We start from the raw sequence: 72089 nt of genomic DNA, 5'->3' as shown, positions 1-72089 counted from the left end.
GAAGTTAACTGAGCGCTGGAATATTCCGCGGATCAATTGTAAACGATGTGTGCGAGACCATTTGGGAAGGGGAGAGCTCTCAAGGGTATTAGGTTTCCACTAATTGCTAGGCTAAGGTTGGCTTCCAAACATTCATTTTTTGGTTTTTAGCTAATGCAAGATCACCGGGGTTAAGTGCTCTGCCATTGCTTTTTAACATTCAAAGAATTATCTACAAGGCCGGCGTGAGCTTCCAGACATCTTACATCACCCCCAGTTCTTTCAGTTGCACTTTGCAAATAGGTAGATGACATATGGGTAACACGTTGCTCGCTGCAGGCCGGGGAAGCACTTCGGGTTCCTGCAAATTGGCAGCTTAGTGGTCTGGAATATCTTTTATTGGGACTGTGTGGATATTACGGTTAAATGTTGTTCTCAGATGACAGGCGGGGTGGGGGTTAGAGTGCAGCGTGGGGTTTATGGGCAGGGTCTGCACGGGGTTGTGAGTGCTGCACAAATACAACAGATCTTGCAGGTGATGCGAATATATACCGTATATTGTTAAAGGGATGCTCTGGGTCGTAAAGGGATACAGTAAACCCTCAAAGTAATGCTGCTCTGTGTTCTCTCATTCTGTCAAAAGAAAACACACGTTTCTAACCCTAACCCTAATACACTAACCCTAATACCCTAACACACTAACCCTAACACACTAACCCGAACACACTAACCCTAATACCCTAACCCTAATACACTAACCCTAATACACTAACCCTAACACACTAACCCTAATACACTAACCCTAAACCACTAACCCTAATACCCTAACCCTGGTTTTTGATTTCTGCTTAAACCTCCAAGGCTAGGGCTTGAGCATGCTTAGTTTGCTCCTTTATCCCTATACCTTTCCCTCCCTGCTGTAATCTGAGCTATGATCAAGCAGGGAGTGAAGAAGGAAGTGATGTCACACTAAGATAATATGGCAGCTGCTATCCTAAACTAAGCAAATTTTGAAATGCACGTAAAATGCCCTCTTAGCTGTATCCGTTGGCCGGTCTGGGGGTGAATAAACTCTCTACCTTTCAGTATGAAAGGACATTGTACGCAGCTTAGGCAGGGATACATACCCTTAGATCTGCCTCCCCAAAATGTATGTGCCTCCTTAGGTTTAGTTTTCACTAAAGTGGAAGTGACATGCGCCCCAATAGTTTTGCCTTTCCTATAGGAGATAAGAGGAGGTGCTCTAAATTCTGGTATAGTAGGATAGGCATTTCGTAAAATATACCAATGCTTGCGTAGTAATTTACCAATAGCATCGCTATTATTATGAAACTGGGTGACAAATGGCACACGTTGCGTCTGTTTAGTTTTCCCCTTGGGATGTCTGACCCTTTGCTGGGCTTGTTGAATCACCTTTTCCAGGTATCCGGAGGTAGATCTAAGGGTATGTATCCCTGCCTAAGCTGCGTACAATGTCCTTTCGTACTGAAAGGTAGAGAGTTTATTCACCCCCAGACCGGCCAACGGATACAGCTAAGAGGGCATTTTACGTGCATTTCAAAATTTGCGATTTACGTGTTGACATGTCCGTGTGGTCTCATCTATGTGGGTGAGACAACCCAGATGGTCAAATCACGTATATCGCAACATCGGTCTAGTATTAATTTCGGCAATACCACATTACCTGTTTCAAAGCATTTTGTTGATTTGGGACACACGGCGGATCAGCTTAAATTTATGGTCCTGGAAGTAGTACCGCCTATGAGAAGAGGGGGGGATAGAGAATTGAAACTTAAAAGAAGAGAGGTATGGTGGATTAATATGCTGAAATCTTTATATCCTCGGGGTCTAAATCGTGATTATGACCTGTTTTTGTTTCTATAGATATATGTATATGATAATGCTCTGTACTTATGTATATGCAAATTTTGAGGTCATTTCCTGTTTGTTGCCTATATAATGTGATAGCTGAGAGAACTTTTCTGGCTTGACAAAGGGCACATATGTTGTCCGAAACGTTGCCTTGAGTGATGCTCTGATCTTTTAATACAATTTTTTGCAATTGACGAGTGCTGCTTCTTCTTTACATATTCTCTCTCTCTCTCTCTCTCTCTCTATATATATATATATATATATATATATATATATATATATATATATATATATATGTGTATATATATTACATTTGCATTCTGTTTCAGTCTGAACAACAGTACAAGCAATTGGTGGACCACATTACAAAGTTCTCAGCACTTGGTCCCCAGTAGCTCTTCCTTGTACCTTGCAGCCCAGAACCTCCTGCAACCAACACCAAGAACCAGCAGTACCTGGTGGATGCCCATTTTGTTAGGGTGTTCATAAGTACATTTAAAACGGTCAAAGACAAAGTCCTTTGGAGGGGATGTCACTAGTTGTCAGTTACGACAAACTGCCTGCTTAGGAAAATGCTTACAAACAGCACTTGTTAAAGGAACAGTAACACCAAAAGATGAAAGCGTTTCAAAGTTATGACAATATAATGTAGTGTTGGTCTGCACTGGTTAAACTGGTGTGTTTGCTTCAGAAACTCAACTATAGTTTATATAAACAAGCTGCTGTGTAGCCATGGGGGCAGCCATTCAAGCACAAGAGACAGTTGATAGCAGAGAAGCTCTGAAGAATCGTATTGTAAACGGCAGAGCTTATCTGTTATCTACGGCGTATCCTGTGCTTGAATCGCTGCCCAGCAGCTTGTTTATATAAACTATGGTAGTTTATGAAGCAAAACAGTTATCAGTGCAGTACAGCTGTACATTATATGGTCATTACTTTTAAACATTTTCATTTGTTAGTCCTATGCTTCTTCTAAAAATATATTTTTAAAGGACCAGTAACACCGTCATATTTACAGGCCAAGAACAGTCAAATGGTGTTTACAGTGGTCTGATCAGGGCCTTATAATTAGATAGGTCGTCTAATTTCACAATGACCAAGTGATGGAAATCGTGGGAAGAGAGGAAATGCTGAGGAAGTGAGATTTCCAAAATCTTCCTTTCTTGAAGTTTTGAAAGGGAATATAGATATTTTTATAAAGAATATGTTTTTACAGATTATTTGGGGAGAATGTTGTGTAGTAGATGCTGGAAGGTCACAATGTTTCTTATCCCATTGTTCTGTGGAGTGACAGTTTGTAGCACAGAGGACAGTCATGTTCCAATAGGCAGATACTGTATCAAGGCATAGGCTATAAATGTAGCCTATGTGGGATATATACATATACAATATCAAAACAGGGGGGTTGTGGGAGCACTCTAAAGGCTTTAAAGTATATATATATAAGTATAATAAATGCTATTGCATATGTACCCAAAACAGGGGTTATTTTGTTACAAAGTTATGATCATAAAATTGATAAGCCACCATACCACGTCAAGGTAAACCCCGAATGGCGGTCCCTAACTTGTGGCATAGCTTCAGTGGTCGTAGCACCCCATACCCCCCCTTTAAACTAGTGGTGATCCTATGCTTTTAAAATTGGGCGTTTGTTTTGGGATTATCTCTCCTTTAAAAGCCTGATTGCTGGCTGGGGAGGATTTAGCCCTCAGTGAAAAAACAGCGTTCAACGGACATTGATTACAGGTAATGCTAGAATGCACATAAAATATAAAACAAGTTAGGGACCGCCATTCGGGGTTTACCTTGACGTGGTATGGTGGCTTGTCAATTTTATGATCATAACTTTGTAACAAAATAACCCCTGTTTTGGGTACATATGCAATAGCATTTATTATACTTATATATACTTTAAAGCCTTTAGAGTGCTCCCACAACCCCCCTGTTTTGATACATATACATATATATATACATACATATATATATATATATATATATATATATATATATATATATATATATAATATCAAAACAGGGGGGTTGTGGGAGCACTCTAAAAGGCTTTAAAGTATATATAAGTATAATAAATGCTATTGCATATGTATATACATATACATATATATACATATACACTTAAAGCTGTAGTTGTAAGGGTTGTGGTGTCTGACTGGACAGGTTTTTCTGCTCCCTGGAAAAACACAGCTTCCTCAGTGTATGAATATATTAACGGAAAACTAAAGCCCCCCCCCCCCCCAAACAATGAAGGTCTCTATAAAACGATATTGCATAAAACAGCTCATATGTAAAACTCTGCTTCATGTAAATAAACCATTTTTAGAATAATGTACTTTTTTAGTAGCATGTGCCATTGGGTAATCATAAATAGAAAATTGCCATTTTTTTTAAAAAAAAAAAAAGGCCGCCCCCTGGGATCGTACAATTCACTGTGCACACAAACGAACCATATATGTTAGGTCACATGAGCCAATTAACAGACAGAGTTCTGTCTTTTGCTTCCACACTTCTTCCTGTTACAGTTAGAGCTGCAGTATTTCTGGTCAGGTGATCTCTATGGCAGCACACAGACCATCACGAAATGGTGGCTCAATGCAAGAGATGTAAAAGGGCAACATTTACTTAAATATATATTCCAGTTTGGTAAGATTCTTTAAGATGTCACTTAATATGATGTAAACTATCTGTTGCTTAAACAGCATGTAAAGGCAAAAAAATAAAATCCCATTTTTACTTTGTTTAATGAAAAAGAAACCTATCTGCAATATACTTTAATTAAAAAATGTGTACCGTTTTTATAAGAAACCTGACTGTATGCAGTGAAATTCTCCCTTCATTTACTGCTGTGGATAGGAATTGTCAGATGGTCCCTAACTGCTGTGCAGGGAAACAATCATACTTATGAACAGCAGGGGGAGCCCCCGCCTTACTTCCCAGTCATGCAGAACTTAAGCAGCTTTGTTTATGATGATCCCTAAGCAGCCCAGACCACACTGAGCATGTGCACAGTCTTAGTCTTGCAAAGATGTTTAACAAAGTTACAAGATGGTGACCCCCTGTAGCCAACTTCGAAAGCATAAATTATTTGTTTGATTAGGTTTGTGGTGCAGTAAGTTCATGTTTATATTTAGTATACAAAATACAGCATTTCTAGCCTTATTCTATTTTAGACTTTACATGCCCTTTAAGTGTTCATTTTTAAACCTGTGGCCTCAGTTTGTCCTGTCCCTCGAGCAGTGGGCATATTTATGACAGAGTGAATATTTTAGTGTTAAATAAATGGATATTTATAAATGTCATGCTACTGCCTTTATGCCTAAATTAGTCCAGCACTTCTGTCATAAAAATCAGTGCTCTGTTTAGAGGAGGTAGAGACTGTTGTGGTATTTTATAGTTGCACACACATTGTAGTGAATAGTGCAGCAACTTCCGCAACATAAAAAAATAAAGCTTTAAGTCCCTAAGGGCAGTACCCACCCCATTTAGCTCAGGCAGCTGCAGCTCTCTTTTTGGACTGTTGAACCCCATGTTTAGCTATGTGCCAGACAAATGCAGAATTGAGGTGAAACATACTCATTGGAGAACAGAAGGAGTTTGCGTAGTTTTATTTATCACTGGACAATGTGTATTTCAATTCATGCAGTTGGTCTGTGACACAGGTTTAAATGTTGCACTGTAGCCCCTACTGCACCTGCACCAATATAATAGGGACACCAAATTAAGCACCTTGTACAGCATCACAAGACATTAAACCAGAGTCTCCAGCAAGATCACAACTTCTAGGCAAACTCCTCCTGTTCGACAGTTTAGTCTCCAATGCGTGCATACATAAATCTAGCTTTGCAATTAATTACTTGTAGGAATAAAGGGCAAAGTAAAACACTTATTTCTCATTTGTATATTGAACCACATTTACATAGAATAGTAAAACATTTGAGGCATTCAGTATGTCCAGCAAAGAGACCATTTAGGAATATTCTGAAGCAAATTCTGCATTCTCCTCCTGTAAGGGAAAGGGAAGAAAAATAAAGTGTGAGCACAGACAGCAAATGTTTAGGGACACAGTATATTCATAATAATACTGGGAACTCTTGACGGCTGTCGATAAAGCGTAAAGGGGAACTATGGCGGAAATGAAAATTTAATATAAGCTTCATCATACTGAAATAAGAAACTTTCTAAATACAATCAATTAAATATTCTGTATCATTTCTGAAATAATCAAGTATATCCCTCTCTCATCATCTGTTTCTCTTCATTCTGTCTTCATGCAGCAGTTGGGTGTCAGATATTCATTGACAGATCCATTATATCTTATAGGGGGGCTCCTTTCCTAGCAGATGTATTAGGGTTCACTCAAATAACTGATTCCAGTACAAACCAAATGTAACAAAATAACTGCCTTTTGCACAAATCCTGCATGTAGAGAGACATGATGTCTGGTGATTTTAATAGAGTGAGCTCTAATACATCTTCTAGGCAAAAGGAGCCCCCCTATAAGATATATTGGATCTAACTGTAGATCTGACACACAACTCCTGCATGAAGACAGAATGAAGAGAAACAGATGCCGAGAGAGGAATAGTGAACATAAACTTGATTGTTTCAGAAACAGTACAGAATATTTAATTGATTGTATTTAGAAAGTTTATTTTATTATTCTGAAGCTTTTATTACATTTTCACAATAGGATCCCCTTTAATGAAGTTATTCTAAACACAACCGTGTAATAGAGAGTCACTGACCACCTCTGCGGTTCAAAACGGTAAATTCATGAGCATGCGGTGTGTGATGCAGAGGGTGATAAACCACAGGGTACTTATTCCCACGCCATTATATACTTTAAATTGGTTGATAGTCCCAGCACTCCATTAGAATACTGGTTGTAACATGTGGATGAACTCTAATTGCTTCTGGGAAGCCATAAGCTGTTAAAACCTGGTTCAACCACAATGATAAATTTCCTTTAGTTAGCCTTGCTGCACAATGTACTAGCCACTATATAGACAGTGTGATTGGCCTGTTTCCCCAGCACCTACACAAGCCATGCTGTCTCCTTGGCAACTCCACAATCTACATGCAAGGTGCTAAGAGAACACATTTAGGGCAGATTTATTAAGGTTCGAATTGCAACTTCAAATTTCGAGTTGGATTTTTGGTCAAAACTCACAAATTTGATTTATCATACCTGGGAACAATGCGAATTCGACTATTCGCGCCTAAAACCTGCCTAGTTCATGTAGAAGTCAATGGCAGAGGTCCAGTGACCCATTTGAAGATGTTAATAGCCTTCCTGACATTCAAGTTTTTTTTCTGAGAAAAAACTCGATTCGAGTTTTCGGGTCAGTAATATTCGTTCAAGTTTTTTCTTAAATAAGATACAATTCGAGTTCATTCGAGGTCAAAGAAACTAGCATTCGACCTTTGATAAATCTGCCCCTTTAAGGAGAATTCAACCCATAGTTTAAAAAACCCTTCCCCCCTACCCTGGGTAGAAACCCTCCCTCCTCCCCCCCAGCCTAACTGCCCCCCCCCCAGGCAAATGCCCCTAATTTTTTTCTCACCCCTCCATGCAGATTCTGGCCTCGGAGTTCACGGCAGCCATCTTCTACTGACCCGGTAATCTTTGTGTATTGACAGCAATGCGCAAGCACAGTTGGTGTAAATTTCCGGTCCCTAACAACTGCCGGAAGTCACGGAAATTTCCGAAATTTTTCTGAAATTTTATTCACTTTCGACACATGCGCAGTGGCTCGGGACCGGAAATTTACTCCAACTGCGCATGCGCCAAAACTTCTTAAAAAGACCGAAGTAATAAGATGGCCCCCGTGAACTCCAAGGCCAGAATCTGCACGGAGGAATGAGTAAAAAATTAGTTCAATTCTTAAACCATGTCCCATGCTGCAGTGTATTGCGTACATCACATTTGCAAATAAACCAATTGATCCTCATATTTAATCCTACTCCTGAGATGCTGAGCGGATTACCTGTAAATAGGATGCACTCTATTCGCCTTTTGGTCGCACGCTTTGGAATACACCTGCTTCTCTCATGGCTTCATACTCCTTCATTGCATCAAAGTTCTTATAGTAGTCTGCGTACGCCTTCTTCCTTGGATCTGCCACTCCAAACTGAAAGGTGGATGTTGCAATATAATAGAAGTAGGCCAAATATATCACTATCAATATAAATATATATACACATTAGACTTTGAATCATTACACATTGTAATATTGTTGCAAATTCATGCTGCCTTGTCAGATAAGGCTGAAAGCAATCCATATGCCAGTTAGATTGCATCTCAAGTCTTTTTTGCACTTAACATTCATTTGTACAAAGGCCTCTGCTTCTAAATATCTGTTTTGCTTCTTTTTGTAGAACAGACAGAATTCAGAATGTGCTGCAAATTTATGTGCCATGTGCTACAAGCACAGAATCCCCTGAAGTCAGTCAGTGTGGTCTCCATCTTGGCAGTGAGTAAGTCACTATATCACAGTAGATTTGCTCGTGAGGTTCATACTGGCAGCACAGAAAGGCACAAGTATTAGTTACACAGACAAATGTCTCATTTAACCAGTTCTCGTGCCCCTCCATGCTCGCTTAAAGGGATTCTGTCATGGTTTTATGATATTTATTTCTAAATTACACTATTTACACTACAAATAATTCACTTCACAATAGAAAATGTAATTCCTGAACCAGCAAGTGTATTTTTTTAGTTGTAGTTTTGGTGTGTAGGTGCATCTCAGGTCATTTTGCCTGGTCATGTGCTTTCAGAAAGAGTCAGCACTTTAGGATCTAACTGCTTTCTGACAGACTGTTGTTTCTCCTACTCAATGTAACTGAATGTGTCACAGTGGGACCTGGATTTTACTATTGAGTGCTGTTCTTAGATCTACCAGGCAGCTGTTATCTTGTTTTAGGGAGCTGCTATCTGGTTACCTTCCCATTGTTCTGTTGTTTGGCTGCTGGGGAGGAAAGGGAGGAGGTGATATCACTCCAACTTGCAGTAAAGAGTGACTGAAGTTTATCAGAGCACAAGTCACATGACTGGGGCCTGCTGGGAAACTGACAATATATCTAGCCCCAGATCAGATTTCAAAATTAAACATAAAAAATAAGTTTGCTCTTTTAAGAAGCTGAAGCAGCACTATTAACGGACGCATTTTGAAAAAAATGACAGTATAACTTTAAGTGAGCAATAGAAATATGCGATCAGTGTTTGGTACCAATGACGGCTTTCCTTTATACAAGGCTAAAGCACTGTGCCCTTCAGGATGGTGAGGGCGGTTTCAATAGGAAGAAGGGGACATTATAGCAACATTTAATGGCTACAATAAAGACAAATGCAAGTAATAGAGCAGAGGGACAATCAAGGGCAGAGTACACACACTACTGAACACAGTATGGACTTTAAAAGCCAATACTTACCTTATACATAGCAGCAACCCCCAAAGAGACAACGAAAGCCCCAATAATATGGAAGCGGAGACGTTTACCAAGAAGGCCTCTCATCTGAGGTTTAGTAAGTAGTCCAGCCGCCATGATGATTCTCTCTGCACCTGCAGCACACGAAAGAAGGGACAATTACTATAAGTGCAAGAAGAGATCTAGCAGCACAACAATTGCAGCTTTCTCACATTTAAAGGAACACCAAAAAATTAAAAGTGTTAAAAGTAATGAAAATATTTGTATTACCTTAATACACGTATTTTTTTGATTACTGGGCAGCCAGCATTATCCCATTCTCTGGGTCAGGCACCCTTAACTGAGCAGTAGGCATGATTAACGGGAAATGTGCATCTCTGTACCTACAGCTACTAAGGGCTATGGTAAAGCTTTCCACAATTGTCACAGATTATTTCTATAGATAGTCGCAAATATTTGATGGCCCAACTTGCATTTCTTCAACGGACCAGCGCTGGTGACCCCAGAAGCCACTTTATAACCAATGCTGTCCAACCAGCAAATTGAATGTTTGATGAGAAACGTGTTCATTCTAACAATCTGTAGAGGCATGAATGGCAATTGGCCCTTGTTTAAAGGGCAAGTCAACCCCAAAATAAAAATTTGCCTAACAAAAGAAAACATTATTCTAAGCAACTTTTCAATATACATTCATTACACATTTTCTATGGTTTTTAAGTTATATGTATAGCTATTGAAAGCAGTGTTTGTCTTTCCCTTTGTATTCTCTGCCCTGATGGTTCGGATTGTTGATACAATGTAAGACAAGGCATCTGATTAACAGACCTGTCTTTGCTGCTAGGGAAATAAGACTATTGCGACATTGTTTAAAAAGTAACAACTGGAGTTGCGCAAATGCTGCTTTCAATAGCAATTGTTTTTACAAGTAACTTTAAAAGCATTGAAAAATTGTAATGAATGTATATTGTAAAGTTGCTTGGCATGGTTTTCTTTTATTAGGTAAATTTTTATTTTGGGGTTGACTTTCCCTTTACATATGAGAGCAGGGTATTGTACATGTGAGCTGTGCCAACACGTGCCCTGCTCCCTTATATCAATGGGAATGGACGTTTATGCTATTTACACTACAAATAATTCACTCTACAACATAAAATGTAATTCCTGAACCAGCAAGTGTATTTGTAATGAACATATGTACATATGAGAGCAGGGTATTGTACATGTGCCCTGCTCCCTTATATCAATGGGAATGGAAATTTAGTGGACTTTTCAATGTAGAGAATCACATAAAGTAAAATATGGATGACCAAGGGCACCTTGCCCAAATAAGAGACAGTGCAGGTCAGAAGCTGAATATCCAAGTGCAGTTGGAGGAGATGTTTCATGTAGTAAGAGACCTGTGAGAGTGACCAATGTAGAGTCTTGTGCGGAACCAATTTCTAAGACCTGGACCCGCATATTTACCCACTTTGATCCGCTACCTGGACCCGCAACTGCCTTATCCGCAACCCGCCGACCACCAAACAGGTGATGGTGCCAGTGTCGGAATGGGACACCAGGGGCCCACCCAAAGACCTTTGACCAGGGGCCCACTCACTACTATTATTCTTCCTCTCCTCCCTCAACCTCTATTCTCCTAGTCTCTTTTCTTTACATACTATAATCTATTATCAGCCTGAGGCGGCTCCTGTAATGCCGCCCCCTTGCCGACTTACCTGTCGGGAGGGGAGGCAGGAACACTATTGTGGAGAGCGCAATTGCCGCTCTCTCGCAATAGTACAGCCGAATTTCCGGTTTAAAAACAGAAATTTGGCTCTTAAAGGTGCAGGAGTGGCTTTTTGCCGCCCCTGGAATCCTGTCTGGCGCTGCCGCCTGAGGCGAGCGGCTCAGCTCGCCTTATTGGCGGAGTTCCCCTGTCTATTATTCCATCTATTAAGCCACTTAGTTCTCATTGAAATAGGGAATGGTCATGGTATAGGCCAAATATCTAGCAGCATGAGGGCCACTGACACCTAGGCCCACCGGGACTTTTCTTGGTATCCAGGTGGGCCAGTCCGACACTGGATGGTGATGCAAACCAGAAGTGGTGTCATCAAAAGTTGGCGGGAACATATACAAGTTTTGTAAAACTTTAAAAGGAGCAAAATACAGACAATATTACATAAGAAAAGTAATTTAGATGAGACCCACAACCGAACCCTCATCTATACCCGCACCTGAAAATCCTCCCCTCATTCCGCAGGGTGCGCAATTTTTTTTTTTTGCAGGTAAACGGCGGGCACCCGACCCGCTGCAGGACTCTAACCCAATGGCACCATCCGACTGGTACTGTATGAAGGGAATGGAGCCACTAGCAGTGCAATTAGGGTTGTCACCTGCTCTGTATTTTACCCGCCTGGCCAGTAAAAATGATGGTTAATCCCAATGTTATTAATAGGGAGAAAAGAAATATATAGGAAGGCAACCCTAGGTGCAATGGCAGGGGCCACCAGGGATCATCCACTCTGATAAGACAGGGGGGTGCCACACCAATACTCACTCCCTACACACATGGTACAAACTGCTGCACCAGATCTGGGCACATAGACAAATTTCAGCCATTGGCATAATGAAGTGTGGCATGGAAGCGAATAGAATGGGTCACACCAAGTGCCAGGAGATTGTAGGGCAGATTTGTGGCCCCAGGAAGTGAGGGTGAAAAATCAGTAGGTTCCAGACTCATCGCCTCAGTCACCTCACTTCCCTCCTCCTCAGTAATGACTGTGTACCGTATACAAACACTGAGTCTGTCAGACGTCCAACTTCACAGGCAGCCATGACAGGGTGACATTGACAGAGTCCCGCAGGGGATGCTGGGAGTTACAGGCCACTTACTCATGCCTTACTGACTAAAGCCCCTGTGGATTGGCGTACTGACTGCCTGGAAGCTTAGGACCGGCTACCTGCCCCGGTTCTTCCGCTTCCCATTCCCCAGCGCTGCGGGAGACACATACCGCCGCCCTGCGCCTTCTTCAGCCTGTCCCTGAGGAACGTTTAGCGCACGAGACCTGAATATGCACCGGCCAGACTCTAGCTGACATCCCTGTGGGGCCGTACCGAGCAATCACCTACCCGAACCCCGGCAAGCGCCACTCACCTCCAACCAAACCGCAATGTCCTTTCCCAATGAGACCAGGGTGGAAGTGCGTCACCGGAAGATATTCTTACGCCGGGTCGATAAGTATATGGGCAGTGCGCATGCGTAGGGACAGGGGACAAGAGAGTCGCTGAATGGCAGCTGAGGGAAGGTGATGTAAAGGAGGGGCGAGACCTTGGTCTCATCGCACGTGACCGGAAACGTGTAAGAAGTCATTTTTTTAAAGAGTACTCTGTTACTATAGGTGTCCTCTTGGCATAAACACGTGGTAGTAGAATGGGTGTTTCTATTACCATCTCACCTCCATTCAACCCCCCAAATTTCCCTTTCATTCAAAGCTTTTACATTTTTGACGCTTGAGCTTTTCCCTTTTATTGTCGCAGGAGAAGAAGCCGCCTTTGTGCCATTTAGTGTCATTCGTTTAATAGAGGGGGGGGGGTTTCTAATGGAGGGGACAAATGGTGGTTGTGAATGAATATTTGTACAGACTGCTGCTGACATTCCTCTTGTTTTGTCCTAGTGATAATGGCATGTGATGCTTCAGAGCTTATGGGTCATTATGCGACAACCAGCACCAAAGGTCTAGTAACCCATGGCAACCAATCACGTGTTTGCCTTCCGATAAGGTGACCAGTAAATGCTTACAGCACGCTGCTTGTTATAGAGACTAGACCTGTACCCCCCAAGGCTTAAACCCCTAGCAAATTCTAATTTCACTAATTTGCAGGGAAATTCCCACTCGTGAGGATGACGGTGGTGGCGCAACAAAAAAAAATGTCAGAACTATTTTGCCATGAAACTTGCTTTTATAAATTGGAAAAAATATTTTGCTTGTGAAAATGTTTATCCCAAATCTCACCCGTGTTGACCCTCAAGTTGGTTTTACAGTAAATTTTATTCACCCCAAATATTTTCCTAATTGGCTTTTAGACTGTGCCCCATCTAATGCCCCATCCCCTTAGTAAAGCAGCCACATGCTATTAGTGATGTGCGCGTCAGAGACAATTCAACCAGCACCTGATAGGGTCGCCACCTGTCCGGACAGGGAGGTTTCTCCTGGATAGCCCTTCCAAATATCGGGCTGTGCTGTCCAGCAGAAAACTTGTCTGGATTTTGAAATTAGGAAATCCAGACAGGACATTGAAAATAATGACATGGCAAACAGCTGATTGCAATGTCATCAGTCCCATCCTGATGTCACCAGTCCTGCCTCTGATGTCATCCCCTGCCCGTTTTCTGTCCCCAGAAAAGGTGGCAACGCTAACAGCTGACCCTAACCCACTGCCTCCCAACCAGCACCGAACCCTGCCATTACCTGCATATATGCCTGACCCGCCCATCTGTGTCTTCGCAAAAGGGGTGGGGCGGGTTTGCGTCTGTAAATGGAGGCTGTCTGAGCCAAAAGCCAGCAGAGTAGGGTCGCGACCCGCAAAATGTGTGTGGAAGTTGGCCTGACCCATGGGTAACCCTGCAGATGCTGTGGGCATCAGGCTGGCCCGTACATCACTAATTGCTATAGCTTCCAGCTTGGGAGTAAAATGATTTTTCTGCAAATCCCACTTCTCATGCAGTGGTTTAGCCCACCATTATCAGTTTATTTATGGAAAAAAGTACCACTGTAAAGAGGGAAGTCCAGGTTTTTCTGATCATTTGCACAAAAGTGACATTATGCCATTTAATTCTTTATCTGGGTCAGGTACAGCATCCAGACAAGGCATGTTTCTAATTAAATCAATATTTCCTGCATCAGCTTCCCACTAGGGGTTTAAACGCCCCGTTGCATCACTACCCTGCCCGGAGTTAGACAGGCCAAAATGTGGCAACACTAAGCCTGCAGCAGTTGCCTAATAAAGGTATGGAATTTCACTCAACAAAACAAAGGATAGGCAAGGAGTCTCCTCAGTTCAAAATTGAAAAAAATTATTACCAAGCTTGTATTAAAAACAGTTGACAGGTATCATTTGTGAGACTTATGACGCGTTTCATGCCTCGTTCTGCCACTTCATCAGAGGACCTCTGTTTTGTTGAGAGAAATTGCATTTGAATGGAGCAAAGACCAGCTACCAGAGGAGCCAGGACAAGTAGAGGTATGCCTATTTACAAGGAGAAGTTCTGAGCACCCGACATGTACTGTAAGTCTCTAATACTAAACTCTAATAAAGGTATGGGACCTGTTATCCAGAATCCTTGGGACCTGGGGTTTTCCGGATAATTCATAATTTGAATCTTCATACCTTAAGTCTACTATAAAATCATATAAACATTAAATAAACCCAACAGGCTGGTTTGCTTCCAATAAGGATTAATTATATCTTAGTTGGGATCAAGTACAAGCTATTAAACATTAAAAAATGTGTACCATTTTTATAAGAAACCTGACGGTATGCGGTGAAATTCCCCCTTCATTTACTGCTGTGGATAGGAATTGTCAGATGGTCCCTAACTGCTGAGCAGGGAAACAATCATACTTATGAACAGCAGGGGGAGCCCCCGCCTTACTTTCCAGCCATGTAGAACTCAAGCAGCTTTGTTTATGATGATCCCTAAGCAGCCCAGACCACACTGAGCATGTGCACAGTCTTAGTCTTGCAAAGATGTATAACAAAGTTACAAGATGGTGACCCCCTGTAGCCAACTTTGAAAGCATAAATTATTTGTTTAATTAGGCTTGTGGTGCAATAAGTACATGTTTATATTTAGTATACAAAATACAGCATTTCTAGCCTTATTCTATTTTAGACTTTACATGCCCTTTAAGGAGTGATATAACTATGTATAAATATATAATATATATATATATATATATATATATATATATATATATATATATATATATAAGGCTGAATCCCAAACCGAATCCTGGATTCGGTGCATCTCTAATGGTTACTCAAGCTGGAATCTGGAATCTGCGAGTTAGAACAGGGGAAAACAGTCAGTGACTGCCAGCATGAGTGTTTTGGTTGTAGCCAGAAAAATTTAGGTTGAGGAACCAAGCAATAACACTTTTTTAATTTCAAAATAGAGATGCTTCTTCTTGACGTATCAGAGACTTTGGCAAGAAAGGACCAGAAATGCAGACATATGCATCCATGATCATAATCGAACCCCTATTAAAGAGGTAGTTCCCCTTTAAGCTAACTTTTAGTATGTTCTAGAATGGCCTTTTCTAAGCAACTTTTCAATTGGTTTTCATTATTTATTTTTTATAGTTTTATAATTATTTGCCATTTACCTTCTGACACTTTCCAGCTTTCAAATAATAAAAAATGAAAACCAATTGCATATAGTCTCAGAATATCACCCTCTACATCAAAAGTTAATCAAAGGTGAACCACCCCTTTAATAAGTTACATTTATCTTTTTTAAAGGAAATATAAACCCTTGAAACAAATGAAAACCCTTGAAATGAAAATGTAAAATTGCTCTGAGCACTCTTCCAAGCACTTCCGCAGTTAGCATTTTTTTAGCAGTTTTTACACGAATATAATGAGATTTAACAGATTGTGCCACCTGCTGTTCATTTCAGCTGACTTCTTACTGTGGGATGAACTGAGAAAAAGAGAACTTAGAACTGACCAGAGAAAACTCATTTTCTAAGCAGAGCAACACCACAAGATGTGACTTTTCTGATGAAAATCCGTTTTCAGTTGACTCAATCCAATTGGGCAAAATGATGGTCGCCATCATGCGGGTTCGGGGGGTATTCCAGATGGAGTTGGGGTCTTTATGAGGAGACCCCAAGAGAAACAAAGGTGAGAATCACGGGCCACTAAGGAGGAGGGGCATGTAAGAAGGATAACTTAGCGTTACTGACCCCATGATTACGAATGGCAGCTGTTAATGTCTGGGAAATATACAGCGATTTTCCTGTAAAACCAGAGCATTTCTGTTTAGCCCCATACTTTTCCTTCAGTGTTTTTAATCAATTAGTAAAATCTGTTCTAGTGTTTCTAAATGGGCATCAACTAAGGACAAGCAGTTCTGTCAGTAAATAGTGTTCCTGAGCCTAGCTAATAGGTTTTTATTAAACTCGGGGCAGCACATCTGGCCGGGCTCCACATACTGCTTTATAAACAAACACAAGCCTGGTTTTCCCATTAATAAGTATTAGATTATTGCTACACGCCGCCTCCAACTGGTTATTAATGACTGCACTTGTGCCAGTAAGCGCTGGAACCAATGTACATGGGACCCGCAGCACTGTGAGACAGAAATGAGAAACAAATGCTATATATTGGTGTAATTACACTTTGTGGTTAATTGCAGAACAACCCCCCCAGTTAAATACTAGCGGTGCCCTAGAACAGAGATCTTGGCCAGTTGGGCTCAGCAGAGGTTCATTTTAAATGAGTTTATATGTTCTGTTTAAACATCAAAAGGGGATACAACGTTAATGGGTAAATATAAAACCAAACATAAAAAGTGGATAATAATGTAATTAATGATTATTAGAGTTCCAGTTCATAAGTTGCTGCATTGGGTTGGATCCAATAAAATACCAATTGTGGGACCAGTTATCCAGAATGCTCGGCACCTGGGGCTTTTCGGATAACAGATCTTTCCATTATTTGGATCATCATACCTTAAAGGAGACATTCCAGTTTATTATACTCTTAAATATAGACGGAAAGTGGTTAAAAAAGTAGTGTTTCTGGGCAGTTTATTGAAAATATCTGCAAAAAACCTTACTAGTCCCGCCCATGTGTTCCACTTCCTGCTGCCTCCTTTCCCAGGCTGTGCAGGGGAGCCAGCAGCACTCAGCTAACTGCACTGTAGGATAGTAGTTGGGGAATATATTGGGAACTAAAGCCTGTCTTTGCTTGTGTGACTGCAGGGCTGTGATTGGCTGTCCCATTACTGTGATTCTAGCAGGGACACACCCACCCCTCATTTGAAACAGGGACCAGAGATCATCTATAGCTAGGGAGCTCTAATAAAGGGGCCATTTTTAAAGATAATATTCATTTGTAGCACAATGTGACACCAACACCACATATTTGCCTACAAAATTAGGCTTTTGCCATTTATCCTATATGTCTCCTTTAAGTCTATTAGAAAATCATGTAGACATTAAATACACGCAATATGCTGCTTTTGCTTCCAATAAGGATTAATTATATCTTAGTTGGGATCAAGTGCAAGCTACTGTTTTATTATTACAGAGAAAAGGGAAATCATTTTTATAAATTGATTATTTGATTATAATGGAGTCTATGGGAGACAACCTTTCTGTAATTTGGAGCTTTCTGGATATTGGGTTTCTGGATAACAGATCCTATACCTGTAGTAAAAATGATATGGAAATAAAATAGGAACATCTAAATCCATTAAACACATGGGGCTCATTCACAGAACACTAGGAACGACTATCCCGCTCCAATTTCCTCCATAAACGATGTTTACCCAGAATGCTTGGGGTTAGTAGAGTAGAAACAGCAGGTCTCCAGCAGGCAGTATATGTGACATGCTGCAGTCCCTGTACTAGTCTGCAGGATTCCACTAGGGGGTGGTACATAAGTATTTTTAGGGCAGGATAGCTTGTAGGGTTCTTAGAATTACCTGCTGATAATGACTAGAGACTGGCTGCATGCAGAATAAAATCCTTCCCTAAACAGTTCCTAAAGTTAGCACATCATATTAGTTGATTGTTCTCTACATTCAGCACTACTTAGTTAGGGCACCTAGCATTACCATTGCTTTTGTGGAGCACATCTTAATTGATGAGAGGGAGGAGTAGATGAGATAACTGAGCAGCTGTAGCTCCACTGAAGAGCAAGAAAGGGGTCCGTACCCCCACAGATATGTTTCCTGGCAAGGGTAAAGTTCAGCCTCAAAGTTCAGGGATGGTACCCCTGATGTTTGCTTTGTCCTGGGCCAGACACCTGTGTGCCAAGGTCACCCTCTAAATCAGGGGTCCCCAATCTTTTTTTACCCGTAATCCTTACTCAATTATAAAAAGAGTTTAGGAACAACACAAGCCTGAAAATGTCCCTGGGGGTTCCAAATGATGGCTGTGATTGGCTAATTGGTAGCCCCTATGGCAGCCTACAGGAGGATATGTTTGGCAGTACACCTGGTTTTATGCAATCAAAACTTGCCTCCAAGCCTGGAATTCAAAAATAAGAACCTGTTCAAGGCCACTGGGAGCAACATCCAACAGGTTGTGAGGTACATGTTACTAATGAGCCATTGGTTGGGGATCACTGCTCTAAACAAAAGAGAGTGTTAGGAACAGGCGCGCTCCAGGCTGTTACGCCGCCTGAGGCAGCGGTCGAAATTCCGCCCCATCATCGCTGACGCAGAGAGTGAAAATTGCGCTCTCTGCGATAGAAAAGCCGAATTTCTGGTTTAACCAGGGGGGTGCTGAGCCTGAGGCGAGTGCCTCAACTCACCTCATTGGTGGAGTGCCCCTGATTAGGATGGTGAGTAATGGAAGAAGCTAAACGCCACATCTCCTAGTGTCAGTGGTGTGTGTTGAAGGGTTACTTTGGCTTCCATTTACATATACAAGTTATATACCCAGGAGACTGTTACAGATTCTGTGTTTTAATGTTCACCTTGATGAGGCAAATTATGAAAGGGACTAAGCTCAAACTCTAGTAGCTTTTCCATTGTATACGGAAAAAATAGAAGTCTGGGAAGTTGCACATGCAGTTGTATTGGAATGCATTGGTAACACTACACTGAATTTCATTTGCTGCTTAGAGGTTCACCAGTTTATCCTTATTCCTCTGCAAAGATGACACATACCCTTCCTGGATTCTGTTGTTCTAAATGGTTTTGTGCCATGGGTAGCACTCATATTCAGCACTTAGCTTAAAGGAGAACTAAAGTCTAACTAAATAAGTAGCTAGAAATGTTGTACTTCTGTACCAGCCCAAGGCAACCACAGCCCTTTAGCAGTAAAGATCTGTGTTTACAAAGATGCCCCAGTAGCTCCCCATCTTCTTTTCTGCTGATTCACTGCACATGCTCTGTGCTATTGTCACTTACTGAGCTTAGTTACCCACTCACAATATACAGTACACATAGAATAGAAATGTCACACTATAAGACTGATTAGTAATTAATACAGATAATTACTACATGGCAGCACAGAAACCAATGCAACTAGCATCAGAATTTAATAATCAGCCCTGTAGCATCAGCTTATATTACACAAGAACTTAATTTTCTGCTGGATAATTAGTGATGACCCCTAAGCTTAGCTTCTCAACAGCTGCTCAGAGCCCACTGAGCGCATATACTGTATATATATATATATATATATATATATAGATATAGATAGATATAGATAGATATATATATATATATATATATATATATATATATATATATATATATATATATATATATATATATATGGGACCTGTTATCAGAATGCTTGGGACCTTTCTGTCATTTGGATCTTCATACCTTAAAGGCGTTGTTCACCTTCAAACAACTAGTTATTTTCAGATAGATCACCAGAAATAATGACTTTTTCCAATTATTTTCTATATCCTATTTGTGACCGTTTTTCTAATATTGAAGTGTAAAGTGTAATTTTTCACCTTCTAAAGCAGCGCTGGGAGGGGAGGTCGCCGACCCCCCAAAATTTCTACATTGATACATTTAATGGATACATTTCTTATCGTTGTCCCTGTTGAGCAGAATCTCCGGGTTTCATTAAAGGCAGATGTTAGAATTGATACAATAGTTGCTAATACTCCAGAGATGCTGCTGAGAAATGTATCAACTAAATGTTGCAAAATTGTAACAGTTTAGAGTCGGCACCTGAATTACTGAGCTGCCAGACTGAAACACCAGTGACAGGAACATTCATTTAAAACTTTTTTTGGAAACACAGTAAAAAATAAAAATGCAAAGTAATTGAAAAAAGTCTTTATTTGGGGACTTGGGGAATAATCTGAAAATAACTGAACTGAAAAGTGTTTGGAAGGTGAACAACCCCTTAAAGTCTAATAGAAAATCATATTAACATTTAGGGGCAGATTTATCAAAGGAAGAATTTTTGAAGTAAAAAACTTCGAATTTCAAAGTAATTTTTGGTTACTTCGACCATCGAATAGTCCAACTTTGATTCGAAGTTGAAAAAAACTTCGAAATTCGAATATCGAAATTTATCATGTACTATCGCTTTAAAACTTTGACCATTCGCCACCTAAAAGCTGCCATGGTGCTGTTTTAGCCTATGGGGGACCTCCTAGAACCTATATGAGGCAATTGGTGAAGTTTGAGAGATCGAAGTTTTTTGGGGGAAAAACTTTGAATCGAAGTAGATCGAGACGCTATTCCTTCGATCGTACGATTTAAAGTAGGCTGAATACGGACAACTTCGACCCCCAAAAACCTTCGACCTCTATTCGATTGGTCTTTTTGAATTCGAAGTTCAACGTTTTTTTAACTTCGAACCTTGATAAATATGCCCCTTAATAAACCCAATAGGCTGGTTTTGCTTCCGATAAGGATTAATTATATATTAATTTGAATCAAGTACAAAGTACTGCTTTATTATTATAGATAAAAAGGAAATCGCTTTTTATAACATTTGGATAAAATGGATTCTATGGGAGACGGCTATTCTGTAATCCTGAGCTTTCTGGATAATGGGTTTCCAGATAATGAACCGTGTATGTGTGTGTGTGTGTGTAAAAATTGCATATTCAGATTTTAGCAGCATTCACGAAGCAAATCATCTGTGAACATTGTTTTATTTAGTTGATAAAATAACTTTCATGCCCAGGCCTGGATTTGTGGCAAGGCCACAAAGGCCAGGGCAGAGGGCGGCAAAATTTAGTAGCAGCATGCCACCCAGCCGCATGGTAAGGTGCATTGGGAACGCACATGTCCCCAGTGCATACGTGAGCTGTTCTATTTGCCATTTTAGCAGTTATCTGGTTCAAATTACCCTAGCAACCAGGTGGTTTAAATTGTAAACTGGAACATGGACAGGAGAGTGTCTGAATAGAAGATAAGTACTAATAATAAGTAACTATAATAGTAAAATTGTAGCCTCGCAGAGCAATTGTTTTTTTTTTTTATATAAGCCAAAAAACAATAAATAAAGACCAATTGAAAAGTTGGTAATAACTTGCCATTCTGTAACATACTAAAAGTTAAAGAGGGAACCACCACGTATATAGGGTAACTATTTAGTCACAAGGGCAGACGTTTGCCCAACCATTTGTTAATTAGCTTAAATAACTGTAATATTGGCATAGACTTATTTAAATTATAGAGCGATTTATATGAGCTCTAATAGGTTGTCAAGTATATTGGGCACAGATCCACCATTCATCTCACACGTGCATGTATATGTGTCTTAGCTGGGGAATCCTCCATAGACCTTATGATGGGAGCACTCCGTTGGTCTATGGGTAATGCATCTGTCGAGGCAAGCCATTTGGCACGTCCCAAATAAAGCCCATTTATAGGAAAGCTGACATTTTTTCATATTTGCCCACCCACTGCCATAAAATAAGATATAAGAGGAATAGAACCCAGTGAGATCTGTTTTCATTTAATGCTTCAGACAAATGCAATCGTCACACACTGTGTAAACTTTATGTGCAACAAAATTTATCGCTGGGGCTCCACCGAAACCAGTTTCCCGCGGTCATTTGGTCCCATATTTGACTCAAAAAGAACATCATATGGCAATTTTATATGGGTATTATTAAATTATAATATTTTGTATTAAGCATGACGTCTGCAAAGAAATAAAGTGAAAAAAAGGAGAGTACGAGATGTAACCGTTTGCTGGAAATGATAATCCAATAGAGGTTGGTTTCTCAATCGTTTTCTAGGGTTTTGGGTGTGTGCTCCCTGTGATGCCAGTAATACTCGTCGTGTTACTTGTGGTGTCTCTGGGTCAGTACATGCCGTGGTATTCCTTTCCCCTGTGCACATCGCATGTGCAATTCATTTTCAGAGAATGATCATGGTATCCCATGGCATATGCTAAGTGAATTAAAACAGCGATCGGTCTGCTGTTTAATTAAAGTTAAAAAGGAATTCTCCTCTGCTTTAAGGGAAAATAATGTATGCATCCGATACAGTAATTCAGAGATTAAATTAACTTTCAGGCACTTAGGAGGGCTGTTATAGGATGGAAAAGGGAGTGCCAGTCTTCCTTTATAGACTAAAAAAGTAGAGATGCATCGAATCCAGGATTCGATTCAGGATCCATTTTCAGCAGGATTCGGATTCGGCCGAATCCTTCTGCCCGGCCAAACCAAAACCGAATCCTAATTTGCATATGCAAATTAGGGGCGGGAGGGAAATTGCATGACTTTTTGTCACAAAACAAGGAAGTAAGAAATGTTTTCCCACATCTAATTTGCATATGCAAATTAGGGTTCGGATTGGTTCGGTATTCGGCCGAATCTTTCACGAAGAATTCGGGGGTTTGGCCGAATCTAAAAAAGTGGATTCGGTGCATCCCTATAAAAAAGCAAATCGATTGACGATCTCTATACAGTCTTTTTAACCAAACACTAACTTGCAGTCTTTATATGTATTGAGTGCATCTTGGCCAATCAAAACACTAACTTGCAGTCTTTATAAGTGTTGGGTGCATCTTAACCAATCAAAACACTAACTAACGTGCAGTCTTTATATGTATTGGGTGCGTCTTGACCAATCAAAACACTAACGTGCAGTCTTTATATATGTATTGGGTGCATCTTGGCCAATCAAAATACTAACTTGCACTAACCTGTTATCCAGAATGCTTGGTTCGTGGGGTTTTCCGGATAATGGATCTTTCTGTAATTTGGATTTTCATACCTTAAGTCTATTAGAAAATCATGTAAATATTAATTAAACCCAATAGACTGGTTCTGATTCCAATAAGGATTAATTATGTCTTATGGAAAAAGTACAAGCTACTGTTTTATTATTACAGAGAAAAAGGAAATAATTTTTAAAAATCTAAATTATTTGATTCTAATTGGGTCTATGGGAGACGGCCTTTCTGTAATTCTGAGCTTTCTGGATAATGGGTTTCCCGATAATGGATCCTATACTTGTACTGTATATTTTGAGTTGGTCCCTAAGCTCAGTAAGTAACAGCAGCACAGAGCATGGGCAGCAGAAAAGCAGATGGCGAGCTACTGGGAAGCCTTGGGCTGGTTTATAACCCAAAAATATAAAGTGCAGCATTTCTGCCCTTTCTTTAGTTAACCTTTAGTTCTCCTTTAAATCATGCTGGGCTGGGGACAGCATGATCCTCCCACAGGCTAGAGTACTGCTTAATTTTGCATATAGAAGGATTGCACCACCCCTAGCTCAGCATGTTAGTGGTTGGCGGCTGTTACAAAATTTAATACCCTGGTTATTTGTTAGCGATACTGACACCATTGACATCATTTATAGGAACATATCACTTTAACAGAAAGGAATTTTGGGCATTATTGTGCACTTCAGACTCAATGGCAGAGGTAAAACCAGGGGGAGAGGTAAACTCTCTAAAAGGCTTTCAAGAAATTCAGCTCAGACCTAAAAGGCGTCAACATAGTTATACAAGTAGTAGGCAGTCTCACACATGAAACAATGGTTTGGTGCATTCATAGATTTATCCAAAATTTTAAAAAAATTAATTGAAACCATATCAAAAGATACAGTTAGGCCCCATAAATATTTGGACAGAGACAACTGTTTTCTAATTTTGGTTCCGTACATTGCCACAAAAAAAACTTGTTGAAGACTAAACTTCAGACAGAAAGGCCCACAAACAAACAGCAACTAAAAGCCGCTGCAGTAAAAGCCTGGCAGAGCATTAAAAAGGAGGAAACCCAGAATCTGGTGATGTCCATGAGTTCAAGACTTCAGGCTGTCATTGCCAGCAAAGGGGTTTCAACCAAGTACTAGAAATGAACATTTTATTTTCAGTTTTTTTATTTGTCTAATTACTTTTGAACCCCTGAAATGAAGTTATTGTGTTAAAAAAGGCTTTAGTTCCTCAAATTTGTATGCAATCTTTTTGTTCAACCCACTGAATTAAAGCTGGAAGTCTACAGTTCAACTGCATCTGAGTTGTTTCATTTAAAATTCATTGTGGTAATGTACAGAATCAAAATTAGAACACAAAAGTTGTCTGTCCAAATATTTATGGACTTAACTGTACCTCAGAGCTCCATGGTCCCTGAGCTCCTCGCTTCTAACGAGTTTCTTATCATTGAACATGTTCAGTAATTGGAAAGGTACTAGCATAACAGTCCATACTGTAGTCAAAAGGAATCAGAAAACATTGTAATGAAGTGTACAAAACACAGAGCCACATTTGCTGAAGGCAAAACATGCACAGTGTTTTGGGGTAGGGTCCCTTCTTCTTGCCCTTGAAATACGGCTGATGTTGTGTGTTCAATAAATGTGACCCCGTGACTTGCACCCTGCAATACTGTGTGTAGCATAATTACCTAAGATGACATAATGATTGGTATAATAAGAATTTTAATTTCATAATTGTTTCATCTTTATCCCAGGATTCTGGCAAGACTGTCTGCAATAAAAAGCCATTACAACGGGTTCCGTTAAGTAATTATAAACATCCTACCAAAGCTAATGAAATAATAGTTTCCAGGCTCTGTGTTCTCACATTAACAGCCTTTTGCATCATGTGCCTGTAGCCGTTTTGTGCTAATATTTATATTCCAGGGGACAAATAGCCAAATGTTAGGCACCCCCAAATGAACGTATTTACTTACCTGAAACCTTGTGCTCCTATCAGCAGAAACTGCACCGGCCCGGGGTTCTTCCAGGGAGAAAGTAAAAATGGGATTTGCATTTTTTGCCTTTACATGCCCTTTAAAGTTCAGCTTTTTGCTCTACTGCACATGCGCAGCTGCGAGAAGAAAGAAGAAGCCGGAAAAGGATCACTCTGTGGTGCTTGCTGGTGCAGTTTTCTGCTGATAGGAGTATTGGCCCAGGGTTTCAGGTAAGTAAATACAATCACTTGGGGGTGCCTAACATTTGGCACCCCAAAGTGGAAGAAGCCTTTCCTTCTCCTTTAAGGCCAAAGGCAATGATCTCTTGGAGGACGAGATCCATTTCCTGTCAAGATGCTAAAAGCAAAGTCATCAGGTAAGTGGCTTAGAAAAAGATCAGTGAAAAATATAAATGTTCCATGATGTATCATCTATAATTATATGTTGCATCTTTGTAGCATACTGTTTGTCCCAGTGCATATGATATACCATGTAAGGAGAACCAGAAGCAATGTCATTGACAATGACATGAGATTTTGCCTGGCAATGAACATTTGATTTATTTTTGATTTTTGAATATTACTGATATGTGAAAATGGCTAAGCAATGAGATTAATTAAAGATAAAGGGCGTTATTTATTAAGGCCGAAAACACAAAAAAGTTGCGGTAAAAAAAAGACGAGATTTATTATGCTCTGAATCTGTTGTAAATCCAAATCTGAAAATATTCCATCTAAAACCTGCTCAATTCATGTATAATTCAATGACAGATGTCCACAAACTTGGCGTAACTAACGGGGGTGCAAAGGGTGCAATTGCACCAGGGTCCGTTCCCCCGGGGCCCACCAGAGAACGTGCCTCAGAGAGACGGTAAGAATGTGCACCGCCGCGACAGCAAGGAAAAAACCTGTGTCTAGCGCATTTAGAGGGGGGCGCCCGGGTGCACATCCTGTGCACGGGACTGGAGGCTGTTAAATACGTTACTGTCCACATAACCATTTGAAATGTTCAGAGTTTTCGGGGGTTTTCCACAAGAACTCAAATGTTTTGTGGTTTTCGGTCACCAAACTTGAAAAAATTCAGGATTTCCGCGCCACAATCCGAAAAAGTCAATTATTTCTAGATCAAATTTTTTCATGTTTTTTTATTGATACATAAGGACAAATCATGAATTCTAGTGTGGTCTGACTTTTGTTATTTAAAAAATCAGAAAAATTCGGATTTTGATAAATAACCCCCATAAACTAACCTTACACACTCCCATTTTCTTCTTGTTTGTTTGAAATATTACCTGCAATATCTTCTGCGACATCTTTCATTTGTCCCTAAGGGTATATAATGCATAAAGATTAGTGAGCGGAAAGCATTAAAGGGGTTGTTCACCTTTTGAGTTAACTTTTAGTATGACGTAGAGAGTGACACTTTACAAGTACATTAGAGGACATTATAGACAAATGGCAGGGGACCTTTTTACCCATAAAGTGGATCACCGTACCAGAGGCCTCCCCTTTAGACTAGAAGAAAAGAACTTTCATTTGAAGCAACGTAGGGGGTTCTTCACAGTCAGGACAGTGAGGTTGTGGAATGCACTGCCGGGTGATGTTGTGATGGCTGATTCAGTTAATGCCTTTAAGAATGGCTTGGATGATTTTTTGGACAGACATAATATCAAAGGCTATTCTGATACTAAGCTCTATAGTTAGTATAGATATGGGTATATAGAATTTATTTAAAAGTAGGGATGAGTGTATGTATGGATGCTGGGTTTTCATTTGGAGGGGTTGAACTTGATGGACTTTGTCTTTTTTCAACCCAATTTAACTATGTAACTAAGTAACTATATTTTGAGATAATTTCCAATTGGTTTTTATTTTTTATTATTTGTGGTTTATGGGGTATTTATCTTTTTATTCGGCAGCTCTCCACTTTGCAGTTTAAGCAATCTGGTTTCTGGGGTCCAAAATACCCTAGTTACCATGAACTGATTTGAATAAGAGACTGGAATATGACTAGGAGAGGCCTGAATAGAAAGATGAGTAATAAAAAGTAGCAGTAACAATAACTTAGTAACTTTGCAGAGCATTTATTTAGATGGGGTCAGTAACTCTCATTTGAAAGAATCAAAAGAAAAGGGCAAATAATGAAAAAATATATAATGAAGACCACATAAAAAGTTGCTTAGAATTGGCCATTCTATAACATACTAAATGGTGAACCACCCCTATTAAAATATGCAATGCACTTTAGCATAGGATAAGTATTAGCAGAGCAAATTCATCAACTCAAGCTTTTCACTAAAGTCAGCTCCATGTGTATATATGCATGGGGCTATTATCCTGCTTAAACAGAAATGGCCTTCCATTTTACCACTTCAGAGATTCTGTTTCCAGCATCTCATGGCATAGACTGTTACACCGTTACCAAAAACACATGACACTGCACATGGTGGTGTTAGACTTGTGTGTGACTGCTAACCATAGAAAAGGGCAGTTGAAGCAGTTGTCTGGATAATTTTGGCCACATGCAGTGGTTCTCTCCCCCCTGTATATGTGTGTATAGATAGTTATAGATAGATTAAAGGGGAACTATCGTGCAAATGAAAAATTAATATAAGCTTCAGCATACTGAAATAAGAAACTTTCTAAATACAATCAATTAAATATTCTGTACCTTTTCTGAAATAATCAAGTTTATCTTCACTATTCCTCTCTCAGCATCTGTTTCTCTTCATTCTCTCTTTATTCAGGAGTTGTGTGTCAGATATTCATTAACAGATCCAGTATATCTTAATGGGAGGTCCTTTTGCCTAAAAGATGTATTAGAGCTTACATTAGAGTTCATTAAAATCACCAGACATCATGTCTCTCTACATGCAGAATTTGAGCAAAAGGCGGATATTTTGTTAGATTTTGTTTCTGCTGGAATCAGTTATTTGAGTGAGCTCTAATTCATCTGCTAGGAAAGTAATAAGACATATTGTATCTGTCAATGACTATATGACACCCAACTGCTGCAAGAAGACAGAATGAAGAGAAACAGATGCTGAGAGAGGGATAGTGAATATAAACTTGATTATTTCAGAAACAATGCAGAATTCTTAATTGATTGTATTTAGAAAGTGTATTTCAGTATGCTGAAGCTTATATTAAATGTTCATTTTTGCAATAGTTCCCCCTTTAATTACAGGTGTTGCCAAGAATACCTCGAGGGCAGTTCTTACATGTACTTTCTGGCGCTCTCTGTACTTCTCTGTTGCTAAAAATATTAGTAGCCACTTTCTTTCTATCCTCATTCTGACATATTTCTGTACTTCTATTAGGACCGCCGCTGAGAGACAATCATGTAGAATCTTGCCCCAGCCTCCTGCAAGTTTCATCACCTGTAAATGCAGCAATAAAAATGGTGAACAATATGGCAGTGACAGTACCAAGACCTTCATGTTGCTTTGTGTGAAACAACAGTGTGGTACAGGTATGGGACCTGTTATCCAGAATGCTCGGGACCTGGAGTTTTCAGGATAACGGATCTTTCTGTTATTTGGATCTTCATACCATAAGTCTACTAGTAAATCATGTAAACATTACATAAACCCAATAGGCTGGTTTTACTTCCAATAAAGATCAATTATATCTCAGTTGTGATCAAGTACAAGGTGCTGTTTTATTTAGGGATGCACCGAATCCAGGATACAGTTGGGAATTTGGCGTTTTCAACAGGATTCAGATTTGGCCAAATCCTTCTGCCCGGCCAAAACGAATCCGAATCCTAATTTGCATGTGCAAATTAGGGGCAGGGAGGGAAATTGCGTAACTTTTTGGCACAAAACAATGAAGTAAAAAAAATTTCCCCTTCCCTAATTTGTATATGCAAATTAGGATTCGGATTTGGTTCGGGATTCAGCCAAATCTTTTGCAAAGGATTCGGGGGTTCGGCCGAATCCAAAATAGTGGATTTGGTGCATCCCTAGTTGTATTATAACAGAGAAAAAATATTTGGATTATTTGAAAATTGGATAAAATGGAGTCTATGGGAGATGGCCTTTCTATAATTCGGAGCTTTCTGGATAATTGATCCCATACCTGTACCAGGAAGGACATGGGCTGTGCCACACATGTGACTTGTGCAAAACATAACAGATAAACAACAGGGACTATCCGGCAACTGGTTTTGATAGGTGATTGTCTAGCTCAGCATGTTGCAGTTCATCAGTGTATCCAAAGGGATCAGCTTAGTGCTTGTGTTTGGATTCTGACACGATACAGTATTCTGGAGTGTATGGGCACAATCATTAGGCAAAAAATAATTTCAGTGTGCACAGGAATGTACTGTATGTGCGTAATAAATAGTCCCATTGTTTCCTATGGACAAAGTCTGCATTACAGCTTGTACGTCATTCATTTTCCCCAAAATGAACAATAATATGTGATATGTTAACTACACTGGACACTGATACCTACAGTTTTCTCTTCTCAAATATTACAGCAGATCAAGTGGTCATTGCTGCAAAAAATGGGGGGGGATAGGTGGGTAGTACTTATAAACACTACAAAGTGATACAATATGGAGGAGAGGAACATGGAACTACTGTTATTAATACCTGTTCTTTAGTACCTGATCTATGATGGCCGGACTGTTTGGACTAAAAAAGTACTTTTTGTTTAAATATTTGTCTTTTATGACTTTGGATTTTTCCTGCTGTTTTTCCTTTTCTTTGTGTGGCATTCTCCTTAGCTGCTCCAGGTCTCTCCAGCATATGAGATCCATGCTGCAAATCATATGAAAACATCATTCATAAATATTTACTCATTTACATAGCAATCCTCTGTAACTACTTGGTATAGAGAGAAGACCTATGTCAATATTCAAGGCAGTGGGTTTTGCCTCCTTGTGTCTTTGTGTATGACACTTAAAGGAGAAGGAAAACTACAGAGGCAGATTATTGCCAATAGATTAGCCACAATAGTGCAAGCTATAACATTATATTTATTCTGCAGAATGCCTTAACATACCAGAGTTAACCGTGCTAGAAGCTCTGTTTGTTAAGGATAGCAGCTGCCATATTAGCTTTGTGTGACATGACATCCTGCTTGAATCTCTCCCTGCTTACTCATAGCTCTGGGCTCAAATTACAGCAGGGAGGGGAGAGAGGAGCAAACTGAGCATGCTCAAGCCCAAGCCCTGGAAGTTTAAGATGAAAGAAGGAAGTCTGATACAGAAGCTCATGTGTACACTTTAGAAGGAAAGAAATTTGTTTTTTATTTTGACAGAGAACCCAGAGCAGCATTACTTTGAGGGTTTACTGGTGTATTTATATAGACATTTCTGATAAATCTTACTTGGTTTAACCTTTCCTTCTCCTTTAAGGGGGATCTACCATGTGCTGATGGTACCTTTTCCAACTTCCAGTTTAAAATGCTCTCTAGTTGTTGGGAGGAGGGACACGGACTGTATGGCTATTTGAGGCAGCAATTTAGGGTTAGTGTAGGGGTAATTGTTACTTGTATTATGTCTCTTCCTTTCTCCCTATTCAGGCCCTTTCCTGATCATCTTTCAGTCTGCCACTGAAACCTCTGCCTAGTTGCTAGGGTCAACTGGAGAGCTGCTAAACAAAAAGCAAAATAATTAAAAAATAAAATAATAAATCTGAAGTTTAGGGTTTTCAAGTAGAAAGTGATTACTCACCACATAAGGGAATAGGCTCAGGTGCACCGCCCTGAGCCCTCAGCAATAGGAGCGGACAAACTGAAAACCTTTGGAGCAGGCACTTAATGAAGGCAAACTTCCACCAGGCAATTTGTTCAAAGTGAAGAGAGTTTATCGTGTCCACAGCCTTACATGTTTCATGTCATAAACACTTAATCACAGGCTATCTTTACAGAGCCATGCCTCAAATAATCATCATCATTTATTTATATAGCGCTGTCAAGATACGCAGTGCTTTACTGCAGTTATAGCAAACAGGGAATAAATGGTGGCTAACAGACAAGGATTACAATAGGGTTTACAAACTAAAAGGTTAAGGTACAATTGAGACAAAAGGATCATATAAACACTTTGTCATTTTTGATACAGCAATGATTAATTAAGGTACAACGAATAGGCCTCTTTAAACAGATGGGTCTTTAAGGAGCGCTTGAAAGTTTGGAAGGAAGGAGAAAGTCTGACAGCTTGTGGCAGAGAGTTCCAGAGAAAAGCAGAAGCCCGAGAGAAGTCTTGTAGACGAGAATGGGCAGAAGTGACCAGAGGAGAAGTGAGGCGAAGATCAGAAGCAGAGCGTAGGTTTCGTGAAGGAGTGTATTTGGAGATTAGAGATGAAATATAGGGAGGGGTTTCATTATTAAGGGCCTTGAATGTGAGTGTAAGTAATTTGAATTTGATTCTAGAAGAGATTGGGAGCCAGTTAAGGGACATACATATGGGAGCAGCTGATGTTGAGCGGCGAGCTAGATGAATGAGTCTAGCGGCCGCGTTTAGAACAGATTGGAGTTGTGAAAGGTGACTTGTTGGAATACCTGTGAGGAGTAAGTTGCAGTAATCAAGGCGGGAGATGATGGGACTGAATCAGTGTTTTAGTTGATTCTGAACTGAGATAGGGTCGTATTCGAGCAATGTTGCGCAGTTGAATACGGCAAGATTTTGCAAGTGTTTGAATGTGTGGTGAAAAAGACAGATGAGAGTCTAAGATAACTCCTAGGCAGCGTGCCTGTGTGGTGGAATGAAAGGTGGTGTTGTTTACGGTGAGTGATATCTGAGGGACAGGGGAAGATCTTGGAGGAAATATGATGAGTTCTGTTTTAGAAAGGTTCAGTTTCAGGTGGCGCTGTGACATCCAGGAGGAGACAGCAGAGAGACAGTCTGTGACTTGGGAAAGGACAGAATTAGAAAGATCAGGAGTAGACAAGTAGAGTTGGGTGTCATCAGCATAAAGGTGATACTGAAGTCCAAATGACTGAATGAAACAAAAGTGCACCAATCAAAACATTACACCAATTAGCAAAGCAACCAATCCAGAAACTTTACCCAGGTGCACCAATCACTATTCAGTATAGATGGGTATAGATAAAGGTTACAACCCTGACTCCTATTGGGAGACATATTGATACACCATTACTGAATTTAAAGCAGCGACATGTTGGTACCCCTGAGCTAAATTTAAAGTGCCTTGTGCCATATATATATATATATATATATATATATATATATATATATATATATATATATATATATATATATATACAGTATATACATATTTATACATATATACACAAGTGTAAAACACATATATATTAACACTGTGATTGTATATAAAAAAAATTGTATAGGCTATGAAGATATATAGAAAACACATATAAATAGAAATATAGGTATCAATACAGTTCAGAGTAGAGTGTCTAAGAATACCATTATTAAACTTTTTGAAATTGGAGTAGGCTGTCTTAATAGTACAATCTTATAGAACAACTACTACGGCTGAACTTAACTCCTATAGCTAAAAAAATAAACATATAGAACTATAAAACAATATGCTAAAGCTACATATAAATATAGAAACTTTATGAAAAATAAAATGTCCAGTTGCAGTCTGCAGCATACTCAGAGTTAACTTAATAGTAAAATACCCCATTCATGTTTATATCCAATGAAACAATTTTGAGAAGCATTTTGAGCAGCCGTGGAAAGATGGGATTCAATGGAAACTGCGGTTGGCCATCTCTTGGTTAAATGATGTTATTCAGTGGAGGCTGCAGTGACATTGAGCATAATTAATAGAGCACAGGCTGCCAATGTGAAATGCTTCCAGGGGTTTTATTATGGGATGGAGCCTGCTATGGGGCAGCTGTTTCCATTCTGCATCACTTTGGTAAAATGGAGAGTGGAGAATTGGCAGGCTTACTACTGCTTCTTGAGCAATATAATTGTACTCACGTCTAAAAGCAATCAGTGCTTCACATAATTCTAATTTATTGGGCACTTTTGCATCAAAGGGTTTATGTCATAACACATGTTAGAAAGGGAAGAGTGATTTATAAAAATGACACATGCTGGGACTGCTGCAAATATCACAGGATTCTCTGACAAATGCCATTTTTACTAATGATAGGATACAGCCCGATTCCTAGGGCAAGTAGAGAGCAGGCATTTATAGCAGGACTTTGGCTAGGGACAAATTAACGGCACACAAAGGCACATTAGGTGCCCATCGCACTAAATGTAAGTGTACCAATGAGGACCTACTACCATCTCTAGGAGCACCATCACTTTATACACCGCTACTTTAGCTGAGTGTCCTAACTGCTCCTAAGGATGTTTTGAATTAACAAGATGCCTTATCATCTTTATGAATACCCATAAGATGATCTTTTTTCAGCCTTGCATGCCAGTCACACAGTTACATAGTTAAATTGGGTTGAAAAAGTCCATCAAGTTCAACCCCTCCAAATGAAAACCCAGCATCCATACACACACCCCTCCCTACTTTCCCATAAATTCTATATAACCATATCTATACTAACTATAGAGTTTAGTATCACAATAGCCTTTGATATTATGTCTGTCCAAAAAATCATCCAAGCCATTCTTATAGTCATTAACTGAATTAGCATCACAACATCACCCGGCAGTGCATTCCACAACCTCACTGTCCTGACTGTGAAGAACCCCCTACGTTGCTTCAAATGAAAGTTCTTTTCTTCTAGTCTAAAGGGGAGGCCTCTGGTACGGTGATCCACTTTATGGGTAAAAAGGTCCCCTGCTATTTGTCTATAATGTCCTCTAATGTACTTGTAAAGTGTAATCATGTCCCCCTCACAAGCGCCTTTTTTCCAGAGAAAACAACCCCAACCTTGACAGTCTCCCCTCATAATTTAAGTCATCTATCCCTCTAACCAGCTTTGCACGTCTCTGCACTCTCTCCAGCTCATCTATAGCCCTCCAAAACTGCACTGCATACTCCAGATGAGGCCTTACCAGGGACCTATAAAGAGTCATACCGACGAACCAATATGGAGCAGGCACTCAAATGAAGGCAGACTTCCACCAGGCAGATATTCAAAGTGAAAAGAGTTTATTGTGTCCACAGCCTGACGCGTTTCGTGCCCCAAACACTTTATCAAAAAATTATTTTAGCCTATGATAAAGTGTTTGGGACACGAAACGCTTTTGGTGTTACTGTTCCTTTAATCATTGGCTGACAAAAGTCCAGTGCCCAGACTTGGAAGCTCAGATAGTTTCTCCGGTGCTAGAGAGGTGGAGGAGGTATAAGAAGCAGTAACGGCTGATTGAATAATATGGTAAATATATACTATATAAATATATATGTTTTCAGTGTTGTTACTTCTTAACTCACTGTTCTTGAAATCTGGAGTAAGAAACACCCAAAGGACTCTCCTGTGGTTGGAGTTTCTCTGCACCAGGAAAAGCCTCATTACATTGTTAAGACACATTAGGGGTAATTTACTAATATGTGCCAAGAGTTAGGATGTACCTAATGTAACTGAAACTTGAGGCAATTGCCATTAGCACCTAATATGCAGCTGACAGCAATTGTTGCCTCTTAGCAAATCAAACCTCACATTCCAGCCTTTCTTGTCAAAAACCTGTAATAACAACAATCTTTACTATAGAGAAACAGGATCTTTATACCTCGCAAAATGATCTTCCAAAAAATTTTGGGAAATGCTCAAGCTCCATCCGGTGTCGGCTTTAGGTGGTGAGGTTATAACTCATGAATTCCTCAGGGACCAGCTCCAACAGGTCGGGCTCTTTGATAATGTCAGGAAAATGGATTTCTGTGCCTGATCCTAAAGAGACAAATGCTTCCCATTAGAGAGACTGATGTATACATGCACTGCGCCGTAGAACAAACCTACTCACACGTTACTTATTAATGATGGCTTACCAGACAGTGACTGCCCTGTGGCACTTTATTTGTTTCTAGGTATTAATTAGGGATGCACCGAATCCAGGATTCGGATTCGGCCGAATCCTTCTGTCCGGCCGAATCCAAATTTGCATATGCAAATTAGGGGCGGGGAGGGAAATCACGGGACTTTTTGTCAGAAAACAAGGAAGTAAATAAATGTTTTCCCATTCCCACCCCTAATTTGCATATGCAAATTAGTTTTCGGATTCGGTTCGGTATTCGGCCGAATCTTTCGCAAAGGATTCGGGGGTTCGGCCGAATCCAAAATAGTGGATTCGGTGCATCCCTAGTATTAATGGAGTTGTACAGAATGGCTGTAGCTTATACAAAAGAGGTCACATAGTTGCCCAAACAACAGCAACATAAAGAAGTAATGTATAAAATAATTTAAAGGGATTCTGTCATGATTTTTATGATGTCGTTTTTATTTCTAAATTACACTGTTTACACTGTAAATAATTCACTCTACAATATAAAATGTCATTCCTGAATCAGCAAGTGTATTTTTTTAGTTGTAATATTGGTGTGTAGGCACCATCTCAGGTCATTTTGTCTTGTCACGTGCTTTCAGAAAGAGCTTTAGGATGGAACTACTTTCTGGCAGGCCGTTGTTTCTCCTACTCAATGTAACTGAAGGTGACACAGTGGGACCTAGATTTTACTATTGAGTGTTGTTCTTAGATCTACCAGGCAGCTGTCATCTTATGTTAGGAAGCTGCTATCTGGTTACCTTCCCATTGTTCTCTTGTTAGGCTGCTGGGGGGGGGAAGTAAGGGGCTGATACCAAGTGACTGAAGTTTATCAGAGCACAAGTCACATGACTGGGGGCAGCTGGGAAACTAACAATATGTCTAGCCCCATTTTACCGGCTAGGCCGGTAAAATACCGGCCGGGTGGCAACCCTAGTACTGCCTGGCTCTCTGCACAGCAGCAGTCTCACATTTCCACTTTAGAAAATGTTCTGCTGTATGGTTTGTGTTCAGGGAGATTTTGTTGCGTGGGAAAGTTTGTTCTGTGAAATATAACAAATATATATATATATATATATATATATATATATATATATATATATACACACAATATTGCAGGGAAATGGATGAAAGATGGCCGCAACCCCCCTTAGTGGTGAGTGAAGGTAAAATGAAATCTCTACTTTGCTATGAAAACATTTGCTTGCAAAAAGGCTGTAAATTAGAAACTCTAATGAGCTTCAGCAGTAATTATGCTCTTGCTTTGTTTAAAAACACCCCTAAGGTAAACTTTACTGCTTCCTCAATTTAGGTGATGGCTAGATTGACTACTTTCTTCCAACATTCATAACCAAAATGTTTCCTAAAATGCAGGGTAGGACCCCCTCCAGCCTTGACCATTTCCCTACCAGACAAGGGGTGACCAATGTAGGAAATGGTTATCCAGTGACACAGGGCTTATTAACTAACACTGGGTGACTTTGCTTGAGTTTACCCAGCTGCCTGAAGTAGACTGAATAAACCTATGTGTAGAATGGTTGCTATGGGCCATACACACTTGTTGCTTGGGATGTAATTATCTCTTTAACTACTTTGCTTGTTTAAGCCAGCACAGCACATATTGCCTACAATCAAAGGGATTTCATTTTGTCTGGACATTTCTGTGTACAGGGTTTCTCCAGCTAGCATATAACTAAGCAAGGTCTCTCGGAGAACATGTTTTAATAACTGCATACAAATCCTACTGCAGTGGCAAGCCGGGGAATTTGGGAATTGTATTTCTGCAACCACTAAAGGGTCGCAGATCTGACAACCCTGCCTGACTATGTAACTGATCTCATTGGATTTAAACTACTTTCCAGAACATGAAACGCAGTTCCAATACAGCTGTAGCCAGAATAACATAAACCATGTTGTAGGTCCCTCTGAAATTCAGCTAAAAACATTTGGTGAAACACAAAACATTCCCAGAGATTTGAAAGCATCTCTACAGACTTATGAGTTGTGCCTGGACAGAGGGCTGGTGACATGCCTGTAATATCTGATGGGGTGGAATTGCCTTTCCCACAGAAATCAGTCACTGACACCATGGTGTGCCAAAGGTGAGCCCAGACATTATGAAAAGATCTCTGAATGCGCCGACTCTCTGCTGAATATTCAAATTAACACTTGCTCGCCTTCCAACCAAAACACCACCCCTGTATTCAGAGGCTTAAAACTGCTTTTAAAGAAATAAATGTCCATGTAGAGGATTTTGTGCTGGTTTGTCATATATAGTCACATCTGTATACTGCTTATGGAATTATATTGAGCTTAAGGTGGCCACAGATGCACAGATAATATCGTACAAAACAAATTTCCGTACAATATTCGGTGCGTGTATGGTGGGAAAAGAGCCAACCGATACCAGCAGAAAACATGGATATGGGGCTGGATGGAAAATTTTGATTGGGTGCCTTTGAAGGCACCCAAACATCGCCCATTGTTAGTGCTGAATTGTCAGATACAGGTAGAATTCTATTGTTTCGACCTATATATCTGATGATTCAGGTCTACATATGTGTATTGAAACAAACTATCTTTCTGGGAAAGATCCTTTCCAAGAAAGATCTTAATTGTTACGTCTATGGCCACCTTTACCTGCTTGATTGAAGGGCTGGTTTTAGCTTTTTACAGAAGACTTTGGGAGAGGTACATGGGTTTATTGGTTGAGCAACAATTGTGTGTTTATTTTGCAAATATAAGGTATGGCCAAACTGCAGGCTTCCAGCTATTGACAACCCTAGTACAGTGGCCTACTATAAAGGTATCTTATATGCCACTGAATTATTATTTCAAAGATGTGGATTCCATAGTTCTCAGTGAATTTTCACTTGATCAAAAACTTCAATGGCTTCTGAACATTTTCTGGAGAGAACACTGGTTTTAGGGATTTTGCTTTGATTAATATTGGCAGCGGTCTATGAGATCATCAGTATTTTGATGGACATCAGAAATAAATAAAGACTTTGCACATTTTAGTGTCCACTTACCAATAATGAGAAACACTGACAGATACTTAAGGTGTGTCCAAAAGGAAAACCATCAGCACACCCTGGCCTCTCGAAAAAGTCCGGTGCTCAGTAAGAAGGGTCGGCACCCTCCAATGAATGTAAACTAGAAGGAAAAATACTGGCACTCAGGACCTTTGGTCTGACGAAGGGGCGTGCCCCCGATACGTTACTACTTTGCAATAAACACGTAGGGTCTGGCCCGCTTGCACGGCGTCCTGAGTGCCGTTATTTTTCCTTTTAGTTACTAAAGGTGGCCATACACGTAAAGATCCGCTCATTTAGTGATTTCGTCAAAAAATCAGATCTCTCCCTGATATGCCCACATTGAGCTGGGCGATCTCGGGATGAACCAATTATGGGCCTTAGGGTCCAACGATTAGATCATAATGCAGCCAATAAGGGCAGTCAGATTGCGGGACCACATCAACAAACAGATGCAGCCGTGATCCAACGAGATTTTTAACCCTGCCCAATCAACATCTGGCTGACTTCGGAAATCAGCCAGATATCGATTGGGGAAGCTGTCTGGGAGCCCCACACATGGGCCAATAAGCTGGTGACTCGGTCTGCCTGCAGCTTTTATCGGCCTGTGTATGGCCAGCTTTAGTTACAGATCTCATAGACCATGGACAGAAATGAGCAGAGTCTCAAGAGGTGGCTTGGAACCCCTATCGCAGGCATATCATAGAGGTGGCAGCAAAGCTGGGAAGTAGGGAGTACTCTGCCTAAAGCTAATTAATTCTTCAGTTCCAATGCAATTTAGCTAAACAGTTTGTGTAAAACAAGTGACCCATCTATGGAATAGTAAATACATTTTTTGTATTGGAAAATATTGCTCAGTACTTGATCGCCCTAGTGCTCCAAGACTCTGAAGAACACACACATTGTATTAATTCTTGAGCCTTCCACAAGCTTCTTTCCCACATCTGCTGGGGACAATATCTTGGACTGAATGCAGAAAGTAGAAGTCAAGTGCAGATCAAACACTAAAACCCCAGCAGTTAGACATTTTATACTGGTTAATAACTTTAGCTATTATTGTGCAGACAAGACTCCCTAACTCATAATTAACGGCCATGTCATTTGAGTTCCAACTCGGCACACAACAATCCTGGAACCATCACGCATTAGATTTACCACTTACTTGGGAATGTCTGCATAGCTGAAATGGTTGAAGTGTCTCCTGGTAAAAATTGTGATGATAGGACTGTAGATCAAACCAGAAATAGATCAAGTTCTCCCACAACTACAAGAAAACAAGACAAAGGTCCAAGTAAACAGTCAGTAAGGATGGGATAGTTGAAAAAGGACATTTTATTTAATTATACGATCTTATTTGCTATTCTCATTTGAGTCTTTAATATAGCAACTTTCCAGTGAACTTGCTTTCTGTTAACAAGATCAAGATGGGTATAGTTTGCCTGTTGAAAAACACATCTACCAGTGACAACAACTCCATATTGAATACATAATTACATAAATATTGGGTGAATATAACGTGCCAAGTCCTAGTGAAGTTGGCCAGTATGATACAAAATGGGAACTACTCTGCTCATATGGGGATCACCAGAGTGGTAGGAATGTTGTGAAGAAGTGACTTTAGGAAATGGTCAAATCAAAGGTGAAGGTGAGTTCTCACACTAACCTACAGTATGGATGGCGAGTAACAGAAAGTCCATTTTTGGTAAAGCAAATATATCCAAGTATTAAATGAATTGATATCAAAATAAATGTTAAGGAACAATTGACAAAGGAGTAACATTGTATATCATGTATTGTATGTATCCTACCTTGTTCCCTGACTTCTCACAAAACCTCGGGAGTCCAGGTTCAGGTCGCTTGGAGAATATCCAGGCACAAGCAGGAAGATCTAACAGGAAAAGCCTCTCATATGTCATTTTCTTCCCGAGGCAGCCGTGCTGCTAACTTGGTCACCAGAAATAGATTTTGGAAAGTTACATGAAATGCCTTCAATAACTACATTTCAATAGCGAGAGTATGTTTTCTACACGTTTATTTTACTTTTTCCCAAGGGGCATAAATTCCTTTAAAAGAAGTAATCTGTAAGTGTGAGATTCTTTATCTAAAGGTGGAACACGCTGACACAGTGCAGATACTTCCATTAAAATAGGAGAATGTACGAAATCTTAATCCCATGAATAAGATTTTCTGGGTGTTAATGTGTTTTTTTCTTAAAAAAAAAGAAAAGAAAATATGTATCCTCGCATTAGCCATTCTCATTTCACAGAAGACTGAGCTCCAGATTAGGAAATCAGATCCACGGGGCTGGCAGTGAGACTCCGTGCAGCGGATTGAAGTGCCCCTGTGAGGCCTGGGAGTTTAGTACTGCTGTGGAATGAACCCTCACATGGACGACGCTGTGGCACATACCCAGATTTGTAGCACAAACCCTTGTAATCACACACAGCAACAGCTTTTTTGACCGAAGTAAGAACTCCCACCCTGACTTTATTATTATGATCTCAACTAGACGCTCATCACTTTCCCTGATCCACATAATCCATTTCTAAGATGCCTGGATTTGAAGCAGGCGGTTTAAAACCTGGAACTATTCACACTCAATCCGCAACCAGTTACTCATTTGAAAGAGAACGATTCACTCAGCCGCCAGGAATGCTCGATCAGTACACACTTAGGGGCACATTTACTAAGTTAGAGTGAAGGATTAGAATAAAAAAAACTTTTGAATTTCGAAGTTATTTTGTGGCTACTTCAACCATCGAATTGGCTACTTCAACCTTCGACTGCGACTTTGAATCGAACGATTTGAACTAAAAATCATTCGACCATTCGATAGTAATATCTCTTTAAAAAAAACTTCAAACACCTACTTCGCCATCTAAAACCTACCGAGCATAAATGTTAGCCTATGGGGAAGGTCCCCATAGGCTTTCTAGCAAATTTCTGATCGAAGGAATTTCGTTCGATTTGAAGGATTTAATCAAATAGCGGTAAATCCTTCGACTTCGATATTCGAAGTCGAAGGATTTAACTTCGATAGTATATGTGCCCCTTATTGTAAGCAGGCTTATCACAGAAAAATCTTTCCCAATTCCCACTTCACGTCACAGGTTCAACAATATTTACTGTTAGTTTTTGTACACAGCCATTCTGATTCCAGTACAGGTATGGGATTCGTTAACCATAAACCCATTATCCAGAAAGCTCCAATTTACTGGAAGGCCATCTCCTATAGACTCTCCCATTATAACAAATAACTAAGATTTTTTAAAAAAAACGGTCTCCTTTGTAATAATAAACCAGTAACTTGTACCTGATCCCAACTAAGATATAATTAATCCTTGTTTTGTTTGTTTTTACATGTTTAAAGGACAAGGAAAGTCTAAAATAGAATAAGGCTAGAAAGGCTGTATTTTGTATACTAAACATAAACATGAACTTACTGCACCACAAGTCTAATCAAACAAATGATTTATACTTTCAAAGTTGGCTATAGGGGGTCACCATCTTGTAACTTTGTTATACATCTTAGCCTGACCCTGACCCTGCACATGCTCAGTGTGGTCTGGGCTGCTTAGGGATCGTCATAAACAAAGCTGCTTGAGTTCTGCATGGCTGGTAAGTAAGACGGGGGCTCCCCCTGCTGTTTATAAGTATGATTGTTTCCCTGCTCAGCAGTTAGGGACCATCTGACAATTCCTGTCCACAGCAGTAAATGAAGGGAGAATTTCACTGCATAGAGTCAGGTTTCTTATAAAAACGGTACACATTTTTTAATTAAAGTATATTGGAGATAGGTTTCTTTTTCATTAAAGAAAGTAAAAATGGGATTTTACTTTTTTGCCTTTCCTTGTCCTTTAAAACAATAAAATTTACCTATAAAAAATATATATAATTAATCCTAATTAGAGTTTGGTTTGTTTAATATTTAAGTTATTTTTAAGTAGATTCAAGGTATGGAGATCCAAATTGCAGAAAGATTCCTTATCCGGAAGACCCCAGGTCCCGAGCTTTCTGGATAATGGATCCCATACCTATACTACACACGGCACGAGTTTTTTACTTCCTGGAGGGGTAGAATGTTTCTCTTTAACCCAATATACAATGCTTCATGGAGAACTAAAGTCTATGGGGCTCATTTATAAAAATTGCGCAGGGCAGAATGATTTGCACAGTGAAAATACGTGCCCTGCCCCTGGTTATATTTATAAAGCTGCATAAGAGTGTGCAAACAGATTTGCAAATTTGTTTTTCACACTGCGAATGTCTATAAGAGCTTTTTAAATATGGCAAAAATCGCAAATTGCAAATATTTATGTGCAACAAAATGTAACATTATTTTTTCAGATGGGCCCTTGATGTAGTATTAGTAGAGAAGGCTTATTTGCTGACGCACATGCGCACAGTTATCAATAATGCAGCAGTAACTGAATTTATAGCTGGGGATTTGATATTGCTATTGCTTAAAGATTTTACTTAAGGATTATACACAACAAATAGCTTTTCAGATGTTACAATTAGGCAGGGCAGTAGTTACAGTTAGGGGTACATTTATTATTGGTCGAATATCGAGGGTTAGATATCGAAGTCAAAGGATTTACCACAAATGCTTAGATCGAAGGAAAAATCGAATGATTCGAAGGATTTTAATCCATCGATCCAACCCCTTGGCTATTTAAACGGGCTGTTTACCTTCCAAACACTTTTTTAGTTGAGTTGTTTTCAGATTGTTCACCACAAATAAAGACTATTAAATTGCTTTCCATCTTTTATTTGTTATCGTTTTTTCTAAATTCATGCTTAAACTTTACTATTTGCGTTCCTGGTGTATCAGTCTGGCAGCTCAGTGATCCAGAAGCATCTGAACTGTTACAACTGGATACTTTAGTAGTTTAGTTGATACAATTAGTTGATACATTCCTCTGCAGCATTTGTGCAATATTAGCAACTATGGTATCAATTCTAACAGCTGGCTTTAATTAAACCCTGGGATTCCAGGGATAAAAAATGTATCCACTAGATGTATCAATTTAGAACAGTTACAGAGTCAATGACCCCCCCCCCGAGCTGATTTAGAAGGTGAAAAATGAAACTTCACACTTCTGTATAAGAAAAACAATCACAAATAGAAAATACAAAGTAATTGCAAAAAGTCTTTATTTCTGGTGAACAATTTGAAAACAACTAAACCGCAGAAAAAGATCGCGGCCGTGAACTCCGATGCCTGAATCTGCACTGAGGGATAAGTAAATCGTTAGGGCCATTTGCCCAGGGTCTATGTAGGGCAGGGGGGGTAGGTGTTTTTTAACGTTAGGGTTGAATTCTCGAAACAACACGGATTGGTGTCCCTGTGTGTCTATGTAGATATATTGAATCCTTATTTAACCCAAACTATAGGTGGAGGTCTGACCAAGTCAGATGAAAAAGTATTAATATAGTTTGAGAAAAAAGAAACCCCACCAAATAGAAGTTTCTATACCTATACCAAGTCAAATTGAACCGCAAATTGCAAAATCACAAATTGCAAAATCAGGCTAATTAATGATAATAATAATTCATTAATAAAAGTGCTAGTTATTAAGTTAAGTAAAGTGCTAGTGCAGATAAATAAAATGAAATTAATCAGTACCAAAGGCTGATAACAAAATTAATTATTTCTGAGACCAATGGGTATATTACCCCACCAATAAATTCCAGTAATACCCCTTAGTAAATAAATTCATTAATTAATTCATATAAAATGTGATTAAACCAGGTAAGTATAATAAATTAGTATAAGTTACAACAATAAAGTGCGGTGCAATAAATAGGTTAAAAAATGAGACTTGGTAATTAATTAGATGGTTAAAAAGGAATTGGTAAAAGGATGGCCAAAATTCAAAATGGGTTAAAAGGTTATTCGGTCATATTCCAAGATTAGAGTTGTAAGAAATTGGAAAATATAGTGGGTGGAGTTGTCCCAAAAACTAACTGCCTATTTTGTTTCTAAAGCCTGGGACACCACAAAGTCAAGGCAGGACAGGGTAACCGGAGCTGTGGCCTTGTAATTAAATTGCCCTACCACTTAAAAGAGGCTAAATAGCCCTAAAAAACCACAAACTCACGGCCCCTTAGAATGGAAGGAAGATAGAAGAGGTGGTATAGTAAGGAGTTTAGACCAAAATTCCTGCCCCCATAAGGATATCCAGTATATTCCCCTAATGGAATTGTTGTTCAGAATCAATTTCGTTAGAATAAGGAGATCAATTTTCAAAAGAACGCCGACGCGCGTTTCGCTTAGAAGCTTTGTCAAGGCGAAAATGATTGGGTCCGTGTAGTATGCGTCTAGAAATAGACTTCCGCATTGGCGTCACTGTGCTCACTTCTCGCGAGATCTTGGTCATAGTGGACGCGTCGATCATGAACTGCGTCTCCGCCTCCCATGAATTGCGTCTCCGCCTCCCCACTATCACGTAGCCTGATTTTGCAATTTGCGGTTCAATTTGACTTGGTATAGGTATAGAAACTTCTATTTGGTGGGGTTTCTTTTTTCTCAAACTATATTAGGGTTGAATTCTCCTTTAAGCATGTATAAAACAGATGATGTATTCAGTGTCGGACTGGGATGCCAGGGGCCCACCAGAAAACCTTAGACTGTGGGCCCAACAGAAAAACCTAGACAATGGGCCCACTTTCCAAACTATTATTCCTCCTCCCCTCATTTAACCTCTTTATTTTCCTAGTCTTTTATATCTACTTAATATTCTCTATTCTACACTGGATATATTACATGTTGCATAATGTTCTAAAGGAGAATTCAACCATTAACCGTTAACTAAAAAATAAAACTGGTGTTCTCCCTGGGGAAGTCAATGGCGGACAAAGTGGAGCTGGATGAGCTGGAGAGAAGAACAATATTACTAAAGCGTTTGTGCTAAAAAATCACCAGTAGCGCCGGCAGCACAGAAGGAGGAGGAGGTATCGGCACCAGTTCGGCTCAACCGCAGGCTGCATTCTCGTGTCTGCACTCCTCTACCTTCCTGCACCTCTTGTGGAGTCATGGGGAGCAGGCGACATCACCTTCCTACTGCTGCTGTTGGACACTTGGGAGGAGGATGAAGAAGAGCTGGAGAAGGAGATGCCTGTCAGTAGAATAGCCAGGGAGGAGAAATCAATCGCCACAGGATGGATGGTCGCCCTGTCGCTTTTTCTGAAGAGGAGGGGAAGCGGTGTTTCTGTAAGTTATTTCATAATAAAGGCTTTGCTATTTTAAAGTTTCATTTGGTGGGGTTTTTTTTCGTTATATGCAAAAAAATGTTTTACATTGCTGTAAGGATATTAGAAGTAACCTCGGAGTTCCATATGATCATGAAACTCCTCAGTAACTTATAATATCCTTATAATTTACAAGAGGGGGTACTTTATTCACTATATAATGGAGCCGTTTGTCTTTTCCACAATAAAATATGTCCTCTATAGATAACATTTCGCCTCTAGCTTAGCTGGTGGGGCCAAGGCAATAAAATATCCTTTCAAGTCCACCTCAAAAGCAGCCCAAAATGTAGGTTGAACTGGTGAGGAAAACTCTCTCAAGTTCCCAGCAGCAGGTAACGGTGCAGGTATTCAATATGTCCACCCCTGCCTCCTCTCATTACTATTAATCAATTACACAGGGTAGTGAGTCTCCGCTCTGTCCCCACCCATCGCTTCTGCTAAATGGTACAAGTGCGCTATGTTACCGCTCCGTCCCAACCCCCATCGCACCCTTTACCCGCAGTACAATGGTACAGATGTCCCTGTGACTGACCTCTCTCAAAAGTGTCTGTACCAGGCCCGGACTGGCAATCTGTGGGTTCTGGCCAGGGGAGATCCTGGCCCCTCCACCGCCTGAGGCAGCAGCAGTTGCTGCTGCTGCCCCCCCCTCCCCCCCAGAAATTCTCTCTTAAAGTACCAGGAGCAGCATTTTTGCTGCCCCTGGTACCTAGTCGGGTGCTGCTGCCTGAGGCGACTGCCTCAACTCGCCTCATTGGCGGAGCACCCCTGGTTCTGGCAAATGCCAGAGGGGCTGCTGTAAGCATAGACAGTAACTATTTATTGGGCTGGTGAGGTGCTGTTTGGGCCTCTGTGTAGCTGAAATGCCAGGGACTATTTTGAATCTCAGTCCAGACCTGGTCTGTACAAACAAACATGTTTACAGGGTCTGTGTCTTCTCCCCGCCCAGAACTGCTGCAGTAAATTGCAGCAATTTTAGGTTATTCACCCCATAGATAAAGTTATGCAACTAGTGGAAACACTGGGTCTTTGACTGTTCTCTCTCACAGCGCTTCAAGCATTTTGTTGTGATATAAGCTCCGCCCTCTCCACTCTAGGCGTGGCCTTAGGTGTGTAGAGTCTGCTGTTTGTAGATTACTCCTCACACACCTGTTGCTGCTGTGTGAGAGGAACGTGGGGCAGGTTGTGCCCGAGCTGTAGCCATGCATATCTGCATCCCTGTCACAGAGGAGCTCCAGGACACCCTTGGGTGCCGCTTTGTGGTAAAGAATTATTGTGTGTGCCAGGCTGGTGCAATAGTGATGTAAAACTACAACTCTCCACATGCTGAAAGTCAAGCTGCACATGCCTGTGTCCATATTGCCTTTATATTGGAAATGGCCTATGGGTTTTATTGATTTGTATTTAAAGGAATTGTTCACTTTTAAATTAACTGTCAGTATGATATAGAGAGTGATATTCTGAGACAATTTGCAATTGTTTTTTATTTTCTATTATTATGTCTAGTTTTTGGGTTATTTCTTTTTTTTTTTAATTCAGCAGCTCTTCAGTTTGCCATTTCAGCCATCTGGTTGCTGGGGCCCACATTACCCTAGCAACCATGCACTGATTTGAAATGGAATATGAATAGGAGATGGCTGAATAGAAAGATGAATAACACAAAGTAGCCATAACAATATATAACAATATTTTTGTAGCTTTGCAGAGCATTTGTTTTTTAGATGGGGGTCTCTGACCCCTAATTTGAATGCTGGAAAGAGTCAGAAGAAGAAGGAAAATAATTCAAAAACTACAAAAATTAAATAACATACTTATTCTATAAAAAATTCTATAACATACTTATCTTAAAGTGAACAAACCCTTTAAGGAAGGAGAAGAGTGGAGCAGACACCTGGTACAGTGGATATGGGGCATTTTATGGGTCAGGCAGGTTTGGGAATGTCGGTGAGTTTGCAGCTGTGTGTGTATTGTCTGTCTGTCCATAGCCATACCACCATAGTGGCAAAGGAGGATCATTTAAAGTGCATGGGTGATAAAAACAGCACAGAGCGAAGAGGACCAACATTTGGACCTCCAAGAAATGAAAACCTCTACTAACCAAGGTGGTTGCGGTCTCATGTCTTTAAATAATTACTTTTCCATTTGAGGCTCATTTGGGTCTGTGGGGTGACATTTACAGACTAAATTCTTCTCCCAAATTTAGTGCTGAAATGTTTATTTTAAAGCACTGAAACTACAAAAGATCAGGGTTGTATTTTGTGTAGAGAGGCAAGTATGGGCCCTTGCCTAGCATGGCAGGCTCAGGATGGGGCAAATAATGAGTATTTGATCTATTTATTTTGCTATGCTCATTTGAACTTTTTTGTATACTATAAGCTGCCTAGTGGGTTTACCTTTATGGTGATGTAACATTGTACTATTGCTGTACCATTGTGCAAATACAATTCATTTTTAAATACCACCTTGTATGATAAGTTTTTTTTGTGTGCAAGAGCTGTTAGGAAAATTGAATGTGCTTTATGGCCTTATATGGGGGCTTTTTGGGCTTACTGCACCTAAATTTAAAGGAAATTTTTTGAGTGAAATATTGGAGTGCCTTCCACTGATTTATGTTTCTACAAACCACAACTTAAACCAGGCAAGTACACTTGTGGTCTATCCAGATGTTAAAGAGGATCTATTGCAAAAACGAAAATTTAACATGCGGTATGCTTGATCTCGCTGAAATAAGACACTTTCTAAATATAATCAACAAAAATTCTGTACTGTTTATGAAATAATCAAGTTACTAGTCACTATCTCCTTTCATGCAGAAGTCGGGGTTAGATTTTTATTGACCGGTCTAATATGTATATTAGGATGGTCCCTTTCCTAGCAGATGTTTTAGAGCTAACTCAAATAATCAACTCCAGCACAAGCAAAATCGAACAAAATAACTGACTCCAGCACAAATCCTACATGCATAGAAATAAGATTTCCATCAGAGTTGGTTATTTTGACAAAGTGAACTCTAATACATATTTTGGGCAAAGTGTGCACCCCCAAGGATATATAAGACACTACTGTCAATCAAAATCTGACTGCCTCCTGCATGAAGAGAGGATGAAGAGAGACAGATTGCTGAGAGGGTAGAGTGAATATTAACGTCATTATTTTTTTTAAAAAAAGTACAGCATTTTGAATTGATCATATTTAGAAAGTTTCTTATTTCTGTGAAATAAAGTTTACATTTTATTAATTTAAATTTTTGAGATAGATCCCCTTTTAGCTTCAGAGCAGAGTATCACTAACACCATCAGGTGTGTTTGACAGTGCTGTTTTATGATCCATGAGGAGTTCTCAATATCCCCTGAGCAATATAACAGGCACAGCTCCAATTTCCTGTATGTATACTATGCAAACAGATAGGTTTAGGCACAATACAATAGATTCTTATATCATTACACTGAAGATAAACTTGTGTTTTGTGTTTAATGCAGCTCTATTCTGTGTACCTGGAAGGTTTCCTCCTGTTTAAAGTACGATACAAAGACCTGCACCTATGGAATGAACAGGTATGTGCTGGTGCCTGATATACAAGCTTTTAACAATAGAAAGGCTTTGTGCTGATATATATTTATAAGGTGAAGCAAACCCTGTTGGATTGATAAAAAAAAGTAGCAAACATAGACCTTCCTGAAGTTATTGATTATTAGTGGAAGTCTATTAGAGTCTTGCCATAAGCACAGTCACCCTGTTTTAGACAGAAAACTGCTCACAGTGCATAGTTACAAGAAAACCGTGTCTAAAATATATGCGATAATACAGAATTGAAATCACTCAATGAATCTTGGAAGGCCAAGGGGGTAGAGAGAGAAGGCCTTGGGACTAATCTCAGAGGAGGCCTAAACAGAAGCCTTAAAGCGATGTTTCCAAAATTGTGGCGCTGCCCCTGGCTGGGTGATTCAGATTGAAGGACATTTGGGGCATATTTTTGTATAATGCCATATTGTTTTCTATTTCTGCCTCAAAAATGCAAATGCTTCTGGCTGCTCCTACAAATTATCTCTGTAAATGGAGATGCAAATCTGATTAGAATCTGTCTGGAATAACCACCATGTTGGCCTGGTATTTTATAACTTGTACTTAATCTAAATGTGGCTAATGACCTAATTCAGTTCTGTAAATGGTGTATATTCAATGGGGGTTATTTATTAAATATATTTAGCTATAAAATCTAAATTTTTAGTGGGGAAAAAAAAGCTTACATTTTTCAAAATGTATTATACCCAGAGGTTGCAAAAAGTCTGAATCCAAAAATACTCCATCTTCGACCTGTCGACGTCCTGTAGAAGTAAGTCAACGTCAGCCGTCCTATTTGCAATTTGAAGATATTGTTGTCTGTGCTGGGTTTTGTATGAGAATCAGAACATTTTGGGCTTTTTCACTGATTTCACACAAAAATTTGAGGCTTTTCAGGTGTCAAATCTGAAAAAAAAATTTTTCATGCTACAGTCCAGAAAAGTTGCGTTTTTTGTTGGTTTGATTTTTTCACTTTTTTAATGATAAATAAGGGTAAATCTTGGTAAATTGAGATTTTAGTAAATAACCCCCTAATTGGTGTCTTATATTAAATTAATAAACCATTACCTGAACCAAAAAAAAGTGCAAAACTCTCTACTCCATGAAGAATGCCCACTGGTTAATGCAGTTGGGGAGTATCCCCTTTTATTCAGCCACCAAACATTCAACGTTTCGGGGGGGAACACCCGGGGGGGACACCCACCCTTCAACGTTTCGGGGGGAACACCCACCCTTCATCATCCTGATGAAGGGTGGGTGTTCCCCCCCCCCCCCGAAACATTGAATGTTTGGTGGCTGAATAAAAGGGGATACTCTCCGACTGCATTAACCAGTGTGTGTGCGGATCCGTTTTCTATATATATGCGTTGCTAAGGGACCCGGCCGGGTCAACGGAAGAAACACACCACCAGTTGCAGGACTGGTGAACTACAGGTGTGCGGTAGGAGAAATTACATTGTAACCATGTAGGATGCCTCCACTTTGCCAAGTGGTTTGAATACACTGGAAAACGTGTCGTCAAACTAACAAGGGTGGTTCAGCTTTGATAAATGCAAGGTTATGCACTATAATAACATGATTGCTAGTATTCACTAAATGGACTCATTTGTATGCAGAGCCTTCATAACTGAGAGAAACATTTGGGAGTTATTGTGGATAACCTTTACAACTCTAGGCAACGTCAGTCAGCATCTACTTACGCAAATAAAGTAGTAAAGGACATTTAGTAAATTGATGCAAACCTGATTTTGCTGTTATTTATAGGACAGAACAAATCAGGGAATACTTTACAAGTTGCAGTTTGACAAGAGCAAGAAACCAGTTATCCAGAAAGTTCTGAATTACAGAAAGGTCGTCTCCCATAGACTCCATTATAATCAAATAATCCAAATTTTTCAAAATGATTTCCTTTTTCCTCTTTAATAATAAAAACAGTACCTTGAACTTGATCCAAACTAAAATATAATTAATCTTTACTGGAAGCAAACCCTGCCTATCGGGTTTATTTAATGTTTACATGATTTTATAGTAGTCTTAAGGTGTGAAGATCCAAATTACGGAAAGATCCATTATTAGGAAAGCCCCAGGTCCCGAGCATTCTGGATAATATGTCCCATACCTGTATATACCTGTTCTAGTTCCTGTGTATTGTGTTTATTTTTTAACATGTTGCTTTCCTTTTGGTTTGACAGTGATTTTTAAACTGCTACATGCCCTGCATTTGACAAAAGAATGTAGAACCTAAACAAGACTGTAACTTCTTCTGTGACAACTGACAAACAACACTGATACTGTTGGGGCAATAGTGTCTGTGTGATATGTTGTGGGTTTTACACCAGTTGCTGCAGGGCAAAGCCAGACTTTCCTTGGTGTAAAATACTAGCAAAGAAAAAATTCAGGAAAGATATAAGGGTCTCTCCAGGGAAGTTTATAGAGATGCATTTGTGTCCAGTTTACATTATGACTGGAAACCTGTTACACCTACCGAGAAAATGTCAATATGTTGACATCTGCCTCGTGTTCCAGCAGAACTGACAGTCACGGTATCTGCACACATTCCAGCCCAAAAATGCACAGTTGTAAAAGTTTGGGCCAAATTCCATCCCATGTGGGGTCGTAAAGAGATACTGACACCAGAAAATAACCTTTTTTTATATCCATCATAACATTATCTTTGAATGCTATTTATAATTCTGCTATAAAAGTATTTGCTTGATGCTTTTACATTAACTTTCTTACCCCCATGTTCCTCTATGAGGGCGTGCTTCAGTAGTTGGTTAGCATTAGAAACTCTGACAGACTGAGATGGGACAGTCCGGTTGGCAAAACAGTCAGGTTTAGGAACTTCAAGTAATAATTACTTACAAAAGCAGAGCTATCCGCAAATAACGATCAACGTGACCTATATTTTTTTATAATTTTTTTAGTGTCAGTATCACTTTAATGCAGTATTGGTGCTTTTAAATACCATGTCTAATATTAGCTTAAAAGAGAAGGCAACCCTGTAGAAAAAAAACCCGTAGACCCCCCTCCCTCCTCCCCCCCCCCCAGGAGAAATGCCCCATACTTTATACTTACCCCTTGATGTAGATTCTGGCAGCGGACTTCCCGGCATCCATCTTCCAGATCCTTTGTAAGCTGACTGGGAGATCGGTATGTCGGCTCATGCACAGTTGGAGCAATTTGCCAGATTTCGACAACTGCGCACGCGGCGAAATCGATGGAAATTGCCAATCTCCCAGTCAGTTTACCAAGGACCCGGAAGATGGATGCCGTGAAGTCCGCTGCCAGAATCCGTGACGAGGGGTAAGTATAAAGTATGGGGCATTTCCCCCGGGAGGGCAGTTAGACTGGGGGAGGAGGGAGGGGGATCTATGTGGGGTACGGGGTTTTTTTCTACAGGGTTTAATTCTCCTTTAATTACAGGTACATCCAGCATCGGAGAGGAGTTCTGGGGCCCACCATGTTTTTTCCCAGTGTCCTGCTAGCACAGTACAGGATCCTTTATCAGGAAACCAATTATACAGAAAGCTCTGAATTTCAGGAAGGCCATCTGCGATAGAGCCCATTAAAAGATTTTAAAAAAATGATTAAATTTTTTTTGTGATTTCCATTTTCTTTAATAATAAAACTGTACCTTGTACTTAATGGTAATTAATCTGGATGAATCCATATTGTGGTAAAACAATCATTTTAGGTTTATTCAATGTTAAAAATATTTTAGCGGACTTAAAGCACGGTGATCAAAACTGCAAAAAGAACCAATATCCGGAGAACCCCAGCTCCCAAGCATAATAAATTGCACACTTGTAGACCCTTCACTAAACGAATGTCTGTGTAGGGAAGGGTTGGAACTTCTTGCTCAAGGTCAAGTTTTACTGTACTTCTTTCTTTACAGTGAAACCTCAATTTACATTACCCCTAATTTTAAGTTTTCCCTCATTTTACATTGTTGTTTTATGGTCCTATACATTATGCATTTCCCTGATTTTACATTTTCCTGGATTTGACACCATTTTTTTCTGGTCCCCTGAAAAACGTATAATGGGGGTATTATTATACTTATTTATATTTATATACTTTAACATGTTTTGTCAGGCATGAGGAAGAAACCTGAAACAACATATAAAAAACAAAGCAGGTGTATGGTCCCATTCTGGTTTAACCAGCCCTCCAAGTTTGGAGGAAAAAGCCGCTTTATATCTTTTTTGTACTGTTTACTTTCAGTTTTTGGCTTTTTGTGCATTTATTGGCAGGGTGCTTTGTGTTTGCAGGCATGACTTTTTGTTTTGGGGTCTTATCTAAAAGCTTAATTTTTGCAAGTTCTATTTTTTGCATTGCTGCTGACCCTTAGCTGGGTGTATAAGAAGTGTAGAAATAGCAGCAAGTACAGACTACTACAAGACTGGGATGCGACTTTTTTTCCACTGACATCTATAGGGTTAGTGATGGGAAGGTTGGGCATTTTTCCATGTCAACCCCTTATAAGGCACATGACACATCAGGATATTGTTTGCACTCCACGGCTTAAAATATACTTAATGTTCACACTGTTTCCTGGCTATGCAAGTTTTCCATCTATACTTTAAACTGCCACCTTTTCTGGAAAAAAATACCATCCAAGGTATTATTATCTTTGACACACTATCAAATCTATCCATTCCTTTCCTACCATACAAGCGTTTGATGCTGTTTCAGATTAGGGCAAAGGTAAAATTTGATCTTGCTTCAGGAGGCTTGCAGTATTTATTAGAAATTTTTAGTACAGGTATAGGATCCCTTATCCGGAAACCCGATATCCAGAAAGCTCTGAATTACGGAATGACTGTCTCCCATAGACTCCATTTTATCCAAATAATCCAAATTTTTAAAAATGGTTTCCTTTTTCTCTGTAATAATAAAACAGTAGCTTGTTCTTGATCCCAACTAAGTATAATTAATCCTTATTGGAAGCAGAACCAGCCTATTGGGTTTATTTAATGTTTAAATGAATTTCTAGTAGACTTAAGGCATGAAGACCCAAATTACGGAAAGATCCATTATCCAGAAAACCCCAGGTCCCGAGCATTCTGGATAACAGGTCCCATACCTGTACGTATATGTTTCTAAGGCACCGTCTTCTCTAACTTTAACACTGGAGAAAGAACAACTTTGGTTACCCTTTTAAATATAACGTGATTTTGCAGTTATTTGTGTCTGCTCCTGTTTTTCTCCTTTCAGATTCATCGAGTGTTTGGAAATGGACTGCCAAAATTCCCTCCGAAACATTATTTAGCTATGACCAAGAATATGGCTAATGAAAGAAGACTGCAGCTCGAGCAGTATCTACAACAAAGTAAATTTGTTGACTACAAAATATCCTAATTTGTTTAGGGTTTTTATTTAAAACACCATAAGTCCCTCCTGTCTTGTACTAATACTGATTTTGATTTGCTCCCATGTAACATGCTATGACAAAAGGAACAATAGGTCTTCTGCTTAAGGTGGCCATAGACATAACAATTACGATCTTTCTTGGAAAAGATCTTTCCGAGAAAGATCGTTCGTTTCAATACACACGTGTAGAGCTGAATCGTCAGATATACAGGTAGATATACGGGAAGAAACAATAGAATTCTACCTGTATCTGACGATTCAGCACTAACAATGGGCGATGTTTGGGTCCCTTCAAAGGCACCCGATCAAAATTTTCCGTCCAGCCCGATCGACGAGCCGACCAATATCCAAGTCTTCTGCCGATATCGGTCGGCTCTTATGCCACTATACACGCACCGAATATCGGACGAAAATTAGTTTTGTACGATATTATCTGTGCGTCTATGGCCACCTTTACTTCTGTCTTCAGTTTAAAAGAATGTCTTTGTTAAATGGTGGCTTTCTGGAGAGCCCCCCACCCGAACCACACTAGTTTCTCCCCAAAATCTGCCCCATTTGCACCTGTTTGGGGCAGGAAAGATGCTGCTATTCTGACAACGGTACAATCACAAGTATAATTGTCTTACAAGGACGCTTCTTAACAAGTTGTTTATATATCTTTATATTAGCTTTGATTAAATCTGTATTTATATTTTGGCTATGATTGATGGCACATGGATGTAATCCAAACCGGAATCTACCTGGGCCATCTGCCTTTGGATTTAATAGATGATGTGAAAATCCTCATTTGATTGTTTTCAGGACAAACACTGCCTGTTGCAAGCAGTGACAGGTTGTTTTGCACTAATGCCAGTGACAGGCAGCACGGGTAGATTTGGGCAGTTATCCACCAGCTGAAAAATGCCAGTGCAACAAGTTGTACTACACAACTGACTGCATTTCAGTAGTAAAACCCTGCCCTCTGTTTGCCCTTTTGAGAAACATTTGTTTACCAGGGATTCTTTCTGTGTGAATGTGGCAATCTTCAAATCTAGGATTAATTCAACTGAAGCAATAGGTCAGTATCTAGGAATCTCATCTCTGCTTGCCCACTTATATATATTATTCAGGTCAATTGAGTCGAGATTGGCTTATTGCCTAACCTGTCAAAGAATAACTTTTAATATGCAGCATTTAGTGACTGATTGATGTGTGCACAAAAATATTCTTGGTCCATTTAAAGGAATATTGACAACATACAAATTTATTTCCACAAAATTTTAACGATTAATTCTGATGGTTTTCTTTTTAGTTTGATTTTTGTTCCCAGTTGTTACATTTTCCTAATGAATTCTGGGAAAATGCAATATTTATCACTGTCACAAAATTGCTAGGGTTATAAAATTAGTCCTTTTTAGCAAGCAGCCTAAATGGACATAGTCATTACAAGGTCAATATAACAGGATGATACATTGTGGCATTTCCTTTAATGATACATAAAAATATAAACAATGAATTGGTCTTTTACTTGGAAAAAAAAGTGAGTGGTCTTTGAATAACCCCAACATATTTTGACATTTCTCCTAAGAAGAAAATAAAAAATGTATTTAGTAAAAAAAAAAAAAAAAAAGCCACCTAACATAAAGTTCTTTCGCTTGTGTAATTGTTTCTGTTGTTTGTAGTTGTTACAGATCCAGTGGTTACCAGCAGTGACATTTTCATGGATTATTTCAGGAAATTACAAATGGTAGGTATCTGTACATTTATTTTTGTTGCCTCTGCAGCAGGACCTCTCCTTATATTTCTTTATACTAGAATATTGCATGCAGCCACACATATTATACAGATTCATAAACACATGATTTTACATGGCGTTGTTTTAAAGAGGTAGTTCACCCTTAAATGTAGTTAGTGGTATGTAGACAATGATATTCTGAGACAATTCACAATTGGCCTTCAATTTTTGATTTTAGAAATATTTAGCATTTTGTTCAGAAGTTAGTTAGTTAGTTTAGAAGCTTTTTGGTTGCTATGGTTCAATTTACCCTGGCAACCAGGCACTGGTTCTAATAGAAGACTGGAAGTTGAATTGGAGAGGGCCTGAACAGGAACATATGTTACCAGTGGCATACTTATAACTATGCAGGGGATGGGATCCTGGACCTCGGGGACTGCTTCCACTATAGGTGTAAAGAAATTTCCCCTCCATGGTAGGGGTTAAAGTGCACACCAAAGAGGATCTTGCCCTGCAAGATTCAAGAACAATAAAGTTGAAAGCTCACAAAGCAATCGTTTTTTGCCTGGTAGGGGTTAGGGACCACCATTTAAAAGCTGGAAAGAGGCAGAAGAGGAAGGCAAGTAATACAAAAAAACTAACAAATAAAAATGAAGGAAGACTATAAAAAGTTGATAATAACAGGACATTCTGTACAAAAGTTAATTGTAGGTGAACTACAGCTTTTAAATGATGATTTGTATTGTATAGTAATGCCACAACCTGACTCCTATATAGATATGAAATAGTAATTCCTCCACTTGAAGGATAGTCTGGTGCTCCATCTGAGATACCCTTAGGGTTTTCCTTACTTTTTCACCTACCTTGATTCCCGATATTAGTTTTCATCCTGTAGCGATCCTATTGTATGAATAATTTATCCTGCTCTTTGCCTCACTTTGTCTTGATCCTTTATTTCTCTTTCTTTACAGACCTACCAGTATCTTCCTTTATTTATAGACACAAAATGTAAAATAGAAATCCGATTCTTTTTTCTCCTTCTTATTAAAGAATTTTTCTCATTCCTTACAGGACACATTTAATATGCCCACAGTAAAGCTTATCCTACGAGTATACGTGCCAGATGGAGCAGCAGTTGAATTAGATGTTCGGACTTCAGACAGTGCTGAGAGAGTGCTTGAGGTACCGCCATTCCCTTGTTGTATATTTATACATTAGTAACTTTATTTATATAGCCTGAGTTTGGCGGGCCGAGTTGTGAATCTTATCTATAGCAAGTTTTACTCCTTTACATATTTTTTTTAACTTTCTTGTAGAACAATCTTATGTCTCCATTTTATGGTGGCTGTGCTTGACCTGATGTGGTCATTGCTGCTTATAGTTAAACTAAAAAACTGTACTATAATCTTTTTTTTTAGTAATCACTGGTCATAACGTGAGAGCAGACACTATGGGGGTTATTTATCAAGGTCCAAATTTATCTCAATATCGGCTGCTATAAACTCTGATCTAAGCCGCTGGGGTTTTTAACGCTTATTTATTATTACATTTTACCTTTGCGGAAAGGCTCAGATTTTCACGTTTTTTCCGTGAATTTTCCCTGAAAACTCAGAATCTTTCAGAGTTTTCACCTGAGAGCTCCGAAAACATAGTGAAATTGCCTGAAACCCCCGACACAACCAAAAATCAATGGGACTGTTCCCATTGACTTTTATGCAAACTCGACAGGTTTGAGATGCCGTGTTTTTATATTCTGGCTTTTTAGCCATTGGGGTTTAATAAATTCTGAAAGATTCGTGATTTTTTTTATTATAACACAAAAAATCATGAATTTTTTTGGATTTTGGGTATTCAGAGCTTAGTAAATAACCCCCTAAGAGCTGATTTTTTTCCATAAGAAGATTGATATACATCTGTGCAATTATGCGTATTTCATTTTGGGGATATTTCTGGGGGATGTCCCAAGAAATAAGGGGCAGTTAGATATATGTACAGTTTCAACTATATTTTAACAACCTTTCTTGTGTCATTGTTTAGAGTGAATATACTGTAGGTAAGGCAATAGGATTATTCTGTAAAAAAAAATGCTAGAAACACTCAATTTACTAGAGGAGCATTAAATATACTTGAAAATGATAGTGATTCATTTGTAACTTGGTGTTAACAGACTTTTTTCTAACAAAGGATAAGATCTGCTTTATTTTAACTCTCTTTATATCAGAGCATTCAGACCACATCTTTTCTAATTCCTATCTCAAACCCAGTGTCTGCAAGACTGCACGGTTCTGAGCCCTTAGCCAATGTATGGGATTACTCCACTGGCGTATATCAGCAGGGGGAGTAATGCAAGATACCCCTCTATCATTTATATGAATAGACATTCCCTATCACTGCTCCTGGCATAATATTTTTTGTGCTGTTTTCAGTCGGAAAAGGTATATCACCATCCGTGTAAAATCAGATACACAACCTAAATTCAAAAAAACATTGATTTTCATGATATCATCTGGCAAAAGATCAGGCAAAAATTGGTTGGGCATGTTTTAAAATCCCATTGGATGAGGACCGCATCTGTTCAATGTTGCCAAGCATGTGGATGGATAAGTCTTTATAAAAGCTAACCTGCAGAAGTAGCAGGGGCGTTACTATAGAGGAAGCAGACCCTGCGGCTGCAGGGGGGCCCAGGAGGTATAGGGGCCCCATGAGGCCCTAATTCATATACAATTTCAATAAATATTGGAGAAACAAGTCAACCTATAAACATTTTGGGGGCCTGAAAAATAATTTGCTGTGGGGCCCAGTAATATCTAGTTACGCCACTGAGAAGTAGCTTTAACTGTATCATAACTACTCTTGGTGCTTGACTTCTAAAAATTATATAGCATAATATGGAAAAAAAATATTAATTACTGGTTTCCCAGAATTATGCAGATCTTTTAGACGGATTTTTCGTTTGTCTGTTCTTAGGCTGCATTGTTCAGATTAGGTGTCTCAAGAGAGCTGGCCGAATATTTCAGCTTATTTATCACACACAAAGAAGCAAAGGGCCCTTTTACAGGTATGTTGACTCCTGTATTATGTATTATATATACAGAATTTTACTTTACATTGAAATACTTGTATTTCATATTGGTAATGGGAGGCAACTTATTTTTTTTTTTTACATACTTATTCACTCTTATTCCACTACATTTTTGCTTATGGATTCATAGAGGTTTACATTTTTATGGCACATGAAATGGTTTATCCTTTTAGCAGTTGTGTTACAATTAGGTTGGGTAATGTTGCCCATTTCTTGCTTATTTTTTATTTTTTTAGTGTGCTGCTAGAATCTTTCTAGTTTACCAACATATTGACAAGCTATGGGTACCTAGACCGGATCTCTGGACTCCAGAAGTATGTTAGTTTTTAACAGGAAAAAGAGCAGCCCTTTTCCAGTAAGGTCCAGGCCTGTGTCGCCAGATCACTAGGGCACTTTGTTTGCCAGGTGTGAGTTTTACTAGAAAACAAATTAAGTACCACTGTGAGTACCACATCATCTACCATTGTTAAAATGAGAATGCAGCAAAAACAGAAGATTAAGGGAAAGGAGTATAACATTAGTGGACAGTGAGCAGAAATGCAACCAGTAGACCCAATGAGAATAAAAAACTGAGAAATAAACTTCAACTGAAAGAAATAGCGAACAAAAGATGCAGTGGAAATAAAGGCTTAATCGTTTTCTATGGTGAAATAATATTCTGTTTTATCCAGTAACAGCCAGCCAGTTCCAGTGACTGGTGTGGCATTGGTTACCGGAAGAAAAAAGAAACATTTAGTAATAAATGTAGGCATAATTAAATGTAAAGTGGAATGCTGAAGGGCAAGGATTCAATGGGTATAGTGCAAGGTTAACTCATTCCCATAGTTATATTTACACTCTGGTTTTATCTGCAGTCGTAAAACGAATTGCAGCATTTGAACTTCCCTTCCTAACAATATGGAACCTAGAGGATGATCAGTTCCAGATTGAAGTCAGAAAGTGGTAAGTCCAGAAGAGTGGAGATGAATGTAATATCTCGTACTAATTGTAGCTTTCTGCATCAAACTGAATTTGGGGTTTTGCAAACCAGATTGTTTAGTGCAGGAATTAGGGATGCACCGAATCCACTTTTTTGGATTTGGCCGAACCCCCGAATCTCTCGTGAAAGATTCGGCCGAATACCGAACCAATCCGAATCCTAATTTGCATATGCAAATTAGGGGTGGGGAAGGGGAAAACATTTTTTACTTCCTTATTTGCATATGCAAATTTGGATTCGGTTCGACCGGGCAGAAGGATTCGGCCGAATCCGAATCCTGCTGAAAAAGGCCGAATCCGAACCGAATCCTGGATTCGGTGCATCCCTAGCAGGAATGCAGATGCCACAGTTCTATGAGTGGTGGTTGATGGAAATGGCATAAATGAAGGATGTTCAACTAGCATTCCCCCCCCCAACAGCCTTAAAGGGGTTGTTCACCTGTATGATGTAGAGAGTGGTTTTCTAAGACCATTTGCAATTGGTTTTCATTTTTTATTATTTGTGGTTTTTGAGTTATTTTAGCTTTTTATTCCGTAGCTCTTTTTGCATCTTAACCTCTGGTAACTATGGTCCCAATTACCCTAGCAACCATGCATTAATTTGAATAAGAGACTGGAATATGAATAGGAGAGAGGCCTGAATAGAAGGATCAGTAATAAAAAGTAACAATACATTTGTAGCCTTACAGAACATTTGTTTTTTAGAAGGGAGTCGGCAACGCCCTTTTAAAAGCTGCAAAGAGTCGGAAGAAAAAGGCAAATAACTATAAAAAATAAATAATGAAAACCAATTGAAAAGTTGCTTAGAATTGGCCGTTCAATAACATAATAAAAGTTACCTTAAAGGTGAACCACCCCTTACAATACACATGATTTGGCAAGATAATATTTGCCCAATTAATCGCCACCTTGTCCTAAGCGATATTAGGTTGATAACTGGCTGCTTTGTATGATATAATGTATTATTGTTTATGTGCACCAAGTAAATGTTTGTAACTGATGATTTTCTGTTTATAATTGTATATATTCCGGGCCTTTAGCAGGAGGCCACACATACAGACAGATTTTATATATTATATTGATTGTATTTCCCTAAAAGTAGCCCTGGCTAGCACATCCCTTTTGGCTAATCCTACTGACACATCTAAGCAGACATTAAATGAATAGACAGTATGATCTGATTATTTGGCTTTCTGACAAAACCCTTGATCTGGGTCTTTTTTTAGCCAGTTTAACCTACCACTCAGGTGCAGAGGGGTATACTTAAAATGTATGGTTGTATAAACTAACATGGGTACTAAATAGCAACTAATCAACAATTTAAAAATGTCAGATTTTTTAATTACCCTTATTGACAGTTTGTTCTGCCCAGAGGGATTCAGCATGTTTTATTTTTTATTCATGAATTTCTTGGTTTCCACATTGCACTAACTTTCTCATTTATACAACAGGTATATCAACCCCTCAAATGATGTTATGCTAATGGGCAGTACTGAAGCTATTGATATACTTTACCTGCAGGTGATATGCTAATAGTTGATTTTCAGCATAAGGCTCTTGAGTAGAATGTTGTTGTTTTGAGTCCTTGCGATGAAGAGTAATATACTAACCTTAAACATGACAGCATTCCACTAATATGTGCTAACCAGCGGTTTCCTTGGTTGGTCATTCTTATTAATTATTTATTTATTTTAACACAGTGCCAGATATTTCTAGTACTGAAGTACTGTTTAAAAACATAAGGGTTCAACCCTTTAACTTCTTAGTTCACTTTGCAAAGATGAAATAGAAGTATCAGCTCTTCATGTCTCTCATCAGGCCCTGACTGGCAATCTGTGGATTCTATAAGGTGCTATAGAAAGTCAGTATTTAGTGGGCTGATGGGGACTGTTTGGGGCTGATTGGGCCTCTGTGTACCTGAAATGCCAGGGCCTATTTTAATTCTCAGCCCAGACCTGTCTCTCATGATGCTCTTCTTCTTCCCAACTCATCAATAAATAGGCTGTGCAAGAGTTTCAGATGGACTGGACCAGGCCAACAAAGGACCAAGAACAGAAACTGCAGCACTGTTTAAAAGAAGAAAACAAATTAAAGGTAAATACCCATGAAACAAATATTCAAGGCAATATAATGTTTGCTGCCCCAGTGCTGTAAAGCAGGGGATGTACACCTTCCATAAGATTCTAGCATTGTACCTCGGCTTTCCATACTAGGTGACCCAAACTAAAGGTGGCCATACACAGGCAGATAAAGCTGCCGATATCGGTCATTTAGACCAATTTGGCAGCTTATCTGCCCGTGTATGGGGGCTTCCGACGGGTCTTCCCGATCGATATCTGGCCACGATATCAATCGGGAAGGTTTGATTTTTACCAGACCGGCCCGTCGGAACCGCTTGGCCTATGGTAATTTGATCGTTCCACCATACGGCCGAACGTTTGAATTAACTCCGATATAGCCATGCCGTTAGTGGCATATCGAGAAAGATCCACTCTTTTGGCAATGTCGCCAAACGAGCGGATCTTTGAGTCTATGGCCATCTTAAATTACAGATTGAAAAGGATTATAGAGCATCCTGCCTAGTAGTGTTAGGCATCTCTCTGTTATCTCACATAGTGGGATTTATTGGTGTTCAGTCCAAATGAGCCTGCTCATAAATTACCAACATATGCCTTTCAAGGGATGCTATAAGGGCGGGGGTGGTCCTGTGAACAAGCACTAAAATGAAAAATGTTGGGTTTATTTCACCTCTAAGGTGAGCAGAAAGGTAGCTGCCACTCATATGTATAACTGAAAATATGAATATTGCAGCTGTTTTGTATTATATACAGTACATAATATAAGCTGTTCCCCCACTCTTAATGCTTTATGTTGTAGAACGCTCAAATCTTAGATCGAAATGATCTAATGACAGTAATAAATTACATGTTGTTTCAATTTCAATGATCTTATACAAAGTACATCTGTGAGAAGGTAGTGTAGAAAACAGCATTCATATTGTATTCTGTAGTTTGCCTGATACTATCACTGATTCATTTTTCCAGTTTTTGGAGCTAATGAAGACGGTGGAATATTATGGATACTTACAAATTGCCTCTTGTGCCAGTGACTACCCAGAATGTGATTCTGAAGTCAACGTATGGGTGGGGAATAATGAAATGAGTTGCCACTTTCACTCTCCCGGTGGCCATACTGAACATTTAAGATTAAACATCAGGGATCTAATTTGCTGGAATGTCAGCCTACTTGTAAGTAAGATCCGCCGTTTGTACAGCTATTCAGAGCCTTACTCATCACACAATCCCTGTGGTGCATGCTAGTAGTCATAAATACTCTAAATGGCCAGATGTACATGGTCCTCTACCTGTGAGCACCAGACAGCTTTATTCAGCCTAGAGAGTACGGTGTGTGAAGACCATGCAGATGTGCATAGACACGGCTTCTAAATCGGTGATCCCCAACCAGTGGACCACGAGCAACATGTTGCTCACTAAACCCTTGGATGTAGCTTTCAGTGGCCTCAATGTAGATTCTTATTGAATTCCAAACTTGGAGTCAAGTTCTAACTTCATAAAAACCAGGTGCACTGCCAGGTAGAGCCTCCTGGCTACCAAATGACCAATCACAGCCCTTATTTGGTACCCCATGGATTTGTTTCATGTTTGTGTTGCTTCCAAACTCTTTTTTACATTTGACTGTGGCTCCCGGGTAAAAAGGGTTGGGGACCCCCTATTCTAAATGTTGAAATTGTTATTTAAACCACACCCATCATTGCAGACAAAGCTATGATATTCTTGACAATTCCATGCTTCCTACTTTGTGGCAACAGTTTATTATTTCTAGCAGGTTAGTAACCTTGTTTACAAAGTAAGGTCCATACAGAATGGGTTTTCAGAAATGGGCATGAACTTGAAACTGAAATCCTGTGGAATGAACTGGGAACAGATATGAGCCAGACCTGGTCCGACATCAGGGACCCCCCCTTTTCTATGGATGCATGGAAGCTGTTTTAACTATAAAGAGAGAACCAACTTCATATTAATTCCCTTAGATATGAAATAAGGTGTTGGCTGGGGTTCACATTTAACTTGGCTTTCTAAATTATAAAGGGATACATGCAGCCATCCTGCTGTGCTGGACTTAGTTCCTTAGGGGATTCTCGTTCATGTTCCTGCTCTGATAATGGGTTTCCAAAGCATTTTCTCTTTTTTTTTTTTTTTATGAAAGAGATATTATGCTGAGCAATCATAGTTTTACAAAACACGAGAACTATTTGTGACAGATTGGAAGAGAGGAGGGGGGTTATGAGAAGCGGAATGTACTCAGGTGCCCTTCTTCCTTAATGCCATTGCAGGGTGTTCACATTGTTTTCATACTTCATGTACTGGAATTTTTTCATGTTTGCCTTATGGCGAAACCTCACCTTTTTTTGGAAATTTCTTTTTTGTTTGTTTTGTCTTCCTTTTTAATTTTATGTTTTATACCTATTGCTATACAGATTAAAATTTAACCCACACCAACCCACATGTTCAAATTTCAATGATTTCACCTTGTGTTCTTATGAAATCCAATTTGTGCAGCAGCCCAAGAAGCAAGAAGTCATGTCTCCCAATCACCAGCACTTGGAGTTCAAGTTTGAATACCAGCAGGGGTCTTCATTGAAATGCATCACCATACGTACGGAACAGGTTGGTTCCAGTGACATGTATACCCATTTATTTCTTACTCTATTGGCAAAGAAAATAAATCATATTTTGGAATACGGTTACATGATTTGAACTGTGTTTTAATTTTTTTGGCATCAGTAGGGAGAGTTGGGCTCTTATTTCCTGGCTGGCTGGAGGCAGTGTAGTAAAACAGTAATGCCTCCTGACTGTAAGAAAGTGCTACATGGGCAGAAAACTCTTGATCTACCCACATTTAATTTGACAGTTTATCAGCCCATGTTTGGAGCCGAGTATGGCCTCACTAAGTGGAACTTGGTCAGTCCGGACAGCTCATAAATCTTGTCTGTCAACCTTGTCGCATTGATCCATGCATAATGCGCAATCAAAGCCCCAAGACAATTAACAGAATTTAGGCCACCGCTATTGGGTGCAGAACGGAGAAGAGATCTAAAAATAGAACATTTCCAGGTCAGGTGATGTTTTTAAAATTTCTTCACAAAACCAATAACACACACATGGGACCCAATGGTTCTTTTTTATAGGTGCCTGTAACACTTCTTCAGAAATGATTAATATTAACAAGTTGCTGAGTCCAACACTGCATCTCTTCTACATCTTTTATCATCCTGATTTTGTCCAAACGTTGAAGACGGGTTATTTTTCCTTCCTTGAACTCTGCTTTTACATTTTGTTTTAAAAAAAAATATCTTTGTTTTTGTAGGCCTTCCTACTTAGCAGTTGCTTAAAAAAGATGTTATCTGAGTACCCTGTCCATCGATCCAAGGAGGAGCTGGAAATTGTAAGCAATGTTTAATAATCTTATGGATAAACAATCCAAATAAATCTTTGGTGCCCGTGTCGGAAAGGTATAGGGACCCTAATCTGAGATCAGTAGTGTCCATCCTGTTTTTTGTGAGGAACTCGGCCCAGAAATTTATAAACATCTAATCCCCCTTCAAAAGATATTAGAAGTCACCTTGTGGGTTCCATGATTTTGCCTGTAACCTTATGCCTTTACATGGTCCTACCCTTCCTCAGTGATTTATTGTGGCTGATTTATAAACACTGGAAGGATTTGCATTTGATCAGTAACCCATGGCATCAGTGATTTGTATTTCTTAGGGGTGGGGGGAGGCTGGTCCATGAAGGGACTGTTGCACTTTAGGTTAAGTGTGTAGGCAGGGTTTGGGATAACCGAGAAGAGGGCTAGGGATTACAAATGTACAGGCAAATACATTGGTGATAAATTTGTAATACTGGCACCAGGCTTGGCTGGTGTTTTACTAGCTGGTGAAATACTGGCCGCTTGACAGCCCTACTAGAAAGAAATATACCAAGGTATCCGTGTTGTTGCCTGTAGCAGCTTTGCTATAGTAATAATTATGATAGGCTTTGCAGAATGCTCTCTGATCTCTGCTTCATTACTAATAGCCTGTACAGGTATGGTATCTGTTATCCAGAAACTCGTTATCCAGAAATTTCTGAATTACGGAAATCCGATTGACGCAATTTTATCCAAATATTCCAAGTTTTTCAAAATGATTGCCTTTTCTCTGTAATAATAAAACAGTACCTTGTACTTGATCCAAACTAAGATATAATTAATCCTTATTGGGAGCAAAACCAGCCTATTGGGTTTATTTAATGTGTACATGATTTTCTAGTAGACTTGAGGTGTGAAGATCCAAATTACAGAAAGATCCGTTATCCAGAAAACCCCAGGTCCTAAGCATTCTTGATATTAGGTCCCATACCTGTACCATATTTATTTTACAGCCTTATCAATTGCTGTCAAATTACATTTAACATCATGTTCTCTTATAGCAGGTCGACCGAGCACAAGCAACATACAAGTTTAACATAAGGCCTGTACAGGTGAGCTCTTGCTGACAGTAGATTGAGTAGAACATGGGGGGGATGAAATTAAAAAAACTCCATCCTCATTGATTGGTTTTCTTGCTGATTGTAAACTGCCTTCCGTTCAAGTCTGTGAACAGAATACAGTCAGAACCAAGCTATCTTAGGGTTGTAAATCCAAAAATACATTTTGTCTAATGATAAAGATTGTAGTTTGAAGGAAGAAACTAAAATGATACCCTTGATTATCTATTTATAATTGTATCCACTTAGTTATAGCTGAAGTCTGACTAGAGTCAGTATAAGTTAGTTTAAAAGAGTGTACCCTGCTTTAATAAGTCAATAAATATAATAGGTCACTTAAACCCAAATTCCTCACCACTTAAAGGGGTGTTCACCTTTAGGTTGACTTTTAGTATGTTATAAAATGGCCAATTGTTATCAACTTTTCAGTTGGTCTTCATTATTTATTGTATATGGTTTTTGAATTGTGTGCCTTCTTTTTCTGATAATTTCCTGCTTTCAAATGGGGGTCCCTCTCCTATTATATTCCAGTCTCTTATTCAAATCAGTGCATGGTTGCTAGGACAACTTGAAACCTAGCAACCAGATGGCTGAAATTCCAAACTGGAAAGCTGAATAAAAAGCTAAATAACTCAAAAACCACAAATAATTAAAAAACCAACTGCGAATTGTCTCAAAATATCCCTCTCTACACCATACTAACCGTTAATTTAAAGGTGAACAACCCCTTTAATATAACCAACCAAGCAGGTTTAGCTATACAATACCATTTATATTCAACTGAAATGGTATGATTCTGGAAAGTATATATCTAAAGTGCAGTGCAATAATTCCAATTAATTAATTTAAATAAGTAATTGGTTATTCTAATTTAAAAACATTAATCAGTTTCTTACAGTGCTTATTAGAGAATAATTAATTAATTCTCACATAAAGTGCATCTATTAATTCATTCAAAATTCATCAAGTGCAGTGCAATAATTATAAATTAAATTCCAATCCCCAATTAATAGTTGTAAGTAAATAAATAGGAACTATGTGACCAGCAATAATTTAGGATATATTGTAGAAACATTTTGCTCAAATTCATGAAATAGTAGTGAGAAAATGAAATAAAAGCTAGTGGAGTTGTCCCAAAATTTAGTGCCTAATATTTTATATCCCTGAGACTCCACAAAGTTGTACCGGATAACCAGGACTGTGGTCTTGTTTATTACCTTACCCTATACTTGTACAAGAGCTAACGTTAACCTGAAAAAAAAACACAAATCTTTGACCCCATGGAATTACATAGTAAGTTAGGTTGAAAAATCCATCAAGTTCACCCTTTGAACTCTTTTTTTTTTTTAATCTTCCTAACCGCCAGTTGATCCAAAGGAAGGCAAAAAACCCCATCTGAAGAATCTTCAACTAGCCTCAGAGGGGAAAAAAATCTTTCCTGACTCCAAAATGGCAATGGGACCAGTCCCTGGATCAACTTGTACTATGAGCTATCTCCCATAACCCTGTATTCTCTCACTTGCTAAACACCATCCAACCCCTTCTTAAAGCTATCTAATGTATCAGCCTGTACCACTGATTCAGGGAGAGAATTCCACATCTTTACAGCTCTCACTGTAAAACCCCCCCTTCCGAATATTTAGGCGGAACCTCTTCTAAACCTCTTCTAATCGGAATGGGCGACCTTGTGTCAGCTGGAAAGACCTACTGGTAAATAAAGCATTAGAGAGATTATTATATGATCCCCTTATATATTTATACATCGTTATATCACCCCGTAAGCGCCTCTTCCCCATGAACGCCAATTTGGCCAGTCTTTCCTCATAGCTAAGATTTTCCATACCTTTTACCAGTTTAGTTGCCCTTCTCTGTACCCTCTCTAATACAAAAATGTCCTGTTTGAGAGATGGAGACCAAAACTGTACAGCATATTCTAGATGGGGCCTTACCAGTGCTCTATACAGTGGAAGAATGACCCCCTCCTCCCGTGACTCTATGCCCCTTTTAATACAGCTCAAGACCTTATTTGCCCTTGATGCTGCTGACTGGCATTGCTTGCTACAGCCAAGTTTATCATCTACAAGGACTCCAAGGTCCTTTTCCATAATGGATTTGGTATAAGTGGCTTGGATATTTTTACATCTCAGGTGCATTAAATGAACAGAAGCAATAGGAGAGGAGCGAATGGTATAAGTTTGAGCAATAGATCTCTTAAATGCCAACTCTACACGACCAAATCCGGACTGATAAATCTAAAACCACTGGTAATTAGTAACTAGGTTAAAACCAATTATCTTGAGCAAAGAAATGCCAACACGTGTTTCACAGTTACTGTTCTTTTCTTCTCTGTAGAAAAAAAACTTTTAAAGATTGTAATAGGCAGAAAAGATGCGCTAATGTTCCCTATTCAATATAGTCACAATCACCTATAAAGAAAGAACAGTATATAGAGTAGTATGTTCAGTACTCATGAATTGTTTTACGCCAGGCCGGCACCGTGTTCGGGTTCCACTTCTTCTTATCTTTTCCTCTGTCACAGAAGCTCGGCAGGTCCAGAGGTGAAGTGCGATAATTGAATAGGCAAATAAAAAGGGGGGCTAATCTTTTCAAATTTTTATTAAATAAATAAAGGCCCAACGCGTTTCATATCATACGATACTTCCTCAGGGGCATCCCCATAGGAAGTATCGTATGATATAAAACGCGTTGGGCCTTTATTTATTTAATAAAAATTTGAAAAGATTACGCGTTGGGCCTTTATTTATTTAATAAAAATTTGAAAAGATTAGCCCCCCTTTTTATTTGCCTATTCAATTATCACACTTCACCTCCGGACCTGCCGAGCTTCTGTGACAGAGGAAAAGATAAGAAGAAGTGGAACCCGAACACGGTGCCGGCCTGGGACGCCGATAACATCCGTAAGGCTGTCTTTCCTTGAATGCTGGTGGCGAGTGGCATCTCGGATACACAGAAATTACTATATATTTTCTATCATTAAGCAAAATGAAATTTTTAGGTTTAAAACAATTGATCCTCAGCATTCAGCTCAGACTCAAAAGCAACAGTTATGGCCTATGTGGCCCCCCTCAAGTCTCTGATTGGTTACTGCCTGGTAACCAATCAGTGGAAACCAAGAGAGCTGCAAAGCAGGAAGTAGTGTTCTGGCTATTTTGTTACACATCCAGTCACTCCAGCCTTTATACATTACATTTTTGGCTAACTAACTATATTAGAAACATTTTTTCTTTTGCACAGCCTATTTACCCAGTTTTTATTTTTACACTGAAAAATTAATGTAAAGGTTAATTGCATTGGAGCATTTCCTTAGGGTGACTACCGACCAATAGATGCTAGAGCATGCAGCTTTTATGTGACTTGGATATAGTTGGGTATTTGGAACATAGGGTCCCAGGGCATATTTGTCACCAGTGGGGAAAAAGAATGTATAATTTATGTATGTGTATGATTTTTTTTTTTAGCAGAAGGCATAGAGATCCAGTTTAAGGAAAGAGCTCTTATCCAGGAAACCCCAGTTCCCAAGCATTCCAGATAATAGATCCTATACCTGTACTAATATCTGTCACACATGGCAGGTTATGTTAGAGACTGTTATACAGATCCTGCTATACATAACTTTATTGTTCTTTTTTTTTGGCAGAATGGAGTGCATACTAAAAAGCAGACATTATTAAAGGACAAGGCAGAATATTGTCTGATAGATGATATTTCTGATCTGAATCTGTAAATATTACTGTGACACACTTCAGTTGCTGCCTCCTGATCTGTACATCTCCAGTCTGCCCCCCAGTGGTCTGTGGAGTTCTTGCCTGCCTTATATTTCCTTATGTAATTACTTCATATGGTTGCAAATATGTTTTTGTTCTTTTTCTGTCTGACAAAAAAAAATATTCAAAGTATATTCATGTTTCTAAATAGGAGTTTCTCTGTTTCACAGGGGACCCCATATGTTGTCACTATTTTGTCATAATATTCATTTAGAACAGGTTATTCATCTTATTTTGATTACATTTTTTATTATAATTACATTATTATTACTACATTATCATGAGGACCCAATCTTAAAAGCATGATGACCCGCTGTGAGTTAAAAATCCCTGCTATAAGTATATAGTTCCCTTCTATACAGTGTTTATTGTACCTGTAATAAAATGTTTTGTAAGCAATAAAATGTGTTATTTATATAATCTCTGTAAAGTGCTGCACTAAGGAGGAGAATAATATACATGGGCCCTAAGCCTTGTTTTCCAGCTCTGGTCACCTGCTACTATTTTGTATTTGTAGTGATCCTACATGAAAAGCAATTATTGCACTAAGATATATATTTAGAAAAATTTTGCTTTACTAAAGTATTTATCCATGCCCACCAGATTAAGCCACACCCACACTTAAAGTGGACCTGTGACCTACACATAAAAAACTGCATAATGAAAGTCCTTTCCAAAATAAAACAGTGTAAGTAAAGTTTATTTTGCTCAACTAACATGATAGAAAAGAATTTGAAATTATTTCTTAGAGTGACAGATCCCCTTTAAATGCACAGTAACACCAAAAAATGAAAGTCTTTTAAAGTAATGAAACTAAAATGTAGTGTTGTGCTGCTCTATTAAAACTGACGTGTTCGCTTCAGAAACTCTACAATAGTTTTATATAAACAAGCTGCTGTGTAGTGATGGGGGGCAGCCATTCAAAGCTGAAAAAGGAGAAAAGGCACAGGATACACAGCAGATAACAGATAAATTCTATAGTATACAAAGGGATTTTTCAAAACTTATGTTATCCATTGTGTATCCTGTGCTTCATTGGTTGCCTCCATGGCTACACAGCAGCTTGTTTATATAAACTATGTCACGTTCAGCTCCCTAAATCCATAACAGGTGCTAGGCTCCCTAGTCTCCGCTCTGCTTCCTCCTGTAGCTGCTGCCTTACTCTTTGGTAGGAGCCCTTTGCTAATCGGATGCTGTTCTCTTAATAAGAGAGGAGCCAAGCAAGAGTTCTGGACTGGCAAAGGGGCACGATCTTCATAAAGGGTTTTGACGTAAGGCACAGTTCTAGGAATCGATAAAGGCGTAGTCAGGCAGGCTGGGGTCGGTGTGGACAGAGTACTAGCAAGTTCAGACAGGCCGGGTCGGTGCAGGCAGCATTCAAGAATAGTCAGACAGGCAAAGGTCAATACCACTAGAATCGTCGGGCAGGCAGGAGTCATGATTAGTAGAGTTCAGAATAATCAGAAGGCAGGGATCAAAACCAGGAATCAATCACGAAGTAAACACACCCAGGATCCTAGCAAGTAGACCTAACAACGGGCAACATTCTAGACTAAAGCCCCTTTAAATACATTTGAATTTTGCGCAATGACGTCACACGTCATATACACTGCATATACCCGGAAGTGAGCAGACGCGCCATAGAGGAACCGGCGCTGAGGAGAGAGGACTAGGGCTGTGGGCGTCCCCGCAGGGCCCTTTTCCCTCCCTAAACCACCAGGGTAAGCC

General features: G+C 39.3%; 2 protein-coding genes across 4 annotated transcripts; one reads left to right on the top strand and one right to left on the bottom strand.

Moving 5' to 3' along the window:
• Nucleotides 1-5456: 5456 nt before the first annotated feature.
• Nucleotides 5457-12452, bottom strand: cox6c.S (cytochrome c oxidase subunit VIc S homeolog). The gene is given in 4 exon segments (NM_001171701.1): nucleotides 5457-5869; nucleotides 7854-7997; nucleotides 9298-9428; nucleotides 12431-12452. Coding segments are annotated over 2 exon segments (240 nt in total). The 5' UTR covers nucleotides 9412-9428; nucleotides 12431-12452; the 3' UTR covers nucleotides 5457-5869; nucleotides 7854-7871.
• Nucleotides 12453-46417: 33965 nt separating this feature from the next.
• snx31.S (sorting nexin 31 S homeolog) lies at nucleotides 46418-70760 on the top strand. 3 transcript variants are annotated; one of them, XM_018268720.2, is made up of 14 exons: nucleotides 46418-46579; nucleotides 48797-48871; nucleotides 54099-54213; nucleotides 55916-55980; nucleotides 57040-57150; nucleotides 58936-59026; nucleotides 59905-59992; nucleotides 61480-61549; nucleotides 62030-62122; nucleotides 63073-63276; nucleotides 64612-64716; nucleotides 65417-65494; nucleotides 66520-66570; nucleotides 70235-70760. In XM_018268720.2, the coding sequence occupies exons 1-14, from the start codon at nucleotides 46520-46522 to the stop codon at nucleotides 70319-70321; spliced, it is 1293 nt and encodes a 430-aa protein (XP_018124209.1). In that variant the 5' UTR covers nucleotides 46418-46519; the 3' UTR covers nucleotides 70322-70760.
• Nucleotides 70761-72089: the final 1329 nt, after the last annotated feature.

The sequence above is a fragment of the Xenopus laevis genome, chromosome 6S (genome assembly GCF_017654675.1).
Source record: "Xenopus laevis strain J_2021 chromosome 6S, Xenopus_laevis_v10.1, whole genome shotgun sequence".
NCBI classification, from domain to species: domain Eukaryota; kingdom Metazoa; phylum Chordata; class Amphibia; order Anura; family Pipidae; genus Xenopus; species Xenopus laevis.
The sequence above is the reverse complement of the archived record's forward strand: the minus strand, read 5'-3'. Positions and strand labels throughout refer to the sequence as shown.

Coding starts and splice junctions, on each gene's coding strand:
- snx31.S (XM_018268720.2), top strand. CDS start 46,520: ATGCATATCTGCATCCCTGTCACAGAGGAGCTCCAGGACACCCTTGGG. Junction 61,550..62,029: donor TTGATATACTTTACCTGCAG/GTGATATGCTAA, acceptor ATCAATAAATAG/GCTGTGCAAGAGTTTCAGAT. Junction 64,717..65,416: donor TCACCATACGTACGGAACAG/GTTGGTTCCAGT, acceptor TTGTTTTTGTAG/GCCTTCCTACTTAGCAGTTG.